This window comes from Cyprinodon tularosa, unplaced genomic scaffold (assembly GCF_016077235.1).
Source record: "Cyprinodon tularosa strain WSP-4 unplaced genomic scaffold, ASM1607723v1 ctg104, whole genome shotgun sequence".
Lineage (NCBI taxonomy): Eukaryota > Metazoa > Chordata > Actinopteri > Cyprinodontiformes > Cyprinodontidae > Cyprinodon > Cyprinodon tularosa.
The window spans coordinates 917,844-978,791 of record NW_024037827.1 but is presented as its reverse complement, the minus strand read 5'-3'; the positions used below and the strand labels follow the sequence as shown (position 1 = coordinate 978,791).

The 60,948-nt window shown below is 40.1% G+C and overlaps 2 protein-coding genes across 3 annotated transcripts; one reads left to right on the top strand and one right to left on the bottom strand.

Annotated features, from left to right (window-relative positions):
* The first annotated feature begins 632 nt into the window (after nucleotides 1-632).
* On the top strand, nucleotides 633-26,309 carry fam83fa (family with sequence similarity 83 member Fa). Its single transcript, XM_038282451.1, has 5 exons — nucleotides 633-1,142; nucleotides 19,946-20,113; nucleotides 22,867-22,988; nucleotides 23,086-23,876; nucleotides 25,681-26,309. Exons 1-5 carry the CDS (start codon nucleotides 669-671, stop codon nucleotides 25,728-25,730), a joined length of 1,605 nt encoding a protein of 534 aa, XP_038138379.1. The 5' UTR covers nucleotides 633-668; the 3' UTR covers nucleotides 25,731-26,309.
* A 3,516-nt stretch (nucleotides 26,310-29,825) lies between these two features.
* Nucleotides 29,826-40,075, bottom strand: LOC119781839 (cytohesin-4-like). 2 transcript variants are annotated; one of them, XM_038282428.1, is made up of 13 exons: nucleotides 39,979-40,075; nucleotides 39,506-39,573; nucleotides 39,237-39,301; nucleotides 38,282-38,348; nucleotides 37,384-37,502; nucleotides 35,847-35,927; nucleotides 35,598-35,710; nucleotides 35,175-35,323; nucleotides 33,376-33,487; nucleotides 33,207-33,283; nucleotides 33,038-33,109; nucleotides 32,738-32,886; nucleotides 29,826-31,308 (listed from the first exon to the last, which is right to left on the bottom strand). In XM_038282428.1, exons 1-13 carry the CDS (start codon nucleotides 40,016-40,018, stop codon nucleotides 31,230-31,232), a joined length of 1,191 nt encoding a protein of 396 aa, XP_038138356.1. In that variant the 5' UTR covers nucleotides 40,019-40,075; the 3' UTR covers nucleotides 29,826-31,229. The 2 variants fall into 2 exon arrangements, with proteins under 2 accessions (XP_038138356.1, XP_038138367.1); XM_038282439.1 differs by having other exon boundaries at nucleotides 39,237-39,298.
* Nucleotides 40,076-60,948: the final 20,873 nt, after the last annotated feature.

Below are 60,948 nucleotides of genomic sequence, written 5' to 3'. Positions count from 1 at the left end.
TCTGCAGAGTGGGAGAATAGAGATAGAATGAAGCAGAATGATGAAAAAGGGGTCCCTATGTCGTCCAGCAGTCTAAGCCTATAGCAGCATAGCTATAGAGATAGCTCAGGATAACCTGAGCCACTCTAACTAGAAGCTTTATCAAAAAGGAAAGTTTTAAGCCTAGCCTTAAAAGTAGACAGGGTGTCTGCCTCACGGACTAAAACTGGTAGTTGGTTCCACAGCTTTGGATGCAATGCTGCCTTCATGTACCACATAAAGGCAGCATTAGTTTCTATGCTTCACTTATATGAAACAAACTATCAGTGGACTTATAAGGGCTGAAAGTCTGAGTTCTTTTAAGTCAAATTTAAAAACCCATTTGTTTAGAGCTAAACGTTGAGTCAGGTATTATTAGTTGCAGTCCAACTCGTTTTATCAGGTCTTTATTTGCTTTGATTCTAATTAATTGTATTTTTGTTGCTTGTTTTGATTTGCCACTTGGAAATTGTTAATTTATTCCTTGGTTTTTATTCTGCAGGTTTTCTAGTAAAGATTGTGGGAACCTCAGGTCTGTCTCTTAGCCCCGCCCCCTGCTCCCACCTGAGCTCCTCCCACACCTGTCGGCTCCTCTAACTGTAGCTGATGTTGCTGAGCAGCAGTCAGAGAGCCAGTAGTTCCTCTCGGCCATGGCGGAGTCCCAGCTGGTGTGCATGGACGATGAGCACGTCAACGAGAAGGTCCCGGAGTCCAGGCCGGAGTTCTACTACAGCGAGGAGCAGCGGGCGGCCCTGGAGCAGCTGCTGAGGAGCGGAGACGGAGCCTTCAAGATGCGCCTCAAGGAGGACAACATCAAGGACTTCCTCTGCGCCAAGGAGGTCAAAGTCATGAGAGAAACCTTCCAGGAGTACGACACGGACAGCGACTCTGAGCCCGGCGGGGAGGAGAAGCCCAGGGAGGCCTCCAGCGCGGACTCCGGGGTCCACTCCACCTACTGGCCGCAGATGTCCGACACCGAGGTGCCGTCTCTGGACATCGGCTGGCCGGCCAGCAGCGGGGTGTATAAGGGGGTGACCCGGGTGTCCGTTTACACCCATCCGCCCAAGGAGCCCGGGCCCCACATCAAGGAGGTGGTACGGAGACTCATCCAGGGTTCACATAAGGTAAAACACCATGTTTCCTGAAAAACATCCTTTATTTGTAAACAGAGCAGAGATAATCAGAGAAAAATAAAATATACAATTAAAGTTTAACAAAGTAATGTCCAGAGGTGGCTATTAATTAGTTACATTTACTCTGTTATATTTACTAGAGTAACTTTTTTTCTTTTACAGGATTTTACTTTAACTTAAGGTAAATGTATGATAAATTATATTTATCACTGCTTTTACTTCTGGTGGCTCCATCCATTGTCAATAACTTAAGTCATGAAAACTTAGCTTTTTTTTTTTTTTAAAGCTTATATGCAGCATTCTGACATACTTTCTTATTTGTATTTATATATACAGTATATATTTATATTTTTTTGGTTTAATGTTATTTTCCATCTGCTGAGTCTGCAGTATAACTGTAAATTTAACTTTTTCTACATTCAGAAACTAATGAAAAAGTGCTAAAACTCAAAATTACGTAAAAGTAAAAAAAAAAAATCTTTGAAAAAGTCCTCAAATCTTGGAATCCAATCCAGTGGATTTTTTTTGGGAACTTTTACGGAATGACTATGACCTGGATGACTGGGAGTCTTCATCAACCTAAAGCTCTAAACAACATGAAATCAGTTTTTATGATCATGGGGAGTCAGTAGATCAGTTACTCAGTACTTAAGTAGCATTTTTACTAAATACTTTCATAATCTTACTTGAGTAATTTCTTTAAAGGCTACTTTTTAAATTTTACTTCAGTAAAAATATGGTGAAGTAGTTTTACTTTTACTTAAGTACAAATTTTGCGTACACTACCCACCTTTGGCAATTTCATAAGACAATATTTTTTTAAGTGAAAGAACCAAAGTAACTCTCCAATTATCTGAAATAATTATCAAAAACAGGCAAATTTAGGTTTATAATAAAAATATGATTTTTATTGTGTGTGTATCTTTTTAAAAGATACAACCACTAGAGAGTTAATTATTTGGACAAAAGAATTAAAATATTGACTCTGAGGGAGCATTTAGTTTGCATATCAGTGACGGAAGTCGTTCTATCGAGAGAAAATCTACAACAACTCATTAAAAATGAGTCACCAACATAAATGTTTTCCTTTGGAGTAAATTTTTTTTTTTATATTTTTTTGAACAAATAAACTAAAGCCCCTTGCTTATACATAAAAAAAAAAAAAAACAGCAAATCAGTTTGTGCTTTTGTATTGATTGGTTGACTGATTGACTTTGTTAATCTCAGAGTGAAGAAATTTACTTGTTCCATCAAATCAAATAGTCAAAAAGAGAAGAAGAAGGTTCCAAAGAAAGAAACAACAGGTGCATGGGGTATTTACTATATATATATATATATATATATATATATATATATATATATATATATATATATATATATATATATATATATATATATATATATATATATATATATAGGGTTATTGCACAGGGTATTTACAGATATTTATGTATATAGTTAATACATTGGGTATCAAATCTAAAGAAACAGGGTATTGTACATGGTATTCAATAGTAATTGCACAAGTTATTCTCGTTTTAGTGTCGCATTGTAGAGTGTGGTTGCAGCAGGGATGAATGACCTGCGGTACCGCCCCTTTTTACAAACGGGGTGTAAATGTGTATTTAGGCTTAACTTTCTTTACCATGAGGTACTTTAATAAATCAACTGTACCTTTAGTTCAAAGCTCTTTGTTTCTGTTGTCAAACGAGGGAAAACTCCTGTTATTGACTTTAAGTAGCTTTAAGAAGTCACCTTTCCGTTGCCTACAGCATGATCTTCATGTCTTTGTGATTTTAAGCAGTAAAAACATTCACAGAGCAGGAACTGCTAGAAAAGATAACTGGATTTACAGAAACGTCTGAGCTGCAGTTTGTGTGTAAACTGATCTCAGGCGGATCCTTTGCAATGACTGAAAAACACCTCTGGCCTACTTGGGCTCACAGCAGGCAGACATAATTACCCTGAAATGATTTTCTTATTGGCTGGAGGTGATCAGGTGACAAATATCCCTACAGTTAGAGCAATTACCGTCACTCTTCGTGAGTCCTACCTATGAATCATTTCTCTTTAAACAACATGACAATCGTAGCTGCTGCTGAATAGTTTTCTTTTAAATCCCCATGAGGAGCATACAAGCTTTTATATGTTTAATCTCCTGATTATTGAAATATAGGTTAGTCATTAAATAATAGCCACAACACAAGTGGGGATCATTTCCGTGTTGTTTATTTTATTTTTCAAACTTATAAAAGATAAACTGTCTGTTAGAACATTAACAGAATGAACATTGCTTTAAAAAGCATTTTGACATCATGTAACAGCAACAGCATTTAGTTAAATTCCTCATAAAATGTGCCAATATTGCTCATAAATCCTTCACAAAAACCAGTCTGTTGCGAAAGAAGTGGAGTCTCACTTCACAAAAAGCGGATCATTACTTTTTGAAGCATTTATGTCACCCTTTGATCACTTTTAGGGGATATAAATCTTGTTATATAAATAGTTTAAGCTGTATGTTGAGGTGAGGCTTTGCTGATTACATGTCATCTGAAGAGTCTCTGAAGAACAGAGATCAGAACGCAGGTTACAGCATGTCTGTGTTCATCATTTTCACTTCATCAAGTGGAAATAAAATTATAATTACAGCTATTTGGTTCTAGCCCTTAAAGGGATGTGCTCCATATTTTTTCAACATTTGGTTGAAAGATTACAAGCAGTTAATAGAATACGATTTAATAATGTGACTGTATGACTGGCAAAAGAAAAATACACAGGTTCACATAATAAAGGGATCAACAGTAAAATGCAGAATAAAAAAAGACTCTTTATAGTGTCACATATACAAAAAAAAATTTATGTTTTTAAAATGTTTTTAAACTGTGAGATCAGTGTGTCCTCAGGCATTCATCAGTGATTCGGCAGCGCTTTAGTGAGAGCTTTCATCAACAGCAGCCAAACTAAGCGGAAATGTCTCGATTTAAAGGAACAAACAGTTTCTGCACATCTCAGGTTTTCAGGCTTTTTGTTTTTTCCGCTAAGGAAATAAAACATCACGCTGCCTCATCTGGTTTAGTTCTGGCCCTTGGATCACTGAGTTAGCAGATCTCTGATGACCTGAGGAGACAAAAAATAAACATGAAGTATTTTCCTTTGACTTCTGGGGGTTTGCTAGGACTTGGTTTCCTTGTGGTTGTCAGAACTCTGGTTGCAGCATTTTTGATGAGCTTTTGAGGTTCCCACGGTTTTAAAGTTGTGGGGAAGTCATATTTAAATGTCAAATCATTCTGGCTTAAACATGTATATGCATGTAATCTTTATCAGACAGAAAAAATTCTTTAAAAAAAAAATCCTGTCTTAAAATCTGTTTTTTTTCGTTGTCCTATGCAGGCCAGTTAGTTATTCGTCAGCCTGAACACCTAAATTCAGCCAATCATATATCAATGGCAGAGGTGGGGACTTGAGTTTGTGACTCGTACTCGAGTCGCACTAAAGTCGCATATTTAATGACTTCAGACTCGACCGAGACTCGCGATTTCCGACTTGTGAACAATATTTTATTTTTTAAGTGTTTTTTGTTTTACTAACTTGACTGAACGCCGCTCACCTTACCCGCACACAGCAGAGGTAAAAAAAAAAAAAACGGCAGAGGGGCTGTCAAACAGTCATGTAGCACTGACGTCACTGACGCAACGCTACGTGCCGTATAAGCATGTATTTTTCACTTACCAGTTCAAGATAATGATCATTCCATAGATATAATAGCGACCTTTAAGCTATACCGTCTCAGTGAAGGAGATGAAAACACAAGGAGAAACAAGCAAGCATGCAAATTAACTTATTTTTATTAATCATGTGATTAGAATTTATTGTGTGATTAATTTAATATTTCAACAGGCCTACTCTAGACTTGAGACTTAACTTGGACTTGCAAAAAATGACTTGTGAACATGTCTGCGGTCATCTGTCAATCAAATTTTTTCGGTCTTACCATCTGTCAGCTAATATACACAACATTTGAAATAAAAAACCAGAATCCTTTCCTTTCCCATTGAGTTGCGTCCCAGTGTTCACGGGGATGGACGTCTGTGTCTTCGGCAGGCGTAGAGCTAACAGAACTGGCAGCGTTGCGAGGCAAGGGCTCAAACATGTACGGCTGGAAGCCTTCTACACCAAACCAAGCTTCTGCCGCCCTGGCGTCCTCTTCCACAACATCTTCGTCCCCGCTTTCCTCCTCTAAATAAAAAATGGATGACGGAGGAGACTCATCCACGACCTCCGACACTAAACTCTCCTCCTCTTGCATGTTTCCGCTGTCCATAGCGTTCCTTGACAGCGTCGTTTCTAAGTCACCAATTTAGTGCTACTTGGTCCCAATGGAATTTCCCATTGGGAACGTGCTAACACTAAGATGCTAACTGGTTAGCAAGATGCTTCCGATGAACCGGCCACAATCAAACTTGCTTGCGAACCTTCCACCACAACAATCCCGCCCCCTTGATAATCAACCAATCACATTCACTTAATTCAGTCGTGTAAAGTCGGGCACCGCTCGGGAGAATTCGGAAATGCAACGGTTGGAACGGCTTTTTCACTACGACTTTAATGATTAATTGATTATTGTTTAAGTTTTTACAGCAATAGTTGCTTGTTTTTTCTTTGTTTTTTGGACAGTAGGCTGACAGGAAAGGAGGATGAGAGAGGGGGAGAGACATGTGGCAAAGGACCACAGGCCGGATTTGAATCCAGGTCGGCCGCATCGAGGACTGAGGGCTCTGTAGATGGGTCGTGTGCGCTAACGATTAATCACCGTGTTTTTCATATACACGTCGCTCCGGAGTTTAAGTCGCATCAGCCAAACAATGCATTATGAAGACGAAAAAGAACGTATGTACGTCGCATCTTTTTGAAAGGTTATTCTATCCATGGAATCCGTGCTCTGATAACGCGTGGTAGGCTACTGCTGGAAGACCGCACTACTTCCCTATGACTTTAAAGCTTCTTTCTAATACTAATAATTTTTTCACTAAATAAAGCCTTTTACATCAGAAACATGCTTTTAATGTGTTTTTAAACCCCTAAAAAGTGCTGGTCGGACCCACTTTGTGTTTACAGTTGAAAGTTATTGCAGCAGAAGTTTCTGGATACATAAAACAGGAAAGGGTTAATCGAAGCAGTAGGAGTGATAAAAAGGAGTGTCGTAAACAAGTTTTAACAAGCTGAGTCAACGGCGCTGGAGATGGAGAGGTGCTGCTGTAACCGTCAGCTTCACATCTGGATGCACAGCGGTGGGATTAAACCTCCAACAGGCTGGATTAGAAAATAATCCAATAGATGTTGAAGCATGAAAACAACAACAAACAACAACAAACAAACAAAAAGGCGGTCTCTATGTTTCGCTCGTTCATTCAGACATTTTACCTCTGCATCTGATCGGCTAAGGGCCAGGTGTGCATACTAAAGCACCTTCAGAAGCCGCTTTAGCTTAGTGGAGACATGACACTCATTTGATCCGACGCCACAAAGGACAGTAAACGCCTCAGGAGGAGAACTTCTGCAGAAAATGAAGTTCATGGAGTTTTTATAGAAGCGTGTGTAAAACATTTATCAATCACATGCTGTGATTTCCTCCCTGCAGGTTGATTAAATCCTTCGCCCATAAAAGCCTGTCAGGCACTTAATGAGAGTCTTCATGCTCCAACATCTCTCAACCTGCATAAATAAAGTGAGACGCGAACATCCACACGGGCCGGTTGGTTTTTACAGGGAAGGATTATGTTAAATGTTGACTTATGAAACCATAAAAATAATTGGTAGGTGGAAAATGAGCTTATAACTGCTGAGATGACTCAGGAGAACAAAAGCAGTCCTGCATCAAATGTCATTCATGTTCGGATCTGTCAAAAACATTTTCTGGAGACGAAAAAAGAATCAGCAGCTGGAAAAAAGCAAAGGTCTGCTGGTGGGAACAGATGTTGGAAGGTATTGCATCAAGAAGCAACATTGGTGTTTTTAAAAATATAATAAAGCTTTATGAGAGGCGGCATGATGGTGGAGTCTGTAACTGTTGGGTTTTAATGCTCAGACGAGGTCTTTCATCATGTTTGCATGTTCTCCCCATGCATGCGTATTTCTCTCCAGGTTCTCTGGCTTCCTAACAAAGCAGGGTTCTCGCCAGCATTTTGCAGTGGCAGCACATTTCAGCACAAACACTGGCTACGCTTAGTTTTCCAAATTATATTGAAATTAAGAAACTGTGATTTTAAAGACATTTACCTCCTCATTTACACATATTCGTTAAAGACATGTCCAGCGCCCTTTGGACTAAGGCTGAGTTTGTAGGCAGATGATTTCTCCCGTCAGCAGACAGAGAGCCAGCTTTGAAAGCAGGGCTGAGGTGAGCAGGTTCAGAAGGATTCCCAAATGGACCAATGATCATTTTCTACCCAAAGAAAACGCAGCATTGCGGGGTAGCCGCTGTTCTGTCAGATGAGCATATCTGGTCAGACTAGCACACCCATACTCAATACCCCTTAGGGACTTTTATTAGCATGAGAAATGGAGACTTTGCTGCTCAAGTGGATCACCATGTTTACATTTTATCACTGCTGCACTTAAAGAAATTGAAATGTCTTGAGAGCTGCACTGAACAAAATTTCGTTTTGTATACACCCTTTGTGTACAAAATGACAAAAGTTTGTCTAGTGCTGGTTATACTCCTGCCACAGTGTTTTGCAATGAGCTTGCAAAAGGTATGACACAGATAGTTTTGAAAATTTTGAAGGATGGTCTGTGCTATGTTATTCCACGCCTCAACGCAAGAAGGACAATCAGGAACTAGCTGTGGGTCTAAATACGGCCGAGGCGGTTAGGAAGTGGACGAAAGTTTGTCCGAAAACAGAGAGACATGAGAGCGAAAAAGAGCGGGGATCCAGGTGGAAAAAGGGTCCCAGCGTTCTGACGCACCTCGCTCTTCTAGCTGGTCCAACATCACAAGTCGTTTTCCACAATGGCGGTCATACAAACAAAACAAGCCGGTAAGGTACCAAACAGGAGATACGGATAGTGTAGAGCGGATGTAGATTTGACCAATCAGAGGCCTCCTGTCTGCAGCACTGTCTGCCGTTACCTACAATTTCGGAGAGGCACAGCAGATTGTCTGCGGAAGTAGGGGGGGGGCATTCGTTAACTGCTACACAGACTCAGACAACCTGGTTTCCGAGCGTAAATCAGTCTAAGCTGTAGGCATTGTCCCCTCCCCCGCTGCATTGCGTGAGGCTGATAGGTTTGCAGTGGGAGAACTTCAGACGGCGAATGAATGAGAGATGAGCCTAAATGTCTGAATGTTCACCAAGGCTTCATCTTTAAATCAAGGACACACTTCCTGGAGTTAATGAAGTTTTCTTAGATGTGCTGAAACCTTCTTTTCCTTAAATTGATCTTTCAGTTTAATTTAAATCAATTCATTTTACTTTATTTATACTATATGTATAGCACTAATTCACAACACACTTCATCTCAAGGCACTTTACAGTTCACCAGATATTCCAGTCATATTGATTCAATGATTTTCTATCAAAGGAAAACCAGTTGATTGCATCGACTCATTGACTCGAATGCAATCCCTCACACTAAGCATGTTTGTAGTGACAGTGGAGAGAAAAAACTCGACCAGGCTCAGTCTGGCTGGAGTTTAGGGTTCCCTATTAGCCAGATGGAATCTTTGCAGATGTTCTCTCAAAGCCATGTTGATGCAAACAGAGGATGATTTTTAAATGGCTATAATTTATAGCAACCATGCAGCTGATTAGTTTGATAGAGGGATTGGAATCTTTTATCTACTCAAAGAATTAAAAAACTGGTTACACTGGACAACATGGTGGTAAACAGACCAACTTGTCCAGGTTTTGTCTCAGTTCCAGCTTGTTGCCCTAAAGAGTAGAAAAGGAGTAAATCGATCCACATCCTGACTCTTTCTGAAAGCCACCTGAGCTGTTAACAATACCTGAAGGTTCAAAGTTTGTGTCTCTACCAATGTGTTAAGCACCACCCTGCAGGGAAAAAAGAAGAGGGAACTCTTATTTAGCTGGTTTAAATGACCTCCGTAAGCTGAAACAGTTGTTTCCTGTAACTGAAGATAAGGCTGTTTTTGTTCCTCAGTTCCAGGATATTGTGTTTCTGAGCAGATTTTATCAGAACTTTGCAAAAAGTCAAACTTTTTTAGGTTATGAAATCTTAGCTTCTAATGTAAACAATAAAAATCTCAGAAAGCCTCTCCAATGACATTACATTGTTATGCTAAGGTTTTAAAAATCCAGGTAATTGTGATAAAATAAACTTTATGTTTAAAAACCATCTAACCTGAAGGTCTTTGTTTAATTAAATTGTAATTAATAATTTTTAGAGAAGTCATTAACCTTTAAAAATGGTGTGAAAAAATTGTAGATTTTTAGATTTTAGATCATAATAGGCTCATGATTATAAGTAGTTTTTTTTTTTTTATCAGAATGTGTTTGTCTATAATTGCTGGACTAAAATGGCTTAAATTAAAGCATCTCTTGCAAATATTACTCTCGATGCAATTTATTAATTAAACTAAAAACGAAATACTTCTGTCGCTGTGCTGCCCATCTGATGTTGCCCTATGTCACCACTTCTGATGGCTAAACAAAGTTTATGATTGTTCTAAGCCAAAAACAAAAAAGAAAAGTGGCTTTTGCAGATTAGCAGTTAAAAACTTCCACTTCCTGGAAAGAGTCTTAATGTTGGGGCTGTTAGGTTTATTCAATGATGATTATAAAAAAAAAAAAAAAAAAAAAAAAAAAAAAAAAATGATGATTATAAATAGGGCTGCAACTAACGATTATTTTAAAAATCGATGAATCGGCCGATTATTTTTTCGATTAATTGATGAATCGGACAAAAAATATTTTTTATATCAACCTCTTTATTCCAAAATAAACCTTTTAGACAGAACAAACAAGCACACAAGTACAGGTTTCTCATTAACTGTACTGGTGCAATATCAAAAATAAATGTTTGTGTTAAAACTACGCAAACTTACATGAGAAATGTAGCTGTACATCCACAAAATATAGGCTACTTTGTTTCATAAAGCGCAAAAAAAGACATTTTTGTTTTTAAAGCCCCTAAGGGGTTCAAACAATAGGCCCCCCCATTTCAACAAATGAGTTTTTTTTAGACTAGAAGAGTTCTGCCTTTTAAGACAGGAAAGTATAGCAGTTAAAGTTGCTACTTGAGAAAATACTGAACCATAGAGATAAAAATAGCCCTGTGATTCAAATTATAAATTGTATTTGGAATAAAAATGAGAGAACTAGGGGTGCTAAAAAACACATCCTCCAAAGACAGATATTTACATGGGAATGTGGCAGATAATTAATTGACATATTACTGATCTTGCTGGATTTTATTCTGCTTTACTTCCATAAATTGCAGGATCTTCTTTACTTTATCTTTGCCAGAAGATTTAAACTTTAAAAGCCTTGCCCTCATAATTTGCAAGTTAATTTATTTATAAAGACTATTTTAATTATTGTGATCAATTTGCGCCGTCAATCCCGGCGCATGCGCGCTTCATTTGCAGTCTGGACGCTGAGGGTAAACATCCTGCTGCTTTAACTGCAGCGCTGAGAGGGACTCCTGCGGGAGAACGGGGTTGGGATGGGGGAGGCGCCCCACGGCAGAGTAGGAACGATACATGCTTTCACGTAAGAGTCTCCAAAAGCCGCCAGTGACACCGTAAAAAGTTGCCAGATTTGTAGCTAGTCGCTTTTTTCAAAAATAGTCGCTGGAGGGGTCTGAAAAGTCGCTGAGTTGGCAACACTGCTCATCTGCAGCGCTGGCTAGCTCTGCCGTATTTTTTTTCAAGTGGCAGTGATGACGGCGGTGGCAGATAACGCATTAATCGCGCGACACAACTAATCGATGATGAAATTCGTTGCCAACGCTTTTAAAAGTCGATTTTTTTTTATTTTATCGATTCGTTGTTGCAGCCCTAATTATAAAATTAATGTGTGCTTATGAAACATTTGTGCAAGGGGATGCTCCACTCCTGTCTCATGATTCAGTCAGGAGACCATCCTGCCATTCTAGTGCAGCGTCCTGTCTTTATGAACTGATCAATTGTTCTGTCAGAACAATACTCTGTTTGTAACCATGCGTCATGTTCTGTTAATAAAACACTGCGGAGGAGGTCCAGTGGGAGACGGTGTGTTTGAGTCTGGGGTTCAACTGTCTCTCCTTTCTGCAGAAATTGTATCCATTACTGTGTATTTCAGTTCTTCTTTTGCAAACCTACATTTATGAACCCAACAGCTGTAACGTTCATAGATGGCGCCAAGTCTATGACCTCAGCTCATGGCGCCCAGTGCTGAAGTTCTATTTAGGCTCAAAAGGGACCATCTGAGACTATGAGGATGGATGCTATGAGTATAGCCTTATTTATGATAACAAACTGGATAATGGGAGATAATGTGATTATGTACCTTTAAAGAATATTTTAAAATTGAAACCCTAAAGATAAGCAACAGTTAAGGAACTTTATTGGCATAAGAAACTGGAAGACAGTAGATGGTACGCTGGAGCAGGTGAGTTGTGACTCAGTCGGTTATGCACCGCTGCTACATGAAGGGGAACTGAGACGTTCTGTTTCTCAGGCAGCAGATCACATTTGGATTATTTAGATATGCATGAATTAAGCAAAATGTTACTTTGTGATGAAAAAATAACATTATAATATTGTTAAAAGCTCAAAACTGTTGTTTTGGAATGATAGAGGCCATTTACAACTTCTTAGCAACTATTCTGACTATAGAATGGAAATAAAATGCAAACTTTGCTGAGACTTGCTTAACCAACCGTGTAGTTTGCTGACGTTCTCCATTAAGCTTTAAAAAAAGAATGGGAGATTTATTTGATAAAACTGAAATAGATAAAAGGTTTAATTTTGGAAAAAATAAAAGTACGAGATTAAGCCGGTGAAACAAATGCTATACGTTTGATTTAAAAGTTAAAAAACAATTTCCTCCTAATAACTGTGGAGGAAACTGTTGCTTCTAGCAGCTGGTTGATGTATGATGTCACACATGATTAGTTTTGACTTTTGAATTTCTGATTTGAATAAAGTTTTTTTTTTTTTTCAGTCACCTAGATCTAGTCTAACCGCAAACAAATGAAGTCTGACAAGGAAACAAAGGTTGAAAACATTCAGGCTGACCTCAGCGATGCAAAACATCCGCTCTAAGCTCTACTAAAGTACCTATAATAAACTTTTCAGGAGAAAATGGCCTGAAATACTCTGCTCATGTTATGACAGCGATGTTGAAATCATTTCTAAAGCATTTCAGTCATAACTGTCACTGGATTTGGGCCAAGCCGTTTCCAGCAGCACCTGTAATCACCTTGGGAAACAGGTTCTTCAATCGAATCGGCTGCTGCAGGAGATCCGTGTCACAGCAGCGACTTGAGGAGGTGAAGATAAAGTGCTGAAACATTTATTGCTTTAAATGCTTCATGGAAAACCTGCAAGATATCAAAGTTCAACTGAAGACATTTTTTCCAACCAGGCTGGTCGGAGAAGTTCTGCTGCCAATTAGAAATGTTTTACTGCTGCAGTTATGAAACATTAGTAAATTTAATCTGTTTCACTCCACATCCATTCGTTTAGTATAACCTGTGTTAAAGGAGTAAAGGTTTAATATAGTACCTGAGTTTTAACGTAGATTTTAGTTCTGAGTCCTTTATCAACTATTCACAATTAAAAATTAAAATTAAATATAAAGTAAAATATTTTCTCCAAATCTTATTTTTTCACAGTCCAGACTTAAATGTTTTGCTGTACATTTTTTATGGCCGTTGTGATTTTGCAAACTTCATCTTCAATAAGACGATGAAGGTTATCACCGTTTTCTCTGAAATGAGAAATGAAATGGAAAATTTCAGCTGGTTTCCCTTGAAGCTTGTAAAACTAAACTTCCTCTTCGACAGTCAACAAAGTTTTAACTGAATGTCTGTTTGAATTTTTCAAGGAAGAGAAGATCTTTCCTCCTCTTTACATCACTCCTCACCCCTCCCATCCCTGATGGCAGCTTCTTTTGTTTAGGTTTCATTGATCCAGGGCGCTGAAATGAAAACTAGTTAAAACTTGATGATTACTATTTCTTTAAAATAAATAGACAATAATAGTGTTGTAAATCTTGAGTCGTTCGTCAGGACATGGACACTTATGGATATGGGCTTCAATTGTAATGAGACCATAAAGTAGGACCCAGAAGTCAGGCGAGGCAGATAGTTGGAAAGTTCAAAACATTTATTTACAAGAACAGAACAGGCAGAGCTGTGGATCTGCAGCGGCTGCAGGGAGAGGGGGGCAAAATCCATCACTGGCACTCTGCTTTGGGAGAACCACAGGTAAGTGACCCTGATAATCCGACGGAAGATGATTATCCAAATGAGTCACTTACCTGGTTTAACTATTCAGTCCAACTCTTAAAAATGAGGTAGGATTCGGTCGATGGACTGCCAGATGAGATGTGGCGGGAGCCGCCCGGAGTGTCCCTGATGCAGCAGCCTCTGTGAACAGGCAGAAGTCCGAGCCAGGTCAGGGAACAGTTCAGAACAAGAGGGTTCTGAGATCCAGGAGTCCGTCAGAGTCCAGCAGAGAGTTCAGGCAGACATGCCCAGATGGACACAGGGAGGCTCAGCAGTTGGGTGGCAGATCAAGACATGACACCAGGAAAACTTCAGAACTTTCAACTAGCTCCCTCCACTGAGCCAAAACAGGAACAGGGCGCGCTCAGCGGACAAGAGCCAGGACACAATCAGGAAATACCAAGACAGAAACCCTCTCTAACCACTGCCTGGCGAGAACGAAAACATGAACGATGGAAATCAGAAATTATATCTAACTCAAACTCAACAAACGGAAAATCAATTATCTGGCCCAGATAGCTGGGCTTAGAAGTATATAAAGCAGCAGGAGCAGGTGGATATGATGAATGATAATTAGTAACCAGGGAGGATTAGGTTAGGAGACAGATGCTTGTGTTGGCAGAACATTTGAGTCGAGTCATGTTTACAAAACTCTGTTTTTGTCCCCCTTTTGCAAATTCTGAACTTCTGGGACAAATGACCTATTGAAATGAGCAAAGTTTAGCATTTACCATAAGATAAGATCCTAACCTAACCCTAACCCCAAATGGCGGCGCCCCTGGCGGCAGCGGCTGGCATACAGCTCCGACCAACTTGCGGAGATTTTCATAAAAATATACCGCCAAACCCGCTGCAAACTGCTTATCTACCTAGCAGATCATCACTGGACCGCCAGCGCCTGCTGGAGTTACGATCATGCAGTGTATTTGGACTTGTAACCACCACTACGCTCGACTGTTTACGTGACTCCGGAGTGCTCCGGGATCAAGCCCCGGAGGCCTGCGATGCAGCGGACCCGTCGAGCGGCTCACGCTGGAGGAGAGCCAAGCGAAAGCGGTGCAGCCGGCCGAGGAAACGCGGCTGTCGCGGAGGTTTAGCAGCCAAGCTAAAGGCTAACCCCCACAGACCATCGCTTCCATCCATCCTGCTCTCCAACGTATGTTCACTGGATAACAAAACTGACCATCTTCAACTCGAGCTCTCAGCAAAGAGGGAGTTTAGGGACTGTTGCGCTCTCATTCTGACAGAGACGTGGCTCACATCATCAACCCCGGACAACGCCATTAGCCTGGAGGGGCTAGCTACTTTCCGCGCCGACAGAAACAAAGAACTCAGCGGTAAGAGCCGAGGAGGCGGACTCTGTGTTTACATCAATAACAACTGGTGTAAAAATGCTAGAATAGTCACAAGTTTTTGCTCTCCGGACATAGAGCTTCTGACTGTTAGCTGCAGACCCTTTTACCTGCCCAGAGAGTTCACTGTTGTTACCATCACAGCGGTGTATGTCCCCCCCAGCGCTGATACAAAGGAGGCCATGAGTGTTCTCTATCGGACTGTCTCTGAGCTGCAATCTACACACACAGAGGGCGTTTTCATCATTGCTGGAGATTTTAATCAGGCGAATATGAAAACTGTTCTCCCTCATTTTTATCAACACGTGGATTTTGCTACTCGTGGAGAGAACACTCTGGACTTAGTTTATACAAACATAAAAGACGCATTCAGAGCAGCCCCCCGCCCCCACATCGGCTCCTCAGACCACCTTTCTGTGATGCTAATTCCTGCATACAGACCCCTGCTGATCAGAGCAAAACCTACAGTGAAGCAGGTGAGGGTCTGGACGGAGGGGGCCATGGATGCACTCCAGGACTGCTTTGAATGCTCTGAATGGGACATGTTCAAATCAGCAGCAACATATGACAACAAGATCAATGTTGATGAGTACGCCATGACTGTTTCAGCCTACATCAACCACTGCATCGAGGACGTCAGCACAACAAAGACCATCACCACCCGAGCCAACCAACGGCCCTGGATGACTGAGGAGGTCCGCCACGCGCTAAAAGCACGGAACTCAGCCTTCAAGTCTGGTGACAAGGAGGCACTGAGGACAGCTAGAGCCACCCTGAACCGTGCCATCAGGTTAGCAAAGCGGAACCATAACCAGAAAATCCAGCATCTGTTCCACGACGCCAACAACACCAGGAGCATGTGGCAAGGCATACGGGCGATCACAGACTACAACACGCCCCCTGCCCCGGTGGATGAAGTTGATGCTGACTTCCTAAACGGACTAAATAACTTCTTTGGGAGGTTTGAGGCACTAAATCGCACTCCAGCAGTGAAGGCTGTCCCACATCAGGAAGAGGAGGTTCTCTGCCTTGACACAGCCGACGTGTGGAAGACTCTGAGGAGGGTCAACCCGCGGAAGGCCCCAGGTCCCGACAACATACCTGGGCGGGTGCTCAAGGAGTGTGCAGGTCAGCTAGCTGGTGTCCTCACGGACATTTTTAACACCTCGCTGGAGCAAGCCACAGTGCCAGCATGCTTCAAGTCTGCCTCCATCATCCCAGTGCCAAAGAAACCTCAAGTCACCTGCTACAACGACTACCGGCCCGTCGCACTGACTCCCATCATGATGAAGTGCTTTGAAAGGCTGGTAAAGGAACACATCGTCTCCAGTCTCCCCCCAACACTCGACCCGTTCCAGTTTGCCTACCGGCGAAACCGCTCCACTGAGGACGCCATCTCCTCTGCTCTTCACCTGAGCCTGGCCCACCTGGAGGAGAAGAACACCCACGTGCGGATGCTGTTCCTGGACTTCAGTTCAGCGTTTAACACCATCATCCCACAGCACCTGGTGGGAAAGCTGGAACATCTGGGCTTCAACACACCCCTTCGAAACTGGCTGCTGGACTTCCTCACCAACAGACCTCAGTCGGTCCGGGTCGGTCAGAACACCTCTGATGTCATCACCCTCAGCACGGGCTCCCCTCAGGGCTGCGTCCTGAGCCCCCTGCTGTTCACCCTGATGACATATGACTGCGTCCCCAGGTTCACCACCAATCACATCGTGAAGTTTGCGGACGACACCACAGTGGTGGGCCTCATCAGGGACGACAACGACCGGGACTACAGAGAGGAGGTGGAGCAGCTGGTGGACTGGTGCAGTGAAAACAGTCTGATCCTGAACGTGGAGAAGACGAAGGAGATCATCGTCGACTTCAGGAAAAACCGCCCCCACCATGCTCCACTGCTCATCAACAGCTCAGCTGTGGAGGTGGTCAGCAGCACAAAGTTCCTGGGGGTGCACATCACGGACAACCTCACCTGGACTGTAAACACTTCATCTCTAGTGAAGAGGGCACAGAAGCGCTTGTACTTTCTGCGGAGGATGAGGAGAGCCCGCCTGCCCCCGCCCATCCTCACAACCTTCTACAGAAGCACCATAGAGAGCGTTCTGACCAGCTGTCTCTCTCTGTGGTGTGGAGGCTGCAGAGCTTCTGACTGGAAGAATGTGAGGAGGGTGGTGAGGACAGCGGAAGGAATCATTGGGGCTCCTCTTCCCTCCATTAAGGACATTTCATCACAGCGCTGTGTGTCCCGAGCCCGTAATATCATCAAAGACCCCTCACACCCCCACCATGGACTGTTCTCCCTGCTGCCCTCTGGAAAGAGGTTCCGCAGCATCCGCTGCAGATCCACCAGGTTGTGCAACAGCTTCTTCCCCACTGCCATCAGACTGTTGAACCTTTGATCCACAATCCGAACTCTGCACCTATTGCACATTATCGGGCATCAAATGCTGCTGAACTTTTAACTTTTAGCCCTTTAAATTGTTCATCTCATTGTATTTTTCAATAACGCATTTTTTGCACAAATGCCATTTTGCACTGAACCACTGCAACTTGCACACTGTCTCTTATCCTCTGCACTGTTCACACTTTGACCACTGCTGCACTTTTTGTATTTTTCTATAACTCGTGCCATTTGAAATATCAATGCAACGTTCATAAGCTGTATGTAACGCAATTTCGTTCTGTATGCACCCTGTGCATACAAAATGACAAATAAAGAAGTCTAAGTCTAAGTCTAAGTTAGGCAGGTGAATAAAGTGAACAATTAGGTCAGATATCAGACCGGGGAACATGACTTTAGTGACTAGAGTAGAAATCCTTTATTGGGTAACCACTTAAAAATCAGTGAGGTCCAAATACAGAAAATCATCAACCAGTAAAGGTCCGGAGACATTTTTAATTATAATCTGTTACTTTAAACTGAATTTAACACTGAAATAAAATGATGTGTTTATGCATCCGTGTTATACATTGACTTTTTAAACAAAAAATATTTTAAAAAATAGAAAATTTTCCATTTTAAAATCTAAAGTGTTTTTTGAAGTAGAGAACAACAAATGGTTCAGTTTGGTATATAGACAATTTGCTGATTCGCATATTTTATAAAACAGCTAAACTGACCAGTTGTTATTTTTCTTTCTTTTTTCTGTCTTAATGTTGGCAGTGGGCTTTAGGCTGCCCTGCAAGGCTTTAAACCTGGGTTTAACCGGAGACTAAGCCATTCTCAAGCACATATCAAGGAGCTCATTTTGAGCCTGGATCCAGATTTATTGTTGATTCTGTTCATGGTGGAGAATCCTGCTTCACAGCAGCAGGTTGAGCCAAACATCCTCTAAATGTGCAGGGTCATCTTTGAGCACGCCATTTCACTTTTCTTTCACCAGTTCACCGCAGTTCTTCCAGCAGTCCACACTTTCTCTGCTCTCTTTTTCTCATGGTCTTCTCCTTTCATATCACCCAGCTTGTCAGAGGTTTGCCTGCTGCGTCTAAAAGTGTCTCACAGCAGTAAGCCAAACTGACACAGCTTATTGGCTAATTTGGATCACATGCAGCCTGGTCCTGGAAGCTCCAGAGGGCTTTACCGTATTAACAGGAGTTGGTGCAAATGAAGTTGGACAACATGCAGTAATTTATAAATGTTTTAAATCAGGTTGTGTCCGGATTGCGGTCCGCTAATCCGTGACCTCAGCTTTATACCATTCATGTCAGGCAGCTGTGTAATTATTTTAATGAGCCAGGAAATGACTACCAGAAAATGTGTACTGACTAAACGTTCCCTTGTTTGCAGTGAGAGCAGTTATTCAAAGGCAATAGTTATTTTTAGCTTTAACAACAACTGGAGTTATAGCTGTCAAGCTTGGAAGAAGATCAGAGTTCCCTGTTTTCTTTAAAATGTCACAAAGTTTTCATCGAAAATTTGGTTCATTTTGGGGCAGTAAACCAATACAACAGAGAGATTATTTTTTTATAGCATCCTGATACTCAGACCTGTGATTGGGGTGACGAGTTAGAGGAGACACGCAGGATCCAGGTGGACAAACACTTCCTGCCTTATCTGCCCAATCCTTGTCAAAGGTTGCAGAAAATGACAGCAGCTTGTATAAAACATAACAATCAATAATTATGGGAATAAAGATTTAATTTACTCCTTGTCTAAAATAGATCAAATAAGCTTAGCAGAGTGCTTGCTGTGGTCTAGCATAGTGGGAGCTGCCAGACATCTCAACCAATCAAGTTTAGCCCCGCCCACTCATTACAACCATCTAACGTTCTCTAATGAACGTTTTATTGACTGAACTAGAGACATCAATTTCAATGCTCATTCAGTGTGCTGTAATTAAAAGACAACATTTTTACTTTTATGGCGTTAGTGTTGAAGAAGCTGTATCATCTTTCTCAGTCAGAAGCAGCCAATCAGACATCAGGGTTTCTATGGAAGTGACTCTAGTCCCGCCCACTTTGTTAGATTAGTTTAGTTTAATTGATTTCATGACGATTTTGCTGCACAGATTCATTATAAATCATGAAATGTACATTTAAATGAATTTATTTAACAAAGATGACATTTAGCTAGTTATTGTCATCATTTTTTATTTACTTGTTCATTTTATAATTTAACGGTACATTTAAGTGTTTAATGGATTAAGATGTTTGTTATTATTTTATTTTACCTTTAATTATTTGATGGTACATGTATTTATTGCATGGGTCATGTAATGAAACATTTAATTATGTTCAAAATAAATTATTTAGTGGAACATTTAATGAGGCATTTATTGATTTTGGTTTATTTTATTAGTTTATGATACATATATATATTCATTTTGTCACCTTTAATCTTCCATAAGAGGTAAATTTGTGCTTGATGTTTATTAGAAGCTTAATGGCTGTAGTATATTTTTATGTTAATGTAAATTTTAAAAGAGTAAAGTATTTTTTCATAAAGAAGCTGCACCCCTCACCACCCGTCTCCGTCCTCCCCAGGTGGTGGCCATCGTCATGGACCTCCTAACGGACCTGCAGATCCTCCAGGACCTGCTGGATGCCTCGTCCCGCCGCGGGGTGGCTGTTTACGTTGTGTTGGAGGCCAGGGGAGTTCCCCACTTCCTGGATATGTGCTCTCGGTTGCAGATTAATGGCATGCATCTGCGGGTGAGCAAACAAAGCATGACTAAGCAGCACAGAGAGAGGAGGCTGTCTTAACACGCAGTGCTTTACCAGAAAATATCTTACTGCATTTATCGTGGATTAGAAAGATCGCTGGGATGTTTTTAAGGGAAAGTCGTGGACTAAGTTCAGACATGATTAGAAGAGCTCAGAGTATTTGTCTTTGACATCTTAAAAGGCTAGATTAAAATTTGAAAAGATGGCATTAATCCCACGCTCTACCTGTTTCAGGTTTATTGTTCAGATATAATCATTTCTTTGTTCTAAAGAAAAGTCACTTTATGAAACTTACAGAAGGGAATAATCAGGTTTCCTGCTCAGTCTGCAAAAGTCTGAAATCTGACATCAGCAGTTTGGGAGCCTGGATAGCGAGGTTCTCATCAGGACTTTTTTATGAACAAGCTCATAAAAACTCTTTAACGAGCTACACCCATATCATCTTTTTTTTCCTAATCAAGCTCATTCCTTTTTTATTTTTTATTTTTAATCTTTTCTCCATCTTGGAGGCGTTGTTAATTTCTCCCACTAATATGTGAAGGAAGGAGACCGATCCAGACATCGGTCTGACAGACCTGCTGCCGTGGTAACGCTGCTACGCACTGTTAGATCAATTTATTTTGTAAAAAAACAAATGCTCTGACCATTGGTCAGTTTGGTCTGACAAACCGGCTGTTTATCCATCCTTCCTTCCTTTCTTCCTTCCTTCCTTCCTTCCTTCCTTCCTTCCTTCCTTCCTTCCTTCCAAGAAACTGCGATACAGTCTCATCAATTAGCAGAGGAATGACTGATTGTTCGAGGTCTTTTTCTTATGATTAATCTGTAATCCAAGCATGTGGTCACAGTTAAGAGACATTTTACCTTTTTAACTGAAACCAACACTGTGGCAGAAACTTGCTTTTTATTAGTGGTCACTTTCTAAGGTAAAATAGAGTTAATGGCAGGAATTGCTCCATCAGCAATGAGACTCAGTGGAGCACAGGGACTGATGCACAAACTATGACAGAGAGAAACAATAGAGTGGACGAGTTAACGGCAGGTTTGATTTACCATCTAGAAAACAAAACTGCAGCTAAAAAGAAGATTAGGAGAACGACAGAGATCAGTTTCAGTAATAGTACTTTCAATGGCAAAGAAAGAAGTACTGTCAACAGCAGCCTTATTTCTAAACTGCTATTTTAGGCTTAATGTTATCTCCCCATAATCCATTTTGGGTTAGCCATAAAGTTTTACAAATATATTTGAGCATTTTTCAGTCTGATTTTAGCACAGCAAGTAAAGGACCCACAGCTGTTGATCTTTTAAGTTTATTTTAAGCAACAGTTTAAATTTTAAGTGAGACAGTGCCAATGAAACAAGACAATTTACATTTAAAAAACAAAGAAAATAACAATCGTATTCTCTTATTTCAAGTGGGTATTATCTAATTTTCTTATTTTAAGAGTAAAGAAAACTCATTCCATTGGCAAATCATCTCATTTACTCAAATCAAGGGTAAATACACTTAATTTAAGAAATTTTTACCCGATTCTAGACTGTTTTTGCATTGTTGTCCCACTTTACTGAGCCAAAGGTATAAACTGAACATAGAACTAAACCAGAACTAAGAGGTCCGGTACTTATTGTTTGAAAAGCTCCTGCATTGTGGGCATGAGGTAAAATGAACTTGTGACCTACTTGGTGTCATAAAGGATCTTCCCTTGGGATCCTTTCTAGATCAGACCCAGCTCATCTTAGAGCTAATCTCATTTAAACAGGTTACATGGTTTAGTTTAGTAAACCAATATATCTTACAGTTAGGTCTAGATTGTATCTATATATAAACTATAAAATAGTTTAATCCAAATCTCTTGTGTCACAATCTACAAGAACTTTCCTCATTTATCCATATTTTATACCCTACATGTTTAACTAGCAGTACACCCTCAGCCCAAGGATAAGGTTGGATTTTATTTCTATTAGAAATAGAATAAAATCATTTGAAGGATGGAAATGGCTTTATGTGCTGCTGTGACCTGTAGTCCTGTCTCAGTGAGTGGTCCAGGGAAACGTTAGGAGGTTCAGCTCTATTATAGATGGATGCGTCAGACCTCGCTGTGAACGCCTCCACAGAACATCCGATACGCTTTAAAAAAAAAAAAAGCTTGGACTTAATGAGAAGATGTAATTTAATATTTGACCTCCCGAATTAAAGCGCGTCATCTGAACAGGCTTAATTATCTCAACAGAGAACTTAGATTCAGGCAAAATGTTATATTTGAGTTTCTAGATGGTAAAACATGTTTGTTTACAGAAGATGAGGTTTTTGTCATGATGCAGTTGAAGGAGCAGCAGTTGACTGAGTCACTGACATCCTATCTCCTCTCGGGAACAATGCGCAGCCTTATCTGCTGCATGCAGAGTTTTATGGCGTAGTGAGACTGGATGAGCTCTCAGTTACACTGTGAAAGGCCTTTTTCAGAGCGCAGAGCTCTGTTACTCTTACTTCTTACAAACGAACCTTCATTGTCCCTGAGAAGTGATGCTGAAAGAGAAACTCGATGCGTCGCCTCCACTGAGGTGTTGACAGGAAAGCCAAGCCTCCTCCCAGTTTGTCCACATGTGACTGAATGAATGTTTAAACCGTTGAGAGGGACGCAGCCAGTTGTGTTTCATTTATGAGGCTGAGTGTGTTTGCTCAGGATCACCTGAGGGATGCGGAGCTGCTGGCAATGTGTAATTAGGAGGGCGTTTCTTTGCAGAACCTTCGTGTGCGGATGGTGAGAGGGGCGGGGCTCGCTCTGTCTTTTGGAAAGCTGCCCGGCTCCTTGACCTCTAAATACATGCTGGTCGACGGGGAGAAAGTCATGTTTGGGTCCTACAGGTAAATGAGCCTATTGGGCATTGCTAAACATTTTTGCAGTTTATTAAAAAAGAATATTCATTGATCTTTTCATGGCTATTTTTCTGCCAACCTCTAGCTTCACGTGGAGTTCATCCCGGCTGGACAGGAGCACAGTTACTGTAATGACTGGCCAAATTGTGGACTTCTTCGACAGTGACTTCCGGGAGATGTACGCGGTGTCTGAACAGGTGGACCTCTACAAGGAGTTCAGCATAACCAAACCTCCTCTTCCTACACCCATCCTAAAGCCAAAGGTGGAGCACATTCGGCCTTTGCCTGTCTCCATGTCTCGCTTTCAGGTATCAGTCGGCGATTCGAGACAAACTGACCTAAAGGTACCTGCACATAAGTACCACAATCCCAAGTACTCCCTAGTTTTTGGGAACAGTTTAGGCCTGACAGGTTCTTTACAGGACCTGTCCACTCAGAAAGATTTACTGGTTGGTGGGATGAATCAGAGAAACGGGCTGCAGAACAGCTTCCTTCATACCAGCAAGGACAAGACGGACAGAGTCACCTCACCAAGTCCATCTTCAACCACAGAGCAAGAGGATAAGGAAGGAAAGGGGAGTCTGAAGAAGAATGAAGGGACTAGTGTAAAGAAGCCACGCAGTTCCTTCAGGCACTTTTTGAAAGGCAGAGGAGCCAATCAGAACACAGAGACTATAGAGGAAGGCGTGGTCACCCCTCAGAGCCCCGCCGCCACCTCTCAAGAACCAGAGACTAACGGTGTGATTGGAAATGAACTGGAGGACTCGTTTGAAATCCTGGATAAACCAGGACCTCTGAAACTCAAAACCAAGAAACCGTCAAAGCACATCCAGAGGAGCGTGTCTCTGCAGACCATCAACACCGGAGATGAAGATGGTATGCGGTCATATTTCATTTCCTTTTTATGTCTTCAGTGAATTTTTTAACAATGGACATATTAATCATAATCATCCATGATTCAAACTAATTTATTTAAAAGAGCTTAAACAAATGAAGTGGAATTTGAATTCATCTTATTTATAAAGAACCACTGTACAACACGTCATCTTAAACACCTTAAAGATCAGTCAGTTCATCCAGTCAGACTGGTTGAAAGTTCTTTAAGGAAAACCAGCTGATTGTAGCCAGTCATTTCCTTGCATTGTGTGGTTGACTTTGCAGCAATCCCTTACATCAAGCATGCATGCAGTGACAGTAAAGAGGAAAGTGTGAATAGAACTAAGTTGGCCTTTTGCAAAGGCCAACTGGAGGTTGAAGGAGACAGAAGCACTGATACATAAACACTTTTTATGTTAGAAAAGGTAACGATAAACTAGCTCAGTAGGTGGTACAGTCTAGGAAGGGAGGAGTTAAGAAGATGAGCTAGGATTTGGTTTTTATGTCAAAATCCATGAAGTCGAGCACATACAGTTAAAGCCAGAACACAACAAATCTGATTTTGCGTCCAATCCAACAGAAAATCGTGTCTTACGAGGTCATGGAGGTTAGCGCTCATTGACAGTCAATGAGGATGGTCACACCTGACAAGATTTTAAGTGAGGGTTCTGCAAAGATCTCACTAAGATAGACCATAGGTCTATTTAAGTTGGACTATACAGCAATTCAGTGATAATTTAATGGCCTGATAGGAAGAGAGAAATGGTTATAAAGTAAAACGGGGGGCGACAGTGGCGTTGGATGTAGGAGTTTGCCCTGAAATCGAAGGGTTGACGGTTCAAGCCCCGACTCCGACTTTCAGTGTGTCCTTGGGCAAGACACTTCACCTGCATTGTCTACTGATGGTGGTCAGAGGGCCCGGTGGCGCCAGCGTACGGCAGCCCTGCTTCTGTCAGTGAGCCCCAGGGCAGCTGTGGCTACAATGTAGCTTGCCACCATCAGTGTGTGCGTGAATGGGTGAATGAATGTAGTGGAAAGCGCTTTGGTCAAGTTACCTGACTTGAATAAAGGTGCTATATAAGTACATGCCATTTACCATTTAAAACACATCCGCTTAGGGAGGAAATACAAAATATAAGCTGTAAATCGGACGAGGAAAGTCAGTTTTGGAGTCTCACATTGCTAATATAGTAAGCAGGACAGACTCGTGCAAAAACAATGAATAAAACATTAACTAAATATCACTAAATCAGTATTTATAGGTGCATAATTCTGCTTCTCATTGTTGGTTTAACCCTCTCCTAGATTTATTGGCTAAGTTACCAAATGCACGTGCTTTACTTCATCCTGCTGATATAAGAACTGGCTCAGCTCAGTTCTCTTTAGGAACAAGTTACTGTAAGAACTACAGTCTTCCATGTGGAAAAAAGAAATACTGTTGGCCCAGTTATTTTCTGTGGGGTTTTTTTTGTGTCTATGTCATCCTCTCAAATCTTCAGCCTGTCATGACAGACAGAAACTGAGCCTGGTTCTGATTCCGCTAGTTTCTTCCTGTTAAAGGGGAGTTTTCCCGTGTTGCCACATGCATGCTTGGTATGAGGCATTGCTGCAAAGTCAGCGAAACAAAGCCAGCAACTTTGCTCCTCTAAGAGTGAATTCTACAACAGCAAGCATAGATTTGAAATCTGATTAGTTTGAAATTCCCTTTATGATCAATTGCCGGTCACAGGGTGCTGTGAATCGGTTGTTTTAGCCTGTGGACGGAGATGCTGAATGATTATTTTGCTTCTTTTTGTTTCTTCAGGTTTAAAAAGCCGCCGGCGGCATCAGAAGAAGAACTGCATTCAGTCTTGAGAAGAAAATCAGCCTTGCATGCAGACTGAATCTCCTGGTGCAGCAGCTGAGTCACAGCATGATTTAACTGTTACCAGGTGGAAACCACTTTATCAGCAGCAGGTGCTGAAAATGTTACTGAACTAAAGGTCAGCTAGAGATTCTTAGTAGCCAAAAAAGTGCCGTCAATGGCAGCTTGCCATCTGACACTTTTCTTGTTTTTTTCTACATTTTGTATTAAATTATTTGACTATTCAGTGTTTTACTTAGTGTTTCACTTTAGCCTGAACAGCACATGGTGTATTACATCAAACTGGTTGCTATGGTGACTGGACAATTGATGGCTGTCTCTTCTCTTTTGGTTACAAAGTGTGTTGTACACACAAATGTACAAATTAAATGATGTCAGTCCTCAACAATTACAACTCTGATGTTGAACTTAAATAAAAAACAACGGCATCAGTAAAATGATGACCCAGGGAGCAAATATGTTTCTCACAGGAGATCAGGAGACAATCAGCAATAATTGTTCTCTCTGTCTGTATGGGACGAATAAAAATCTTTGAATAAAATGTTTAGCATAAGTGTGAAGAATTTAAACATTGAATGGATTTCTTTTAACTGAAGTTTTTTCTTGTTTTTGTGATTTTTACGGACCCTAATAAATCAATTCAATTATCTTTATTAATAAGGTGCCAATTTACAACACACATTGTTTCTCTTTATCAGTTTCAATCTAAGGGAAACTAGCTGATTGTTGACGCAATCCTGGATGATCATGTGGCCAAACGGCATCAGTTTGTCAATGAAAACTTTTTTAGTTGCATACATTAGGGATGCACGATATAATCGGCCCCCTATCGGTATCGGCCTTAAAATGAATATCAGACATCGGCCCCCCCCACCGATATTTAACCCGATATTTGATCAGCTTCTGAGTTTCTAAAGTCTAAGAAAAAAATAAATACTACTTCTTCTTCTTCCTCAAAAACATCTTTTTTTACAGACTTAAAAACTTCTAAAGACGAGAGGAAAAAATATTGATCCATTAAAATATCCCAATATCTTCATATGCTGATAAATTGCCATTTAAAAACACCATATCAATCTCTTTTACTAATGAAATATTGCTATATGTCATCGTTATGCTACGAAATCCCCCGAAAATTCACCAAATGTTGCCATATTTTTATATGTTGATATATTGACGCGGTATCGATCTATTTTACTAACAAAATCTCACAAGAATTTGCAAAATATCACGAGAGTTTGTAACAGAACGATGAAATTTCACGAGATTTTGAAAGTAAAATAGATCGATACCGCGTTTTTAAAAATCAATTTGATATCAGCATATGAAAATATATTTGAGTATATTATTTTTCAAAGTGTCAGAAATGGATAACAAAACTGCTATTTTCAATGACTACTTATTTTTGTCCAGCTTTAACATCGATATCGGTTATCGGCTACATGAGTTTTAAAATATCGGATATCGGCCGAAATCCCAATATCGTGCATCCCTAGCATACATCACTGTTTTATAGTGTTTACCCGCCATAAAGTCTGTTTTACATTTGATTGTTTTGAGTCATTAAGCAAAATTGTATCTTAGCGAGAGACCACTGGGGGTAGCTGCTTTCAAATTATGAGAGCTTTCCAAACTAACCAGGCCCTACCGTTGTTAAACTATGAATTTTATCTGATAGGGCAGAGAAAGAAAAGAAGCAAAGACCTCAGTATGAGGTGAGAGCTTATTGACGACTGCTTTAATTCCTGGTAGTTTTAGGTGCTCTTTTGCACTATTACTGCTCTTTTGAGCAGGTTTGGGCTTTTTGAGACTTTTGGGCAGGTTGTTCATTGTTGAAACATTTCTTCTCTCATCATTTCTGCAGGACGAAACAAAACAGCCAGAAGAGTTACTCATCTTTCTTGGACGCTTTAATCAGCGGTCTCAAACCAGTTCCAGAAACCTGCAGCCACACGACCCTTTCTGGAACCGGTTTGAGTCCCCTGCAACTGCTGTTTACCTCAATCTGTATGTTTCTTTTTAATTGGCATGCCAGTTACCAATTTCAGCTCCAGGTTCTGATACAATTTTATGTGTTCATAACCAAAAATCACCATTTTGGGAGCTCTATAATATTGGATGGCTGTTAAAGGGAAACTGAACCAAGGATGTAAAGAAAATTCTACCTAAATCTCTTCATAACTGATATAGACCGATTAAAGTAGGAACTACTGTCAGGTTTAGCTGTTAGTGCAGATTATTTTACTCAGACTCGTCATCTTCTTATCCAGGACCAGGTCACAGGTTATGCAATCTCACTAAAGATTCTCTGACTTCCCTCCTACTATAAATCTCCTCCATCTCCTCTGAGTGAACCCTTAGTTGCTCCCAGGCCAGCTGAGAGACATGGGGACGCGTCCAGGGGGCATCTGGAACAGTTGCCACCTCAGCGGATTCCTCTCGATGTGGAGGTGAAGCAGCTCTACTCACAGCCTCTCTCAGATAACAAGCTCCTTCACTAACTGCTGCGCCATCATTCTGACGGGGTCTTGGCTGTGTCCAGCAGTAGCCGATGGTGCTGGGCCTGGGGGGGGCTGATGCTGAAACAAAGAACTCTCCATTAATGGAGGCTCCTCTGAGACTGTTCCCAGGCAATCTTCAGCATCTAGAGGGGAAGCAGAGCCCTCTGCAGGTGAAAACGAGGAGAGCGCTCTAGATGCTTCCCTGCCAAATGCTGAAACATCCCCAGCTGACTCCCCCCGGCTGGGGATGCAAAACCTGCCGATGGCACTACTGCTGCTTCAACCACGTCCGCCTCTTCAACCGAGGGGGCTACCACCCTCACAGGTTCATCATCGTCCTCTTCCTCCCCTTGGCCAGGAGAAGCGAGTGCTTCAGGAGCTGGAGGCAGTAGTAGCAGCTCAACAACAACTGCTGCTTACCTCATCAAGGCTGCACTTTAAAAAATGCAAAATGACAAAAATAAGTCTAAGTCTTCACTCCTCCTCTTGAGGCAGCAACTCTCCTCTGACCTGAAGAAGGCAAGCCATGTTTTTCTTGTCACGAATCACAACCTCTGATTTGGAGCTCGACACGTACTGAGAACAGGTCCCACTTAATGCAGACCAAACTCTGCAGTGATGTTGCCTGGTAGAGAGCATCGTCTTCATACTCCTGAAGAACCCTCTACTGTGGATAAAGCTGGTCCAGTTTAAAAATATTATTTGTTCAATAAATGCATCTTTTAAGTTTGATTGCCCTAACAATAGAACCTGACATGATAGTGTTTGTCTTTTTATTTTGTGTAGCTATATAACAGAAACATAAGAGGGTGAGTGTGGCCTACTGGTTAGAGGTTCTAAATTGAAGCCCCACTCCCACAGACTGCCACTCTGGCTCCCTGAGCAAGACCCTTAACCCCACACTGCACCCCGGGAGCCACACAATGCCAGCCCTCTGCTCCCCAAGGGCATGGGCTAAATGCAGAGAGTGAATTTTGTTGCTCTGTACTTGTAACAGTGTAAAGACAATAAATAAAAAGCTGAAAATAAGATATAATATAGAGGTGTTTCCCTTTTAGCACCGAAGTTGCATCAACATGTTTTTTTTTGTTTTTTGTTTTTAGCTTTACAGCAGAAACAAATCAGGATTGTCCTTTAAAGTCCGTGAGGGGAAAAAAACATTAAGAAGCAGGGTCCAAGAGGACAGCAGTCGGTCTATTCATCTGCACTTGATCCAAGCTACAAAGTCCTTTGGAAAACATGTTGCAATACCTAGAAATATGTGCAGAGTATTTTTGTTTTCTTTTATCGAAAAGATTCTAAAGACCGAGATAAGAAAAGAATCAAACATTAAATCTGTCAGGCAGCAAATATATAAAAGCTGCAAGATTTGAAGGTGAAGAAAATAAATGCTGTGATTATCAGAGCAGTGAAGTGGTCTTATATTTGCTGGGGTGTGTTCTTCTACTACTTATCCTTCAGATCACTTTCCCAGTAAATATTACTTGGTTCATCTCAGTAAGTTTAACTTCTCAGTTTGAAAGTCCTGATTCAAGTGAAAGGAGATGTGGCGCCATCTAGTGGTGAGAAATCAACTGCAGAAGCTTTAAACAATATACTTTATTACATTACACATTAGAGATAAAAACAATAAACTGTACATTCATTCAAAGATCTATAAATTAAACACGTTAAGAAAAATATAAAGCACAACTTTTGTTTAGCTTCTAAAGTTTATAAATCTTACAATTTTTTTACATTTACATAAAAAAAATGCTACACTTCCCTGACTGAATAAATTAGATGTTGTTTTTTTACACTTGACAATAAAAGGAAATCCCTGGTGTTTGTCTTGTAGGAGGCCATCTTTTCAAATATGTCTGGATGGATGTTACTTCTGTGTCCATTCTCTCCCCCAACACAAACACACCCACACACTCATTCTGCTATATGTAGTGAGGACTATATGTTGACTCCCATTGATTTTTAATTCATTTACAACCTTTTCTATGCCCTGACCTTGAAGCTAACCCTAAACCTAACCATTACCAATGCATACCTCACCTTAACCCTATCACAATTGACACTTTAGCCCTAAAACTAACCATTAGCCAAATAGCTTGTGAGGACCAGCAAAATGTCCTCAACTGGCCCTCGATTCGATGGTGAAATAAAAAAAAAATGGTCCTCACTCTGTGGGCTAGACAGGTGCACACAGACCCACACACACACACACACACACACACTCATACATACATTTACTACATTTTGCTCTTATTCTGGGAGTTTTCTATGACTCTTGGCACTTTATCCCACATGTTGCATATCTTCTTTGTAGTTATTGAGCTTCATTATTTGTACTTTCTGTTCTAAACTTTAGTAATTTCTCATCTATACAATATTTACGCATCTTTTTTTTACTACTGTGTTCATTTTTTCCCCCCATCTACTTCTATGCAGATGATATGCTGCTATATTTATTTTAAATCCCTTTGTGGTTGTTCTACGTCTTCTTTTGCGTAATTTGTTTCTTGCTTAGGAAACAAAGGATTTTTCAGTTTTAAGGTGGAATTTCAGGATGTGTTTGTCTCATTGCAGCCATGCATTCTTTTGAGATCCATCTTTCAGTGCCTCTTCTAGTTATTCAGCTCCTACTTCTGGCCGTTCTGCATTCTATCTTTGTTGTTGCTTTGTGTCAGTTGCTTCACTGTTCATCTTTAATGAGCCCAGTTTAATGAAACACTGCTAATGCTGTCAAGCCTGTAACTCTACTTCCGCCCTACTTCCAAGTATTGTCAGTTTTTGAAGATGAAGCTGCCATACTTGCATTTTCATAGAAATGATATAAACCCGTTTGCACTGCGAGTCAAATTCAGTTCACTTTTCCTTTGTTTGCCAACTCAAGTGCGACTTGCAAAGTCATCCATTTCCTTAAACGCTGCATGGTGAACTTGTTGACGATTGTGTTGCTTTATCGTGCACGACCCTCCGCTGTCTGCAGTTTCACTCCTACGAGGAAGTGTTGCTGATAAGCTTCCTCTTCCGCATCATAACCAGGTCGTAAAACGGATCCTTGGTGATGCTCGCCCTGGGGAAAAAAAACAGTTGGATTAATTTATTTGTATTTTATTTCTTTCTTTCTTTTTTTTTTTTTTTTAGAACTTTTTATTTTTAAAAACTTTTCACCTGAGACTTTGAATACCTTACAAGAGAGAACTGCACATATATAATACCATGTGTACATATACATACACACAAACCCACACCCCTCCCCCTCCCCTCCAGGGTGCTTACCCACAGGCCAAAAATACAACATACAGTAAACAAACAGCAAAAAATTATATATATAACATATACCCACCTACATGTATACATACACATACATATACATATTCAAGTACATACCTTAGTAATACCGATGACGGAGCAGATTGCGATCCATTAGAATCACTACAGCCCAAAATCACACACCCAAATATAATTTAAACCAAATGCCATCTTTGATTGAACTTGTTTGTATTTTATTTTAATTAGATGAATTATTCTACCCTAAAGTATGGATCTATTTCTGAGTCATTTAGTAGTGTTGCTCCAATGCCATTTTTTGGCCCTGATACCGATACCGTCTGTTTGAAATTGATGTGTGTGTGTATATATGAAGAACTGCAAACTACCTGGATGTAAAATAATTGCCATCATGGCTTCATGTCAAGCTGCTGCCTGCCTTTGTGAAACAGGAAGAAGACTAATTTAAAGTGAATCCAGTAGAACTTTTTATTGCCTACCTGGAATGGATGACAATAGTTGAATAAACTTTTGGCTCTCAAAATGGTATCGGTGCCCTATTGGTTGGTACTCACTAATACTGATACCACCATTTTAGTGCTGGATCTGTGCAACGCTATCATTTAGACGTAGATATTACAGTTTTTTTGTCCTGCTGTATCACCAAAGTTAGCTTAAAGTTTCAAGTCAAGAAAGAATGAACAAACTTTATTGTCAGGATTTCTAACTCAGTATCTACTCCTGTGAGATTCCTCGGGCCCAGATCACCACACTACCACCACCGTGTTTTAGTGCTATGATAATTATTATGTAATTATTCCTAATTATTGTTAGTAATCAATAGTAACTCTATTCTGTGACACCTTTCTTTAAATGTAAAATCATTCTCATCTGTTCTTGATTTCTCTAGTTCAGGGTTTTTTTGCCTACTTCATGCTGTCTGTCAGATCCTATTGCAATGATTTCCAGATTCAGCATAAGTGAGAATAATCAGGCATGGATAAGGCTTAATTAACCAAAAGGTGTGGCTTCATGCAGTTCATTCATAATTTAATAACTTTTCCACACAATTTCCAATAAACAAACTCAAACTATCTATGTTTGATTTGGAAATAAACTAAAATCCCTGAATAAAAAAGCAAAGCCAGGTGTAATTTGAAAGGGAGTAATGAGTTTTGACAGCGTTGTCTGTTTTCCACGGTAATAGCAAACAGGACCAGAGAGGCTCTCACCTGATGGCATCTATCCAGTCGTCCCTTTCCTCTTCGCTGGCTGCATTCAGCTTATAAGACTGGTGTTTACCCTGCACCACTCTGCCTTTGTTCTCCGTCTTGCAGGCCTTGATCTTCTGTCCTTTGGCGTTATATAACTCCAGACAATACTGTTAAAAAGAGGCATATGTTTTCTGTTTACTTGACAGCCGTCTGACTCAGCGTTTGGAGAACTTGCGTGAGAAATCTAGCAGCTATTGTGTGCATCAGCACAATCTGTGACAGCAGATAGTTAAGGTGCGAAACTGAGAGAGTCTCTACCGGTTTGCTGGAATCTTGCAGCTTCCTGACGCAAAGATTCTCCAGAGGGATGATCCCGATCGGGTCTTTATCCTGCAGGACAAAACAGGTGTAAGACAAAGGAAGAGGAGGGTTTTTGATGCTGCTGTCTTTTTTTTATTTTTTGCCTCATGGGGGAAAATAAATTTACCGTGGTGTACTGGAAGTAGTACAGACAGCTGTCTGTCAAAATGAACCAACGTCTCTTCCACGTTTTTATACGTCCACCTTGGATGAAAACAAAGAGGAGTTTGAAACAGACTGAAGCAGGAAGGAGTTTGAACCACTCTGTTTGCTGCAGGGTAACTTTAGCATCTCACCCATTTTGAGGAGCCAGCCCTCTCGGTCCGGGTTGAAGAACGTCAGCGTGAGGTCGTTCCCATCGTCCTCTGGGATCTTGAAGGGCTCGCTGCGGATGCTTGCATACAGTTTCTGGGGAGGAAACAGGAAGTGGGTTAAACTCTCGGTACCTTAAAGCCTCATTTTGGTACAAATTGAGTTTCATCCTTTAACCACAACACTTCATCTCTGTTATTAGTACGACACAAAGGGGAGACTGCAGACGGTTGAAACCTTTTTCTCTTTGAAGCTATTTAGCCTATGGGAATTATTTATTTATATACTAAACTTAAAGCTGACTGCTAATTGCTCAGAACATGATGACCAAGGAACAGGAAAAAAAACAACTTTGCAAACATCCTCCTACCTGGGACAGTAGTAACACGTCATAAATTCATTAAATACACTAACCCTATAACGAAAAAATGTTTTGTTTATTCATTTATTTTCCCCTTAACTTGCCTGTTGTGTCTGCATTATATATGTTGTATTAATTTATTATTCACTTTTTTTTGTTTTTTGCGAAACAACAATAAAAAAAATTGTGAATTTAAAAGTGAATTAATAAATAAACTGTGACCTTGGGCTCTCTTAAAAGTGCACTGACACAATCCCAACCTAACACAGCAAATGCAACATTTTAAGATAGTTATGACATCCGAAAAGCCAGTTTTGAAAATATAAAAAGAAAAAAAAATTATTAAACTTTTCTTTTTTTTTAAATGATATATATTCTAATGGATGCCTAAATGATAATAATCTAACAGCCCTCCGTCCCTCATCAGTTAGATCCGCATTTGTGACATCAATGTCTCCAGGACTTCCCATCAGGCAGTGAAGCGTCACGCTTTATTCTGAAAATCGGAGGACCGCTGTCATTGCTTTCCTAAGCTGGAAAGCTATGAAAAAAACACTGTATTTGATATAATTCAACAATAATCTAATAATCCCAAAGAGAAATTAGGGGAAAACCACAAAAGGAAACGGATTGCTATCATTAGCATATGCCAACCATATAATTTAAACTAAGCAGTGATTCAATCCTAATATGTCATAATTATTTAATACAAACTTTTGGGACAGTTCAAAAAATATTCATCCTTTGATCTTTAACAATATTCCGTCTATATTGTTTATTCATACATGGTGAAGTAATTATATTTATTTTAAAATGAATGTATTTCTTTCATTTTAATTATTTGATAAATAATTGTAAAGGTTTTTAATGATCTAGTGGAACATTTAAACATTTAATTGTGCATTTAAAAATATAATGGTATATTTCATATTTTTATTGTGATTACAAAACTAAATTAATAAGTTTTACATTTATTTATTTCACAGTGCAGTGATATTTATGTATTTTATGATATATTTTGGCAGTCAGTATACCTAAGGAATCCCATTACAATAATTGTGAAAGCCATCTTGTGGGGGTCAGGAGCCCCCGGTGTTCTCGACCCCCAGCCTGGGAACCTCTGATCTAGAAAATAAAAACTATGATTCTCTCCATAAGGCTGAAGCTTTAGGAGAACCTGTTCTACAGGATCCTGGTTGGTTCCTGGGTAGACCCACCCATAGGTCCAGGCTAATGAAAAACATCCCCACAGCATGATACTTGCACCACCATGTTTCAGGGTTGGAAAGATGTGTGCTCAGTGTTTTTCTCCACACATTTAGCATTTAGTTTAATTTGCTCTTTTTCATTATGGTTGAACTTTTCTTTTTTTCAAAACTATTTGATTCTGATGGAGCCATAAAAGAATCCAAACCAGCTGACCGAGAGCAGTTCGAAGGGCAGCTCTTTGTCGTTGTTGATGCCTCTGTTCATGGCCACGAACCGCTGCAGGCTGGGCTTGTCTTTCACGTTGGGGTTGTGCAGACTCGTGTTGAGCATGATGATGGAAAAAGACAGGATGTAGCAGGTGTCTGCAACAGAAAACCACAACTTAGCTTCCCCTCAGCTGGGCTTTGTTGTCTCTGCCTCAGCTGCGGAGCCGAGCTGGTCCATTAAAAATAATGGCTTTCTGCAAATGCAGCAAGAGGCAGAGGAGTTTTGGAGAAGAATCAATTAGCTCAGATTGGAGAAGGGGGGATGAGTCATTTTTCTGCAGTTCAGTGTGCTGTTTTCTTTCTTGTAAAGAAGATAAAATCAAAGCAGCTGTAATCTTTTTTAACTGGACACCATTAACCGGCCTCTTACCTGTGGATTGGAAGACCCCTGGGTTGCAGTCGCAGTAGCGAGTTGCAAAAGCCTCCATCATCCTGTCAATCTTCTGGGCTTCACCTGGGAGGCGAAAGCTCCACAGAAACTGCCTGTTTTAGAGAACAGATTTTTAAAAAGGGGGAAAAGAAAAACAAATCCTGGTAAAAATACAGATTTATTGCAGCTTTTGCTTAAAATCAACAGACTAAAGATAAAACAAAACATCTCAGCCTGGATTTGACGAACCTCAGTGCCTGGACTAGATTCAAGTCGGAGAACTCATGCAGGCCCACAAACTCCTTCAGAATCTCTAGATGCATTTCCTCCCTGCGCAACATTTAAGAAAGAGATTAGATCAGAAGGACATTGAAAATACAGCAAAAAAACTCTTAATAGCTTAAAATCTGACAACTTTAAAAAGAGAGAAGCGAATTTAAGGAAATTAATGACAGTACTTCCAATTTAGAATAATGACAAGCGGGACTAAATCCTACTGAAGTAACTCCGCCCATTTTTTGCTCCTGTCCCAAAGGTGGACACAAGCTGTCCTTCTATTTTCCCTTCAAAGGTATAGTGGAGGATGTTCCTTTTCCAGGTGGATCATCTAAATAAGTGGACCTCCTAATTGTCAATCAGTCTGGTGATATGTTTAAGTGAGGTCGTCACCACTTTTTTTTTTTTTGCACACACGCACTTTCAGGCGTATATTTGTCTTAAGAGAAAAAGTATCTATGAAGCGTATGACAAGAAGACAAAGGCCTCAGAAGAGAGAAACATTACAAGAGTGTTTTTGGGAGATTCTTTCACGCGATGATACACTGAAAGCACAGGTCCAGCTTCCCACTGAAGTTTCTACTCGACGGGTAAAGTTTGGCTATTTGGAGAAATCCATTTCACATCGCTGCTAGTAAAGCGAGGATGGCTCGTTGGGCTCGTGCACGCTCTCTCACACGGTGAATAGGCGTTCCCTCTCTGGAGCGGGTACAGGGTTCTGTATGTGCATTTTTATTAAGTAGTGAGGGCGGCTGTTTAAAAAAATCCTCCACTATACCTTTAAGTTCCTACGGGTTTGTACAACTAAGTCAAATAGAGATATACCAAAACCAATTGCATAACAATAACAATAATACACAGAAAATATCTGACTTATTTGTCCAGAAAAGATTCATATAAAATCTAAGAAGTTGGTTGTTACCAACAAAGCAAATAAAAATATTCTTTTGTCAAAAAAAAAAAAAAGCTTAAAATCTGACAGTTTAAGCAGGGAGTTTCATTTTTTCATTTAAATTATTATTTTCTTTCTTTAATTATATTAAAATTGAGTTTCAGTTTTTTATTTGTTTATGTATTCATTCATTTATTTATCTAACATATACTGTTTGCTGATAGAGCACTGAGGGTAAATGTCTTGGTGATTGATGACTTTTATTCATTTATCAGTTCATACTTTGGTTTATTATTGCAATCTTGATATTAATATGTATTTATTTATTGTAGATAATTCATGTTTTTGTTTCTTTTACTGTTATTAAATTTAAAATGTGTTTCACTTGAATCTTATTTCATTTAGAGTAACTTCTGACAACCAGGCAGTTTTTTTCCTTATTTTTTCACTTTAGTTTTTCAAATTAAATCCTACATTTTGATCGTCTTGATTGTTTGCTGCTTATCATTTCTCAGCAGATGAGCAGATTTCTGTATTTTAATCTCTTCTTTGTAATCTAGAGAGCTTCCTGTTTTCTCGTCTCTCCTCCAGACTCGCTCTCTGGTTTTTTCCATGTACCTTTCTCCCAGGAAGTTGCCGATGGCGGTCTTATTCAGCCCCTCCTCCTTGTAGAGGAACTCTGCCACCGACTCTGCCCGCCATTCAAGGAAGCCATGTTCAATCAGGTAACAGATACCCTGCAGCAGGAAAACGGATGAGAAAAAGTTTACTTTTACAATCTTTAGACCAGAATGCATGTGTGGGTGTCTATTTATCAGCCAGCTGTTAGCCAGTTATATCTCACATCTGAGAAGGCTTCCTCCTTCACCTTTTGACTCACTGCTGTTATTAGTCAAGCAGTTAAAGTATATGCTTGATTCGGTGCAGTGCTTCAGAACATGACCCTCCACCGTAAGAGTGAACTCATGATGATGGGTTCTCCAAATTAAAGCCACTTAATGACACTCCGTGCAGAGAAGTCGGAGCCTCTCATCCGCCCACCCCTTCTGAGACTCGGCCGCATTGCCAGGGGCCTCGGTTTAATTCGTGAGGCGACGCCTCTGCGTCACTTTAGGGAACAGGATGTGGTTTTTCTCGTTAGTGCTCATGCTCTGCCTATGTGGCTGCACGCTCATTGTTTGCACTTTAACCCCAAACTTCCTTCAAACCTGCATTCAGAGTTTGAGCTGCCACCTTTAGTTCGCTGCAAACCAATGAATCCAAATAAAATCAAACGAGTAAAAACAGAAAATCCATTATTTATGTTTTTTTTAAGGTTGATAAACCAATGCGCTCATTTTTTTATCTGTATTTGTGCCAAAAATGTTAGATTTTGCACAAACCGTCATCCTCCAAACCTAGATCAGGGATTACAGGACGACATGAGGATGAGTCGTATCACAGGAATGTTTTATTCCGTCATGTTATGATCTTTACAGATGATAAATGTGCAGAAAAGAAACTAATGGAAGCTCACCACTTCTGGATCCATGTTGAATTTCTTTTTCCCCCTCAGAAACTTCCTGTTCCTCACATCACTTTTGCTGCAAGCATTGATATAAACAAGTTATTACATGTTTAAAAAAGAGATGTTGTTGCAGTTGCTATAAACATCAGCAGTATGTAAAAATGTATAAATGCAGTAAGTGAAACAGTAGGTATCAGTGTTCATTAGGTGTGTTTTCTAAACTCTGCGCTGCTGTTTTAAACCTCACTGGTTTAAACTCCAATTTCAAGTTAAAAATGATCTCCTTCAGGCGCCGACTGGATCATCAAACTCTTTCGTTTTCTCTGTATTTTGAGGTTTACTTTGTAAGACGGTGGGTGTTGGGTTTTGGTGGAGCGGAAGGACAAACTATGGTAGATGTACAAGTAACGCTTCTAAATGCAGAGTTTACTGACACCCTCTGAGTGCGCGAACAAGAAAGAGGAAGAATAAAATATATGGTTAAAAATACTTTTTTTTTTGCACATTTTCTATGAATTAGTTTGTAAAAACAGGGATTCTTTGTCTTCTTTAATCTACCAACTGTGAAGCCATAAAAGCAAGAACAGATCAGAGGTTTTTCCATGTGTAATGATGTGACTTTAATTAATTTTATACTTAAAAACTCTCGGTTTCATTAAGTGACAGAAAACCAAAGTTATTTCTGTCCATTTCACTCTGGATTTTTTTTGCTGCCTCAGTGCTATTTTTTCTCAGAGGAGATACTGCTGCTTAGTAAAGAAAAGGAAGTGCCTAAAAGCCCTTAATAGTGAATTAAAATAGATGAAGCAGATGCATAGTGAGCAAAGACTGGTTTCATTATCTGATGCAACGAGCTGCTGGGAAAGACAGCCTCTTTGAAACCAGAATGACCAACAGCCGGCAGAATCAGGAGGCATCAAGCAAACCAAAGGCTGAACTGGTGTCAAACTGGTGTCATCCTCACCTGCGCTGCTTCCGGTCAGGGTTGCTGGAGTCAGGTGCATCGCTGGCCATCTCCAGTTTTAGCTTCTTGGAGAAACAGGGAGACGAAGCAGAAATAACACAGGTTTAGTTTTCACATCTCCTAAGTTATTATAAAATGACCCTCCGATCCTTTTATATCACAAAAAAACGATAAGAAATAGACTTTTTTCATGAATATGGAGCAAGATGTGGATGTGTGCTGGAGAATAATGACATGTTTTGATAAAATTTGATGAAAAGATTGATTACCTGAATGTCGTTAAGATTGTAGCTCCTGTCGCTCTGCCTCCTCTCAGCCAGTGGGAGTTTAGGAGGAGCTGTAGGAGCATTAACAGAATGGTGAAGCATTAAATGGATGTTCATCAACCTTCCTCACACCAACACTTGTTCTCAGTGCCCAGCCTGCATCCTAAGCCTCATCATCCAGCAGTTAGACAGCAGGTCAGTGGGAAAGGCTGCAAATAGAAACCTTCCCTAAATGAGGCAGGGAGCAGGAGAACAGTTCATCCTCATTTGATGAGGGACTGAACCAGCATCCAAAAAGTTCAATTAAAATGACAAAATACAGAGAAAAGTTTCCATAACTACATCTGAAAGAGCATCTGTCAAAACTACAACCATCATCACCAGCAGAGAGACCCCAGAAGTGGGGAAAGTATCCTCTACACCGCGTCCGAAATGTATATTTTAAAAGTTTTAAAAAGTTGAAAGCATCACCATACCTCGGCCCCAGAGGAAGCTGTCCTTCCTGCTTATTGCCATGTTGTTATGCAGAGCGACTGGCTGCTGCACAGGAAACAAGCTAAGAAGTCAGAGAGGAAAAGAGGGCAGGCGTTACGCTGAGAGTGCCGCTCTCAGACGTTCTGATGACGTGCAAAAAAACTAAAACGAAAAAAAATCCAGTTTATTCTTTTTGAGGTCCTGCTTAAGAAGCAAATCTTAAACTCTATTTTAAAGCTACAATGAAAAATTTAACAGGAAGTTGCTGGTCATTCCAAAAAAAAAATTAAAACAATCCACTGGACAAGTTTGAAGACGTTTCGGTTCCCATCGAGGAAACTTTTGAATTGAAAAGCTTCCTGGATGGGAAGCGAAACGTCTTCAAACTTGGAAGCAAAGTCCAGTGGATTGTTTTTGCTTCAGCTGATGTAGATTTAAGGTAAAAGAAGGAATCCTGACCTCTGGGTCTTTGTGTTCGTAGTATCAAACATCTATTCCTGTTTTACTCTTTGTTTTATGATTCTTCGCTTCTTCTGGTCCTCCTTTCTCTAATAATTGGTTTATCTAGTTATATCTTTAGTATTTAAGATTTCTGACTGAGTCCCATTTTGTTTTTGTTCACTTTTTTCAATAGTTTCTCCCCTTGCTGCACCACGTTCCACTGATTTCTCTCACCTTTTCCCCTCACCGTTCACTCACCTCCCCAGCTGTTAGAAACCAGTCAGTATTCTAGATTCTTAATGCCCTCTTACCCTCAATGCCAATTGCATATTATCAGCAATAAGAAACCTACTAGAAGGTAGAGGAGGCGCAGTCTGAAGCCAATTTATGGGACTGAGATCCACTGAAAACAGCCATTTAATGGTTGATCACATCCAAATAGCGCGCTCCATGCATGTTAGCATATAGTTCTAGCTGTTTGATTGCTGGTTATGTTGAGTTTCTTGTTCCTGATTCTGATCCTCTTTTGTTAGATTCACATCTATTCTTTGGAGGTAATTTTGCTCCATCATGTTTGGTAAATGGAAATTTGAAGAAAAGGTAATCCAGAAATTAAACTTTGACTATTTTCTCAATCAAAAAAGGATTTTGAGGGTACCTTTTTAAAATATAAATCATTTACTTACGGATTTTATATTTTAAGATTTTTTTCTAAAATTTCTTCTTTTCAGGTTAATTTTATTATTTTCATTCTCTTCACTTTTGGGGCCGGGCTTTCCTCTGGAGTGCGGAGCAAAGATATATTTCTGCCTGTCTGGAAGGACGTTAACAGTCAAGAGAATCTTGTTTTTAAAATGCACTTTAAAAATATTGAAATATGTGATTTATAATTTAATGCACATCCAAAAATTACTCAATCTGTTTTAGTATTGGTTGGAAATGGAATCAATCATGTAATCTTTACACTTTTAGAAACATAAATAAGCATTTTTCTTTCTAGAAATAATAAAGTAACAAGATTCAAGCCTGTTTATGTTGAATTTATAGGAACAAAGAGTTTTTTTCTAAGTTTGACCAAGTTAACACCGATTTTATACTTTCCACTACTTCATTATATTACTGGAATAAATTAACCATGCGATTACGTGATGCAAAACAGAATAAAAGACACATCTAATATGCAGATCGTTATGGTTTTTATATCCATTTAAGTTAAGATGCAGTTTTAATGAACTGACTTCTCTTTTTTTTTGGTTTTGTCTTTTGCTTATTTTCCTCTTCTGCATTTTAAAGCTGAACCAACAATTTTGTCAGATCTCAAGAGCTTGACCTCTGGTTTATATTCTGGGAACTTATGCTTCATTAATTTTTTTTCCTGTCAACTTATTCTAGTTTATCATAATAGAGGTTATTTAAGGCCAACTGGGACTTCCTTTTCTCTGTAAATAAATGTCATTATATATACTCCCCCTGGGCTGCCCCCTCATCAGGGTGCAGGGGTCTGGGTGTCCCAATGACCTTAGGAGCTATGCTGTCACCAAAGGTCCTAGGGGAGGGACCAGTCAAAGAGAAGTCTACCTCTTAAGCCGAGTGCGATTTTCCAGACGATTTTCCAGTCATGCGAGAATTTTTCGATCGGGCCGACTTTCAGTCTGATCATGCGTCATGTAGTGTGCAGGGGGTAACGAGGGGCGATCAGTCTCTCATGACCACCTCCCGATCAGGAGTCGTGAGGTCCCACCTCTGGGAGAGCTTTGAACAAGTTCTGAGGGAGGTGGGGGACATTGAGTCTCCATTGCTGAGGCGGCTAATCGAAGCTGTGGCTGCAAGCTTGTCGGTGCATATCGCAGCTGCAACCCTCGAACAAGCCGGTGAACACCAGCGTTTTCGAAGCTTTATTGAGCTGGACTCCACAAACAGGTGATGTGCGCCGGCAGTCAAATCGACAGGTGGCTCAGCTGGTCGCTGAGGCAAGAACTCGGGCGTGATAGTCTGTAGAGGTGGTGAAAGACTTCCGTACGGCTTCGAAGCGATTCTGTTCCACAATCTGGCGTCTCAGGAGGGGGACGCAGTGCAGTACCAACACTATTTATAGTGCGGGTGGTGTGCTGCTGACCTCGTCTTGGGACATCGTGTGTCGGTGGGCGGAGTTTTTCGAAGACCTCCTTAATCCCACTAACACGTCTTCCATTGAGGAAGCAGAGCCTGGGGGCTCCGGGTCGGGTTCTCCAATCTCTGGTGCTGAGGTCACTGAGGTGGTTAAAAAGCCCCTCGGTGGCAAGGCTTCAGGGGTGGATGAGATTCGCCCTGATCACTTAAGACTCTGGATGTTGGCGGGCTGTGTTGGTTAATGCGAATGTGTGGACATCAAGGGGAGTTCTCCTGGATTGGCAGACTGGGGTGGTGGTCCTCCTGTTTAAAAAGGGGACCGGAGGGTGTGTTCCATCTACAGAAGAATCACACTTTTAAGCCTTCCTGGTAAGGTCTATTGCTGGACTCTGGAAAGAAGGGTCCGTCGCATAGTCGAATCTCGGATTCAGGATTAGCAGTGCAGTTTTCGTCCTGGCTGTGAAACATTGGATCAGCACTACACCCTCAGCTGGGGCGACAGTGGCGTCGGATGTAGGAGTTTGCCCTGAAATCGAAGGATTGACAGTTCAAGCCCCGGCTCCGACTTTCAGTGTCGTTGTGTCCTTGGGCAAGACACTTCACCTGCATTGTCTACTGATGGTGGTCAGAGGGTGGGGCCAGTGTACGGCAGCCCCGCTTCTGTCAGTGAGCCCCAGGGCAGCTGTGGCTACAATGTAGCTTGCCACCATCAGTGTGTGTGAATGGGTGAATGAATGTAGTGGAAAGCGCTTTGGTCAAGTCTCATGACTTGAATAAAGGCGCTATATGAGTACAGGACATTTACCATTTACCATTTCAGCAGGATCCTGGAGGGTGCATGGGAGTTTGCCCAACCAGTCTACATGGGTTTTGTGAATCTGGAGAAGGCATTTGACTGTGTCCCTCGGTGGATCCTGTGGGGGGTACCCAAGGAGTATGGGGTACCGGGCCCTTTAATAAGGGCTGTTAGGCTGACCGGTGTCAGAGCTTGGTCCACATTGCCGGGAAAGGGGACGTCTGGGCCTCCCTACTGAAGCTGCTACTCCCGCGACCCGACCCCGGATAAGCTGAAGAAGATGGATGGATATATAGATTCCATATTGATGGATGTCATTGAATTTATTTCTCAAGAGTTTTTAATTTTCTTTATTCCGATTTGAAATCCAAATAAGCATTCACATTTAAGCCCTTTGCAAAACTGTAACCAGCAGATCATATTAATAACAACAAAAGCAGAGGAGGAAGTGAAAAAAACCTGAATTGTTTGTGGCTTAGATCAGCCTGTGAATGAAGTCAAAGTCAAACAGAAGTTATAAATTCCTTGATTTCATCAGAACTATTTACTCATCACCAGAAGGAAGAGAGTCACTCCAACAATGGATGGATATTTTTTGACTGATCATCTAATTTTAGATACTCCCATGTGACATAATATGACTAAACCTGAAATCTAATTCAGGATCATTTTAAGCGTCAACGTCCTGATGTGTGGGGCATTGCACAATCATACTTCAGGAGTCATTCGTTGGCCTCTTTCCAGGAGGAACTTTCAGATTTATGCATCTGATCTTATTTTCTGCATTAAAAATAAGAGAAATGTGTTTCTAATGTTCAGACCTCCTCCTCTGAGCTGAGCAAACTGCTGTGTTTTTAATCAAGAGAGAAGGCGTTTGAAGGACGAAGCCCCACTATGCTGCTCTGTGCTGACCTGCTGGTTTTTCTCATACCTCCACCATGAAAGGGGAATTTTCTTCAGTATTGTTTTCTGATTTGAAAAAAAGTTTTTTTTTTAAATCTTTTAATAGAATAAAAACTCCTTGTTAACTAAATTTGCACTAGTTGTGGAAAAAATATCCTTAAATAGATTTGCGCAGTGAGTGGGTATCTTGTGTCATGCTTAAGGTCAGAGCTGTTTTTGTTCAGTGACTCAGTGTTTCTAAGCTCAGCTGGTGTTTCTTTATTTAACTTTTAAAAAAATAACGTTTTAAAGAGTAACCAGGTTTTCTGTTAAACTTTTATTTCTTTAATTAAAGCAGAAGGAGCAAAAGTCAATTTCAGTTACCAAATAGTTTTTAATGAGCTTCTGTAACGATATGAAGTCTGCATTGTGTTCATTTAAACCAGGGAGCTGTTGTTATGGGCCATATGGGCGGCTGCTCAGGGCGGCACTAGTTTAGGATGGTTTACGCAATCATAAATTAATTAAAGTAATCTTTGTTGTCAGTCAAACTGAGCTCATCTTAATGTGAGGGATAAAGCATCCTTTACAACTACAGTTTATATTTACAAACTGTATGGAGTTTTATTTCCCCCTGAAGGCTTTTATGCCTCAGAGCTTATTCTCCGTTCCTTTATCCAGAGATTGTCATGATCTTGGCGCAGTTTAGACACTGACATTTTTTCGGGAATCACGTGACCCGTGGGATTCCCGTGGGATGGGAGTCAGTGTTAGTAACAATCACGTGATTGGGACGGTACAGAATTAAACATTAACGGGAGCAGACGGGAGCGGGAGCAAACCAATAGTAACTAAAAAAAACTAGGATCGATGCCAAAAAAAATAAATAAAATAGAAAGAAAAAAAATCCAGTACTGGCGCCGCCATTTTGTAGTTTTTTTCCTTGAAGCCTACAGTATAATGCGAGTCAAAAAATAACTACACGACCAAAAAACCAACAGTGCTTCCGCTCTGAGTTTTTCACCCTCGCTCAAAAACAACAATGGAGGGACCAACAGTTAGTGGCGAACTCGACTTCGAAAATTTGATTGTTTTGATTGTTTATTCACCCAAGATAAGCATGGTCTGTTTCCTTGTTTGTTACTTTTATTATGTATTTATAATTATTATTCCTTTTACTTTAACTGACCTTTACTACAGTTAGAAACAGGAACCTAACTGACCCTTCATAGAAATTCAGATTCAATGTATTGCCAGAAATCTTATTGAAGACAACAAGAATGGGAGTGGTGCAGGAACGGGAGTCATTGTGAATGGGAGCGGGAGTAATTTCACCAGGAGAGGGACGGGACAGGATTTAGATTTCTACTCTGGCCCGGGATCGGGACGGGACACAATTTTTTCTGTGGGAGTGGGACGGGACAGGAGTGAAAATCCACTCCTGTGTCAGTCTCTAGCGCAGTTCACTGGCTTAATTACTCATTTCATTCACCTGTCAAACTCCACCCAGTTTCTCGTTACCGTCCATCTTATCCACCTGCTCCTGCTTCTATTTATCAGCTCTCTAACCAGTCATCAGGGCCAGTGTTTTCTCTCGAGCCAGTGGGGAGAGTGCTCCAGCATTACCTTAGAGTTTCTGATTATCTGATCCTGACCCATTCTGCCTCTCAACCAGTGAACCAGTGAGCAGGGAAACCTCCAAAGCCTGCAGGACAGTGGCCCTCGAGGATTGACTTTGGACAGGCCTGATCTAAAGGATATACATCAGAATGTGTGTATCCTGTTGATTGTCTTTCTAAATAAAATCTGCTCAACATTCACATACCTGTGAAAGATATGTGAAAAGGAGACATCTGTATCATTGCCCAAGAGATGCTACCAAACCATGATAGCATGAGATTATAGCAGATATTGGATATCTTGATGTTTTAATTGCAGTGTGGTTGGGGAACAGTTATTGTCCACGACAGGAACAATGTGAGCAGAATCATCAGGGGGAGTGGTGGCCTGTTGGTTAGGGCATAGAGCTAGGAACCCTGAGGTTGTGAGTTCAAAACTCACTCACCCCAGACTGCCATTCTGACTCTCTGAGCAAGACCCTTAACGCGGGGGTTCCTGAGGGGGAGGATATATATATAGGCAGCTTAAGTAATTAATTTCTCCAATCTGAGATCAATAGAGGTCTGCTCAGAAGATTTATACATTTTTTACCAAGAATTAAAGACTAAATCAGAATATCAGAATCATTTGGTTTTTGATCATTTCATGTTCATTATGTTTCTCATTCTCAGCTATTCCTTTCAGACTAGAAAGGTCTCTGTCAGCCTCTTCAGTTAATTAGTAACTCCCCTCACCTGTTAGCACTCATCATCTCTAATTGTCTGCACCTGTTTCAACTCTATTTTAGCCATTTCTTTCTCGTCTGCATCCACCCCACCTGTAACTTCCTCTGCTGTTAATAAATCACAAATATCTTCATCATGTCACTCTGCTCTGGCTCTCTGCTTTTTGATCCAAAAACCAACAACATAATCCCTGACATTCACTGTGAAAGTTTGTGGTCACTTTTTATTAAATAACATTTAAGTAACATTTTAATTAAGTACAACATTTTAGACTTTGAACGTCATCAGATGTTTCTGGATGCATGCCTTGTTTTTAAAGTTTTAAATGGACTTGCTCCTCCTCCTCTAACAGATTTTATAAGCCAAAAAAAAAAAAAAACATTTCTAGAATAAACACTAGAGCTTTAACCAGAGGACAAAATTTGGCCAAATGGTTGCATCCATCAGAGGAGCACAGCTATGGGACACACTGCCAGCTCATGTTAGGGGCTGCGTAACCTACACACGTTTTAAATTCTCCTTGAAACATTGGTTGAAAACTAACCAGACATGTGTTCACAGGTAAATTGATCTGTTTCCTGTTAACCTCATTTTATTGTGATTTTATGTTATTGGCATCTAATCTGTTTGTGTCCACTCTGTTCTCTCCTGTAGCGTCTTGTTTAATGTTCACTGTTTTTACCTGCCTTAGATGCAAATTAGCTGTTGTGCTAATTCTGGCATATTTACATTGATGCTTTATGCTGACATGTTAATGAATGTGCATTGTCCTAATTCAAATTAACTGTTCCCGGTGCATGTTGGACTCCGACAGGTCTTCCCTCTGTCTCCGGTCCTGTTCATAACTTTTATGGACAGGATTTCTAGGTGGAGCCAAGGGCCGGAGGGGGTCTGGTTTGGGGAACAGTGGATCTCATCCCTGCTTTTTGTGGATGATGTAGTTCTGCTTGCTCCCTCCTGCCAAGACCTACAGCGTGCGCTGGGGCGGTTCGCAGCCAAGTGTAAAGCGGCCGGGATGAGAATCAGCTCCTCCAAGTCCGAGGCCATGGTTCTCGACCAGAAAAAGGTGGCTTGTCCCCTTCAGGTTGGAGGAGAGTCCCTGCCTCAAGTGGAGGAGTTCAAGTATCTTGGGGTCCTGTTCACGAGTGAGGGAAGAATGGAGCGAGAGATCGATAGATGGATCGGTGCGGCAGCTGCAATAATGCGGAGAGAGCTGAGCGAAAAGGCAAAGCTCTCAATTTACCGGTCGGTCTACGTTCCTACCCTCACCTATGAAAAGAAATCTGGATCATGACCGAAAGAACGAGATCCCGGATACAAGCGGCTGAAATGAGCTTCCTCCGCAGGGTGGCTGGGCTCTCCCTTAGAGATGGGGTGAGGAGCTCGGTCATTCGGGAGAGGCTCAGTGTAGAGCCGGTTCTCCTCCACATCGAGAGGAGTCAGTTGAGGTGGCTCGGACATCTTCTTCGGATGCCCCCTGGACGCCTCCCTCAGGAGGTGTTCCAGGCACGTCCCACCGGGAGGAGGCCCAGGGGACGACCCAGGACACGCTGGAGAGACTATGTCTCTTGGCTGGCCTGGGAGCGCCTAGGGCTTCCCCCAACAGAGCTGGAGGAGGTGTCTGCGGAGAGGGAAGTCTGGGAGTCTCTGCTTAGTCTGCTGCCCCCGGGACCCGGTTCCGGATAAAGCGGGAGACGACGAGTACGAGTAAAAAAATAAATACAATAAACAATAAATCTAGTTTTAAAAAAAGGCTTAATCTGTGGCAAAAACACAGATCAGGGCCTCAGTTCTCAGCAGTTGGAGGCTTTAAGTCTGATGATCCTGTGGCAGAGTTTATTTCTAATAGTTTCAGTTTTTGTAGAGGTTACAAAGGAATTTAATAAATGTGTCAAATGGAAGAGTGTAAGAAATATCTGATGTGAAAACATTTAATACACATAAACAAGCAAATTAATATTTTTGTCAGCACTTCATTGGATTCTGCTGCCTGTAATTATTGGTTTCAGTCTTTCTGAGATCGCAGACTTCCTTCCTTTGCTCAGAATGACGAGGAGAGAAACTAGCACAGGCTGGTTTCAGCTGACAAAGAGTAACAATAAATCGGATAACCACAGCTTCCGATGAGAAGAAAAGCTACCATCACCCACAAAAAAAGAAAACCAGGCCAGTCCTGACAACAAAGGAAAAGAAAATCACCTATAAATTGTTAAAAACCAAAATATTTTAGATATTAATTTCAATCTTTTATGCATAAGATAGTTGAGATAATTTAAACATTAAAAAGCCAACTGGCATAATTTTACTTTTTTTAACTTTTTTTTTTCAGATGGATTGCTCAAGCTTGACCTTTATCACATTAGGCCTCATTGCTCAGTGCTGCCAATCATCACGAGGGCTCGTTATAAGCGCGGTAATCGCTCCAGCTGCTCGCTGTTCTGTCTGCGGCGCTTTGATTCTGCAGTAATGGTGTCTGTCTCTGTGTTCTTTGTCCATAATGAGGAATGCTTTCTTCCCACGGCTCCACATTTAGCTGCCAAGCTTGTGATGACACAGGCTTGTTAAAATAAGGGAGGAATTACTGAGCGGACCTTTTGGAAACAGGCCTGGCAGTCCAGTGGGTCAGAAGGATCAGTTCCTAACCTCAGAGTAAACACATCGGACTGCAAAGAAAAGACAGAAAGAGATGGAAAAAACCGGGATGATAAAAGGCTATAGGGTACTTACACTGAAATAAGATTTTCTGCATAATAAACAAGCAAACATTTTTTTTCTTCACACTAAGGCAGTCAGATAAAGCTTTAAAAACATAGAAATGCAGCTTCTATATTATTCCAGAGGTACCAGTTTCTGTTTACAGTAAAAAGGGTTTCCTTCAGGCTGTGTGCTTCAGTAAAAACATTTCTTTTTATAATTTTGATTGTCAGTTTACTGTCTTCCTAAATTGTTGTGAACCTGATTGTTTTAATTTATATACAGGCTTAAAGCTACAGTGTGTAATAATTACAGGGATATACAGTCAGAAATGTAATATATTATACATAACTATGTTATTTATCATCATCTACGAGCTCAGCCTCTTAACCTTAATATTTGCGTTGCCTTAGAATTCGTCATTTATAATTACATAGGAGCGGGTCTCGCAGCCATGGACGCAGACATCTTTGCGCTACGGCAGCGCAGAGCCAACAAACTAGCGATTGCGAGATCGCCAAAATGTCACAACGATGTAGAAAAAATAACAGGTATATTTATTATCTTAAGTCTACATGAAATCTATACCCTACACAGACTAATGAAATACTATCTGTAAAATTATCTATGTAAACAAACCTCATCACTTGAGAAGGTAGGTGATGCGGATGTCGTGGAAGACATTTTGTCCCGTAACGCTCGCCGTACTGTTGGGGGGGGAGAAGCGGTGGGGGGGGAGATGTTCATGTTGCTGCAGTCTGTAGTCTGACCGCTAGATGTCGCTGAAAATTACACACTGTAGCTTTAAATGATTGAGCCTGGGGAAGAAGCATTACCAGAGGTGGAAAGTAATGAAATTAATTTACTCAAGTTACTGTATTAAGTAGGTTTTTTGTGTATTTTGTAATTTTCAAGTAGTTTTTAAAATCGGTAATTTAAATTGTACTTGATTACGTTTTGAGTGAAGTATTGTATTTCGTTACATTACAAATCCCATCTGTTACTGAGTAAAAAAAAAACTTTGGAAAACCGAAAGGAAGACAAAAAATCGGGCCCGGAAGCACTACAGTGCGTGAGGTGATCAGCATGTAGATCTAGGCTACCAGGCGCCAAGTCTTTCTGTAGCAGGTGGATCAGGAGAGCGACGACGGTCCAGAGAACGTTTCACTAGAAATGCTAGCTGAAACATCGAAATCTGCTGCCCAAAACGACAAAAATCCTTGGCCACATTTGAAAGACTGTTTTTTATTCAAATTAAAGAGGGCCAACAGGATCATCATGCAATGCCAGATGTGTCTGCCAAAGGTGACTGAACTGGCAGCATTCAATAACTCCACATCTAATCTGCAGAAGCATGTTTTGGTAAGTATTTAGTGCACTGGTACTTCAAACAAAGTTTTCATGACTAATAGCCAATTAGCAAAACAACCTGTTTCGTGGCATTGCTGATTTTGTCTAGCACAGGGGTCGGCAACCCGCGGCTCTTTCATCCTTATACTGCGGCTCTGAGGCTCCATCCACTTGAAGTCAAACCCTTTTTTCACCAAACCAGCCTCTCATCCATACAAAGCCGGCGTTTCGGGGGTCTGTAAACGATCTTTTTTTTATTAAGCCTTCAGAGTGGGAAGATTTTGAAACGCCGTTTTCGCGTTTCCATCTTTAAGCTCTAACCGCATTTTTTTTCTTACACGCATGGGTCATAGCGTCGCCTCTAAACACGCATGCGCGCCACAGTATCACAACAACAATGGCGCCGTACTGTGTTGAATGGTTGCTGCTCATGCTACTCACCCTGCTGTCGGGCTTACAACAGAATCTTCTTCTTCTGGAATATCTCCAGGAAGAACAGAGCAATATCGACCACATAGTTCAGCACCTGAATTTGACTGAACCACCAAAATGGACCCGCAGGGCAACCATGTATAAATATTAGTGCGCATGCCCAACATTTCGTCGCCTATTTTTGCTTTGGCACCACAGCGCCACTTACAGGCCTGGCATACATTTTGCAGCGTTTTCATGCATTCGTGTGGACGATCACATTTATTTTACGTCTCCGTCTTTACGACAAACGTTCTGGAAAATATTAGCGTTTCGTGTTCGTTTTGACTTCGTGTGGACGGGGCCTGAGTAGCTTTTTTTATCAATAAATTGCTAAAAAAAAAAACTAAGTATTTCATTTAAGTCAGTGTTTCCCGAAGCACTATCTTGGCGAGGTTGGCAACAGTTTTTTTTTTTTTAAATGTAACTAAGTAACTTTTACTTAAAATACATTTTAAATTAGCTACTTATTACTTTTACTTGAGTAATTTTTCTGATGGGTAATTTTACTTGTACTTGATTAATATTTCATCCAAGTATTGATATTTTTACTTGAGTATGATATTTTAGTACTTTTTCCACCTCTGAGCATTACATTAAAATGTTTCTTTTACTTAAGGCTCTTTTGCACATTTGGGTGCACCTAACAAGCTGGATTTAAATGAATAAGTAAGAAAACAAAAGGCCAAACACAAACTATACAGGTTACTGATAGAGGAAGAAAATCCTGCTAATTCTGGTACACAACTAAAATGTGAATTTTAACAAAAATATTATATATCTGCTTTGAAAGAATAAAAGACAAAAGACTTTTCAGGAAATCCTGCCTCTTGAGATTTACTTCCTGTTTTTGCAGCTAGTAAGGTCAGGGGGTGAAAATTGCAGCCTTTTGGTGGAATGACACACCAGCTTCATTGAGACTCTGCAAGGATAAGCAGGTATAGAACATGGATGGAGGAATACAATAAAACAACAATATGCACAGCAGCAGTAAATGTTCAAACATTCAAAACCTCTCAAAATAAAAATCACAAAAATTTGCATGAACTTCAGCGGGATGGGAAGAGAAAATGGAGGAAAACCAAGAAAACAGGGTATAACAAATCCTGAGTGAAGGCACAAAATAACAAAGAGGCAGAAAGCAAGGAGAGATGCAGAGGATTGTCAAGGGGCAGCTAGATCACATCGACAGGTGAGCATTTCCAGAAAAAGATTTATCAGTTTATCTGTAACAAGCAGCAGGTGAAGCTGCCATGGTGTCGGTGTGAGACAGCTTTATGGTGGAAGTGCTTCACGTTTGAACCCTGCAGTGGATCAGTGTGTGTGTCCGTGTCTATGAGCCTTTCTTCAGTTCAAATGTTTTTACATAATTACCTCCACAGTGAGCTTCTGCAGCCGACAACCTCAGCAAGTCAGGAATCACAGGCATTCATTTCAGACCTGCTCCCTGCATTGCAGGTGCAGACATTACTGCACAGGAAAGGCAGAATTCATTCTGATGATTATTGAACGACCATCCACTCCAGTGCAGGATCTCTATACTTACATTAAAAGCACAGAGTGCTTTATTTCTCTTCAGGAGCTCGTATGTTGCTGCCATCCAATGAAACTTCCTCAGGTAAAAGTTGAATTTTCATCACAAAACTTCTCCACTCCCTCGTTCAGGGCCGTGTCATCTCGTAACCATAGCAACCTGATATCCATAATGTTAATGTTCCCTTGAAAGATTAGAAGGCTTTAGATGAGACATGCAGATCTATTTACAGCAGGAGAATGTGGGCAGTGTGCAGAGGATTTTTGCTTAGATGTGTTCGATCATGCATACTTAGGTGCTCTCGTGTCGGTCAATGCAAGCACGAAAAAAATGGTTCTATTTATAACGCTTGAAGGAAACATCATATATAAAGTATACGTTCTTCAATTCTAATAGGTAATTTTTATGCAACAATATGACTTCCTAATGAGTGAAAGGAGAAGAAAATTACTTGAGTTTGGTGTCTTTTACTGTGCGGAGGTAAACCCTCGGTTTGTAGCTTAATAGTAAAGCTTCCTCTCAATAATAGAAGTCGTAGCTTTTAGGACGCTCCAAGTAGAATTATAGATATTTGATGTTGACTGATTGATTGAATTACTTTATATTTCTCGCAGTAGAGAAACTTACTCATTATATCAGCTCAAATAGTCAAAGGAAAAGGTGCTAAAGGAAGAAAAAAGTGCTTGGGATATGCATCCAAATATGACAGCTTTTAAAACTGTTTTTTTTGGTAGGTTTATGATACAGCAGAGTTCAAAGATTAGAGGACCAGGGCCCGGATCTGGACCCAACCTAATTTAAAACGTTTATAAATGACTCGCATGTTGTCCGATGGCAGTGTCTAATTTCTCTTGCACTGCTGCTCCTGTTAATACGGTAAAGCCCTCCAGAGCGTCCGGCACCAGGCTGCACGTGATCCAAATGAGTCAATGAGCTGTCAGTCTGGGTTGCTGCTGCTAGCTACTTTTAGAAGAAGGAGAAGACGATGAGAAAAAGAGAACAGAGAAAGTGTGGACTGCTGGAAGAACTGCGGTGAACTGGTGAAAGAAAAGTGAAATGGCGTGCTCAAAGATGACCCTGCACATTTAGAGGATGTTTGGCTCAACCTGCTGCTGTGAAGCAGGATTCTCCACCATGAACAGAATCAACAATAAATCTGGATCCAGGCTCAAAATGAGCTCCTTGATATGTGCTTGAGAATGGCTTAGTCTCCGGTTAAACCCAGGTTTAAAGCCTTGCAGGGCAGCCTAAAGCCCACTGCCAACATTAAGACAGAAAAAAGAAAGAAAAGAACAAACCATCAGTTCAGGTGTTTTATAAAATATGCGAATCAGCGAATTGTCTAAATACCAAACTGAATGATTGTTGTTCTCTACTTCAAAAACACTAGATTTTAAAATGAAAAACATGCTATTTTTTTTAATATATTTTTTATTTAAAAAGTCAATGTATAACATGATTGCATAAAAACCTGTTTTGTATTTCAGTGTTAAATTCTGTTTAAAGTAACAGATTATAATTAAAAATGACTCCGGACCTTTACTGGTTAATGATTTTAATTTTTTTGACCCTGCTGATTTTTAATGAGTTACCCCTGTTACACAGGGTGTTTACATGGGCATTTATATAGATGGATATTTATATTTATTAATATATTTATTGCACTGGGTGTCAGATATACCATAGAAAAGCTAAGCTCTGCTCATATTTTCTGAAGGCATATTTTGTTAATTTTACAACTTTTCTCTCTCCACTGTTTTCAAGCAAGGCCAGTTCTCATTGCCATTTTCAAATTAAATTTTCATTACTCCCAAAGAATTGCGTAAAAAGATACCTTGTTTGGTTAAAAAAGATAAGATACAATTATTTTATTATCATTATTTTTTAGATAAATTTGATTCAGATAAAGAGTATTTGATGTGATATATATCAGTTTGATCTAGGCTGAATATAATGCTTTTCCCTGCACCTCTAAATAACAGTAAAAATAGGTTTCAACTGTGCTAATATCGTTAATATTGATTTTCCTTTAAGAAACGACATTTAATAAAGTTTATGCTGCGTTAAACTGAACTATCAAACTGTCCCTTGGCTCTGCAAAGACAGTGATGATGATTGCTTCAAAATTAGCTCATCTAACTGAGAGGGTTTCTGTGTCTCTTGAATATTGTGTTGTGCTGCTGGTATATCTGATCAGATTCTTGTGTTTTACAAGCAAACTTCTCAAAGGTGTCACTATATTATCTCAAAAGAATTGCTCTGATCTGATCCATCCCATCTTATGTGGATGCTGAGGTCAACATCCATTCATTTTTAACACCTTCCTTGGAATGCCTTAATGCCAGTCTGTTCAGACTGCATCAAATGAGTTTTGGAGTTTTGCAAAACACCAGATCTGATGAAAGCGGGGTAATATGAGCATATTGCACCAGTGCAGGCCTGTCTTCAGTGGAGGAAAGCCCTCCAGTGAAAGCACTTATACATTTGTATATATTTTTAACATGCTAATGAGCAACCATAAACAGCTGCAGAGCAGATTCACACATTTTCGGGGCCACTTTCTTCCTTACTGTAATGTACTGTAGCATTTTTCAATTCCTGTACTTGAGTATCTCGTTTTCTGAGGAATTTTTATGTGAATCTCTGAGCTCTGAAAAGTGTTCAGCTACTTATGCAGGTCCTCTGTTCAATTAAAGCAAAACTAGATGGTCAATATTTTTTCATGGTGACCGAAGAGGAAAACAAATCTATTTTCTCTTCATAGAACTGTTTTTGTAAGAGTATTATATTTGAAAAGCTAAAAACTTACATTTACAATCTATGATTTTATTAAAGTCTTCAAGCAAGGTATATTTGACACCTCTGCTTAAACCACATGTTTCTGACCGTTCTTTATTATACAGTCTGTTTACTTGATGCTCACCGATTATAAGAGAAACATTTGAACCCTTTTTTTAATCATCATATTTAGAAGGGTGATGTCAACTAGACAATGTCTCTTTATTCAATGTGACCAAAATCCTTTACACTGATGCAAATCTGGGATTTTACAGCTTTTTATGGTTGCTGTTTTATGGCAACCTGATTTTCAAAGATCACGAATAAACTGATGAATATCTAGATTAACTTTTTTTCCTCAAAGCTCATTTGTGTTTGCAAAAAAAAAAGTGTGTATCCTAACTGGCAGTGTGGCCAGTGTTCTGCAATGATTTCTTGCTTAAATGATAAGATGTTAAAACCGGTTTGGTTAGAATTAAAATGAGTGGGTGGGTTTTCCTATTGGCAGGTTGACAGTGGTTTTGAAAAGAACGTTCTAACCCATTTAGTTTTGAGGCAATAATGACAAAATCATCTGAAAGCTAATAATTGTCATGATTGGTTTTAGGTTAAACCCACTTGCAGAACACAAACGGAGGCTGAGTAAAAGTTTAACAGAGTTGATTGAAGTTAGATTGACACAAGAACATGAACTGGATCAGGTACTGGTCTGGGTTCACTGATGTCTGCAGAGATGGACAGTTTGATTAGCCAGGCAGTCAGAAGATTAATTGAGTTTTAAGATTGTTCAGAGTCTACCTTGAAGGAGTCCAGGCTTAACTTGTGAGAGAGGAAACCGTTGGGTCCAGAGACTGTAGGTTCAGCAGAGTGCACAAGCAGCAGCAGCGTCTAGCTTCTGACTTTGAATGGCAGACCTTGATCAGAGTTTCCAGCTTTTCTCTAAGAGCAGCAGGAGAAAATCCAGACTGGAATCTTCAGGCTTGGCTCACCAGGGCTGGCAGGCAGGTTAAGCTCACCCAGAGCTTCAGACTTGAGACAGTAGTGATGTTATGAGATGAGCCGAGGTGTCGAGTAATGGAGGAGGCGTTTCAGTGAAGCGCTTGTCGAGGCGTGATTCATTTAGAGGAGGGGCCAAATTGATGACGCCTGAGGCCTCGCTACCGTGATACCACGTGACCGCTTCGGGAAGCGGTTCCGTAAGCGCAAGAATTTTGAAAGGCATCTAAACAGCCTCAGTGTTCAGTCAAGATGTGGGAGTTTGGAGGAGAGTTGCTATCAGCTGGATAGAGTTTGGATAGATTCTAAGAATAAATTGGTTGTCTTTTCAACCAATCTAGTTGCTTAAAGCTAATTTGGTTTGAATAAACAATATAATGATCAAAATTTGAGCAAAACCACCAGATAGAGCCAGTGTAATATGTCAGGGTTAAGAAGTATTTTCTCCCAGATCAGATTAGCTACATGAGTGGCGTCCTCTCTAAGGGGCAGACTCTCACCCTAGAGGTTGATGGTTCAAGACCTGTCTGTCTCTTTTGAATGTTGCGATTAAACTTAATTATTTTGGCTGATGAGACTAATTTGCATTGTTTTGCCCGACTAAAAATATAGATTGGGTAAATTAGGTTGGCTTAGCCAAAAGATTGGTTGAACATAACTTCCAACCTGATTAAAACCAAAAAACATGGAAAAACTATAATGTTTGAATAAAAATGACTAACAACATTCATTTTGTTCATCATGCCCAATTTGCACAAATACTTTCACTGTCTGCTTGAGTTTATTTCACTAAAATAGCAGAAAAACTGTGCACCTTAAATGATTGTTATAAGAAATTTTACACTTAAAAAAAAACTTACAAAAGATTTTATTATACACATCAACCATTAACAATTTCAAGGGAAATGAAAAGGGGGGAAAAAAAGAAAAACAATTGCAAAAGAATTCACAGATTTTATTACAAACTGTAGTTCTGCTGTCCACCAGTAGGTGGTGACATGTTCACATGAAGCCTCATGAACTGTGGGGATCGTTGAAGCAATTTGGCCAAACGGTTCAATGCCTCATGAGGCTTCATCTCACCATCACTATGAGACGGGTTTCCTGTGAGCAAAGACAGAGGTGGATTAGAATCAGGTTTCTCACTTGAGATGACTTAGATTCTTTCTGGTAACAGAGGCTCAGGTTTGCTAACCAAACTAAGGTCAACACTGCAGCGTTGAAGGAAGGTCTGACAGCTGCTTATGTAGGGAAGGTTCCTGATGAGCAGACGAGCTCCAGGTGTGCAAGAGGGCTCCAGCCCAGGAGACCCACGGCGCACTCTGCTGGAGAAAGGTGGTACATCCCCAGATCCCAACAGTAACCCAGTCACTAAAAGAAAACAAAAAACAGAAGAGGATCCTCGGCGCCCTCTGGTGGGCAAGCCTCAGGATCCCAACAATTATACAAAAATATCACTGTGCAATATTTATATTAAAACTTACATAAGAATCTCAAATTGCTAAAAGAAAAAAGAAAAAAAAGAAGTAAAACAATACAGGTTCAAGGTAAAATATAAAAAAGATGAAATGTCTCAAAACTTATGAAACTTGTCTTTGTCTCCTTATTGCTAGCGGTCTTCAGCACTACGGTTATGCAGAGCTACTTTGCAGCTTTTCTTAACCTGCAATGATGCTTTTCTTGTTACATGTGTGTGTGTGTTTGCATAATATAAGTGTTTGCAATGTTTGTGCTTTGCTGCTCTCTATTTTCATCGATTACATTTTTCTTTTGCAGCACTTTTCATTAGCATTTTTTTGTGTGTAGTTGTATGTTAGTCTAATTTTTGTTTTTGCGTTGCACTTACACTTCTCTGCTAACATAACATATTTTTATTTATTAGAGTATTTCCTCCCTATGCCTGTACTGGAAATAAACCTGAAGTATGTTTGTTTTCTTTCCACTAAAGGCTTCATTGAGGACTGATGTAGTTTTTGCTTTTGGGGTTATATTATAAATGTTAAATAAATGTAACTATTTTGGTGTCAAGGTAGACAGAATAAAACTCTATTTTCTACATTTTAAAACGTATGAAAGCCTTCATCACCAATAGGAATGTAAGTTCTTTTTGTTCATCAGGCTACCAAGGTTTAGAAAGCCTTGAAAATGTTGTTAAATGGTGAGATATTTTCTTACTTTAAAGTGTAGATGTTCAGAAAGTGGACAAAAAGAAAACATTAAGTTCTATACTGGCTTGATGAAATAAATGTAAAGTAGATATTCCTCCTGCTTTGGTAGCAGCAATGTTACACTTCAGCACAGTTTAACACTCTACTTTATAAAGTGACTTCTGAAGAAGTGAACTATATCAACATTTCCAGGAACCCAACAGCAGATGGTGTTTTATACAGAATAAAAAGATGAACTACATGAATTTATATCTTATCTGCTGAAAACCGAACTTCAACCATACTTTTCAATAGCGGGTTCTGTTTTGATTCTGGGGAGGTTTTGTCCCTTTAGCCATCAGCCCAATTAGACTACGGCCCAAAAGTCTTACCAGGATTCCTCAGACCTGCCACATTGTCCAAATCTATTGCAATAACATATTTATTGTTAATATTATTATCAATTACTGAATGAAAGCCAATAGGCCAGATCTGACCTAAATCGATTTCAGGCTCTTTGGCGATTAATGAAAACTGCTCTTCAGATACTCTGCACCCAGTTGGAATAAAATTGAATTATGTTAACGTAAATGTGTATTTATTTGTGAGGCACAATAAAAACAACAAATGTAAAGTGCAGTAAAGTTAAATGAAATAAACACAGATAACAATAATGTCATAATCTGCCATTCTGGGCTTTTTTGTTCTGTGTGAGTTTTAAATTTCGGTTCTCCTTTATGCTTTATTTTATGTAATTCTGTATTGTAAAGATTTATATAATTTTTGAATTCTTAGTTTTACTTTTCCTCGTTATCTCTTTTCAGAATTTTAGCTATTAATTATTCCGGGGTTTTATTCCTAGTTTTTAGAAAGTTATTCTTTCTCTAATCCTTAGGTTATGTTTTCCATATCTCCCGTCCCTTCTCCTATCCTCTCCTATCTTCTCCTTTGTAGTCATTAATTTTATTCTCCCTTAGATTTTTTATGAAAGTTATTTTCTAGTTACAGTTCATCTCTGTTTTTCCTGGTTACTCTCTGTTGCTCCCTTGTGCCCTTTCCTTTACCCTCAGCTCCTTCCTAGCTGCTTCTGTCCACACCTGCTCCCAATTAACTGATTACTCCACTCTTTGTTCTGTCTCCCATATATAATCCTCCTCTGCAGCTCATCAGTGCTGGATTCTCTTCATTTCTTCTTATAAGTTGCTCCCGAGCTTCTCTAGTTTTTGGTTTCTGAGTTCCAAGCCTGTTATTTCTGGATTTATGATTTTGTACCATCTGCTTCACCATTAAAACTGCAACAACTATCTCTACCATTTCTACTCTGCATTTGGGTCCACAACAACCTCCACCAACCCTGACAAATAATAGCAATAAAATATATTTAAAGATAAACTTCAATCTAAAATAAATATAAAGCATAACTATTGTTTGAATTAAATGTCAAATAATAGAAATGAATCTTGAGCAAAGATTTAAAACTCTTGACAGTCTCAACAGTTCATACATTAAAAAGTCAACCGTTCCAAAGTTTTGCACAGATTGTAAAAATCCAATCACCTCTGAATCACCTGAGTTTTAATCTGGATCTTGGAATATCTAAGTAAGAGCACGACTTTAAAGAAAAGATAAAAAAAAATAAAAATAATAACAAAAACCCGGGTTAACCCAGTAATTTCAGTGGGAAAGAGGCTTCAGTCTGACATGTTGAATATAAACAGCCCTAAATAAAATATATATTTCAACAGATTTTGTAACTTGTTTGTGTTTAAATAAAAAAAATATGACATATCAGTAAAGCATTTATTGTGAACCTTATTGTAAAGTGGTAACAACATTTTTATGTACAATGAAGATCTTAAAAAAAAAAAAAATCCCACTTGAAAACATAATTCTCTCATTCATCATTCTATACTTTACCTAACCTCATGCATTAAGTTACTGAAATAGTTTTTTACTGTTGATAGTGATTTTGTGCCCCACCTGTTTTGGCCAAACAATGAAACTAATGAACAGCTATCAAAAATATTCCCATTAATAAACATGTTTTCTTATTTTTAAGGTGGAAATGAATGTATGTGCAGCCTGGTTTGTGCATTAGCTGTGTTCATTTAGAACTAAATGGAGCTCTGCAGTGGATGCAAACATTATTAAATGTGTCCGTTTTTCAAACAGACCTCTCGACCTGAACCGTCACTCATATTGAGCAAAGTGTCAAAGGGACACCTTCTCCATTTATGCTCCTGTTGCGATGACTTGATTAGCGATGCAAAAGTGGAATTACCATTCTCTGACCTTCTCTGGAGCTGAGCAATCTGCTTTGCATGTTTTATTCCAATCAAAGTGAAGGCAAGTGTTCTGGTTTAGTGCAGGCTTTGTCTAATTTCCTGATTGGAATATCCCTATCAGAAGCAAGCAGTTTAATTATATTA

Bases quoted from the DNA above. Each gene is read 5' to 3' on its own strand.
- fam83fa (XM_038282451.1), top strand. From the start codon at position 669: ATGGCGGAGTCCCAGCTGGTGTGCATGGACGATGAGCACGTCAACGAG. The intron at 22,989-23,085 runs GTAAATGAGCCT...GCCAACCTCTAG, and splicing joins GTCATGTTTGGGTCCTACAG to CTTCACGTGGAGTTCATCCC. The intron at 23,877-25,680 runs GTATGCGGTCAT...TTGTTTCTTCAG, and splicing joins CAACACCGGAGATGAAGATG to GTTTAAAAAGCCGCCGGCGG.
- LOC119781839 (XM_038282428.1), bottom strand. From the start codon at position 40,018: ATGGCAATAAGCAGGAAGGACAGCTTCCTCTGGGGCCGAG. The intron at 39,302-39,505 runs GTAATCAATCTT...TGTTTCTCCAAG, and splicing joins ACAATCTTAACGACATTCAG to AAGCTAAAACTGGAGATGGC. The intron at 38,349-39,236 runs GTGAGGATGACA...CAATGCTTGCAG, and splicing joins CCTGACCGGAAGCAGCGCAG to CAAAAGTGATGTGAGGAACA.